The following is a 72,089-nucleotide window of genomic DNA, read 5'->3' on the forward strand; positions in this document are numbered from 1 at the left end:
ACTTACTTACTTGCTGACAATCCCCCCCCCCCACCCAGGCTAGAATCTAAACCCTGGGACTTAAACAGAGTAAAGCCATGTCTTCCAACACTAGCCTGAGTTCTAGACTGGCTTGTGCTGTCTTGCCAACTCTTTTGTATTATTGTCACACTACGTCCTGTTGTCATGTTTTTTTTATGTCATTAAAAGTATGTTGTCATGACACGTGACAAAGAAATAGGTGTTGGATTCCCTACATAGTGCAGTAATACTTTTGGCCAGGGCCCATAGGGTATGTGTGTTTATTTTTATATATATATATACACATTCACTCAGTGGCCAGTTTATTAGATACACCACCCCTTTCACAAATTGCTGTGGCTTGCTATATAAAGCAGGCAGACAGGCATCCAGTTACTGTTGGATTGAACGTTAGAATGGACCAAACCAGTGACCTAAGCGACTTTGAGGGTGGTAAGATCATCGGTGTCAGGCACGCCGGTTCCAGTATCTCGGAAACGGCCGGCCTCATTTGGCTTTTCACGCACGACAGTGTCTAGGGTTTACTGAGATTGGTACGACAAACCAAAAAAAACCATTGAATGGCAGTCGTGTGGGTGTAAACAGCTTGTTGATGAGAGCCATTTTGAAGGAGAATGGCTAGCTAACAGTCAGGCCTCAGACAGACCTAACGGGGCAGTACAACATCAAGGAACGCACAAGTCGTCAGTCCTCGTCACAGATGGTCTATTACAGCAGATGACCACACCTGGTTCCACTCCTATCAGCTGAAAACAAGAAGAAGAAAGCTTCTCCAGGATTTGGCTTAAGCAGCGAGTCCATGGCCCCATCCTGCCTGGAGTCAACAGTACAGGCTAGTGGTCTAATTTTTCCCTGGCACACGTTAGGTCCCTTGATACCAATTTACCCATGTTTGAACCCCACAGCAGATTCATCCCTTCATGGCTACGGGGGGTCCGACCTATACTAGATGGGTGTACATAATAAACTGGCCAATGTATGTTACTTGATGAGCATAGTTGAAGATTGAAATGACCATTTATCTGAATGCGAGCAGAACACACTTTGGTACACTTTACGCTGTACTGTTAGAGGGGTCGGTGTAGATGGGTCTTGTCTGTTCTGTACTGTTAGAGGGGTCGGTGTAGATGGGTCTTGTCTGTTCTGTTAAAGGGGTCGGGGAAGGATGGGTCTTGTCTGTTAATGCCATGATGTGTAAAGGTGACGGTCCTATGTAGGGGTAATTTCCCCCAAATTCCTTGGTTTTCCAGTAATCCTGGTTGGGTGATTCCTGAATTCTGCCAGATTCCAGGAGTTTTCGAACTGGGAAAGTTAACGGCAATGCGCAACCCTAGCAACGATCCAACGCTGCTGTTAAACTCACTTTCTTCATGGATCAGGAATACAGACGCACACCCTCTATCCCTGACCCTAACCCCACACCCTCTATCCCTGACCCTAACCCCACACCCTCTATCCCTGACCCTGACCCCACACCCTCTATCCCTGACCCTGACCCCACACCCTCTATCCCTGACCCTGACCCCACACCCTCTATCCCTGACCCTGACCCCACACCCTCTATCCCTGACCACACACCCTGACCCCAACCCTAACCCTAACCCCACACCCTCTATCCCTGACCCCACACCCTCTATCCCTGACCCCAACCCTAACCCTGACCCCAACCCTGACAACACACCCTCTATCCCTGACCCCAACCCTGACCACACACCCTCTATCCCTGACCCCAACCCTGACCCCAACCCTGACCCCACACCCTCTATCCCTGACCCCAACCCTAACCCTGACCCCACACCCTGACAACACACCCTCTATCCCTGACAGACACACACTGCCTGATTCACACTACAGGGCCAACCAGAACTTGTCCACATTGTCCTTTTCTTGTATGTGGTTCAAGCAACTATGCTGGATATGTAACCACGGTTTGGCTCGGTATAGAGGAGAGGATACTAGTGTAACACACCACCCGAGCTTTAGAACACCCAGCAGGCTGTCTGCTAACCTCTAACCCCTTTCACAGATGACGAAATCGAGCCTTACTGAACTCTGACATCTGTGATGTCACATCCTGTCTTTAATGCGCACAGCACCACTGTTCTGTTCCCCTGTTCAATATGGTTTCAGTCAGTCAGTATTATCAGTGTTTGTTTGCGTACTTTTCTTTCAAACCCCCAGGCAGTCCTACAGAATAACCCTGGGTCGTGGTGTTGAAATCCCCAGGCAGTCCTACAGAATAACCCTGGGTCGTGGTGTTCAAACCCCCAGGCAGTCCTACAGAATAACCCTGGGTCGTGGTGTTCAAATCCCCAGGCAGTCCTACAGAATAACCCTGGGTCGTGGTGTTCAAACCCCCAGGCAGTCCTACAGAATAACCCTGGGTCGTGGTGTTCAAACCCCCAGGCAGTCCTACAGAATAACCCTGGGTCGTGGTGTTCAAATCCCCAGGCAGTCCTACAGAGTAACCCTGGGTCGTGGTGTTGAAATCCCCAGGCAGTCCTACAGAATAACCCTGGGTCGTGGTGTTGAAATCCCCAGGCAGTCCTACAGAATAACCCTGGGTCGTGGTGTTCAAACCCCCAGGCAGTCCTACAGAATAACCCTGGGTCGTGGTGTTCAAACCCCCAGGCAGTCCTACAGAATAACCCTGGGTCGTGGTGTTCAAATCCCCAGGCAGTCCTACAGAATAACCCTGGGTCGTGGTGTTCAAACCCCCAGGCAGTCCTACAGAATAACCCTGGGTCGTGGTGTTCAAACCCCCAGGCAGTCCTACAGAATAACCCTGGGTCGTGGTGTTCAAATCCCCAGGCAGTCCTACAGAGTAACCCTGGGTCGTATTCAAACCCCCAGGCAGTCCTACAGAATAACCCTGGGTCGTATTCAAACCCCCAGGCAGTCCTACAGAATAACCCTGGGTCGTATTCAAACCCCCAGGCAGTCCTACAGAGTAACCCTGGGTCGTATTCAAACCCCCAGGCAGTCCTACAGAGTAACCCTGGGTCGTATTCAAATCCCCAGGCAGTCCTACAGAATAACCCTGGGTCGTGGTGTTCAAATCCCCAGGCAGTCCTACAGAGTAACCCTGGGTCGTGGTGTTCAAATCCCCAGGCAGTCCTACAGAATAACCCTGGGTCGTATTCAAACCCCCAGGCAGTCCTACAGAGTAACCCTGGGTCGTATTCAAATCCCCAGGCAGTCCTACAGAATAACCCTGGGTCGTGGTGTTCAAACCCCCAGGCAGTCCGACAGAATAACCCTGGGTCGTATTCAGTAGTCGCAAAAGGTTTAGAAAACACATTGAAACAGAGAGGTATTAGTTGAACTTGTTTCTGTTTTTCCTTGCAAAATGTTTTCCTACGGTGTGCCCAAATGAATAAGGACCCCGGTTTAGCTCCCCCTTGTGGCACTGCCGTAACAGCTTGATCCAGCTGTGGGTTGGTTGGTGTGTGTGGCCTTTTTAACTGTGCTTTGTATTAATGAGATGAATTAATAAATCACCCAGTCTTAATCACATTCTGCTGTATTCTCATTTCACATTCACGTGCCTGGGTCCCGAATAGCACCCTATCCTCTATATAGTGTACTACCTTAGACTAAAGCCGGGGTTTTCTGATCTAGAATAGGGTGCTATTTGGGACACATGATCTGGCTTTTCATTTCTTTTGCTGCCTGAATGTCCAGGGTCTTTCTGCCAGGACCTCGGTGTTGGTCGGTGTGACTAGAATGGGTTTTACTTGTTTCGGGTGCTTTCGTATCGACCTTAGTCTCCTTAAGGACTCTTGTACAGTGGTGCTGAGTTAACACAGGCAGCTCAATTGGATTATTTGCCAATAATTGAACCAAAAAAAATCTGAATTACGCTGCCTGTGTAAACGCAGCAATTGTAGCAGAGATCAGTAATACACGACCGTAGTGCTATATGTTATCGCACAAACAGATCTGGGACCAGGCTAGTAATTGACAAGACGGCACAAACAGATCAGTTGTCGTCGACGGAGCATTGCGCTTCTCCACTGACATGCATTAGATTGATCAGCCAGAGTTTCATAAAGGAGAACCTGCTGTGGTGAATTAACCCAGGTGGGTGTGAAGACACTGGTGGAGAGGAAAGGACGTGGTCCCTTAGTCAAGCTGATGACCCTGTCCCTCCAGGCCCGCTGGTCCTGCCTGGTGTCGAGGACTTTGAGGAGAGGGGTACTGCAGCTTGGGTATTTGCCATCTCAGACTAGAGCTCTGCTAGCCGAGCCGGACGGGCCCCAACATTATACATCGGGTTTCTTTCTCCAACTAAGGGTACTGGCAGGGCTCAGGGATCACTAGATTCACAATGAACATTTTGAAACTGAGCCAAGATAAGGTAAAGGAAACCATTTGGAACTGGTGAAAAAGTATTTTCCACACTGGACACTTTGGTTTCTGATGAGGTAGGACAATTTAACTAAGTTCATGAAGCATTTATAAGTTATATTCAAGAATCAATGGGTAAAGATCATTAATTTATAAGTTCAACGCGAATGTCTAGCAACCGAAACAACGTTAGTATTTTTGTAGCTAACCCGTACTCTATTACCTAGCGTAGCTAATGTTATCCACAACAAAATCTGAATTCGTAGCATATACTACATGGAGGTAGATATGTTTACTTCTAACCCGGAGTAGAGGTTGATTTGGCCTATATTATCAACATTCACCCTGATTGGCTGATGTGTGCAGCAGAGAGTGGTGAAAGTCATACTGATGTAGGATCTTAATTTGATCACCCAGTTGTGGGAAAAATGTAAAACTTGTGGCGTATTTTAGGTTTAAAAATACTTCTGAAGTTATTAGTAAATTCCACTTTGAGACTTACATTTTTCTTAAGGGAAAATGATCAACCCCTACACAAATGTCCATTAATTAGCGTCTGCTAAATGACGTAGTATACCACTCAGATTTAAATGAAAAGGTTTCTATCCCAGCAGCACTTGTTCTGGGGTGACAGCTCAGCCCTAGCAACCTCAGAAAAAAAAAAAAACATTCTGGTACACAGAGTATAGTTGGGGGTAGGTTTATTTGGATTCATAATTCAAGTTGTCATTCACTAGGTGAAATGAGCTACTCTAGTATGAATACATTGAAGTTAAAGCCCCAAAACATATGAATGTATAACACACACACCAACCTCCTGTCTGATTTTACAGAGTGGGAAATACAGAAAACACTAGGATAACATTCTTGATTTTCTTTTTTAGAAATACAAACATCCTTATCAGGTTGTAATGTAATTGGAGTGAAACATTTCATCTAGAATAAATGTTAAAAATCATGATGGGAGGGGCATGTGGACAAGAGACTAACGGAACATTATGGAGTTGGTTGTTTAGATGGGGGGGGACTAACAGAACATTATGGAGTTGGTTGTTTAGATGGGGGGGCTAACAGAACATTATGGAGTTGGTTGTTTAGATGGGGGGGGACTAACAGAACATTATGGAGTTGGTTGTTTAGATGGGGGGGAACTAACAGAACATTATGGAGTTGGTTGTTTAGATGGGGGGGGACTAACAGAACATTGTTTAGATGGGGGCAGACTAACAGAACATTATGGAGTTGGTTGTTTAGATGGGGGGGGACTAACAGAACATTGTTTAGATGGGGGGGACTAACAGAACATTATGGAGTTGGTTGTTTAGATGGGGGGGACTAACAGAATATTATGGAGTTGGTTGTTTAGATGGGGGGGACTAACAGAATATTATGGAGTTGGTTGTTTAGATGGGGGGGGATTAACAGAACATTATGGAGTTGGTTGTTTAGATGGGGGGGGATTAACAGAACATTATGGAGTTGGTTGTTTAGATGGGGGGGAACTAACAGAACATTATGGAGTTGGTTGTTTAGATGGGGGGACTAACAGAACATTATGGAGTTGGTTGTTTAGATGGGGGGGGGACTAACAGAACATTATGGAGTTGGTTGTTTAGATGGGGGGGGACTAACAGAACATTATGGAGTTGGTTGTTTAGATGGGGGGGGGACTAACAGAACATTATGGAGTTGGTTGTTTAGATGGGGGGGGACTAACAGAACATTATGGAGTTGGTTGTTTAGATGGGGGGGGGACTAACAGAACATTGTTTAGATGGGGGCAGACTAACAGAACATTATGGAGTTGGTTGTTTAGATGGGGGGGACTAACAGAACATTGTTTAGATGGGGGCAGACTAACAGAACATTATGGAGTTGGTTGTTTAGATGGGGGGACTAACAGAACATTATGGAGTTGGTTGTTTAGATGGGGGGGACTAACAGAACATTATGGAGTTGGTTGTTTAGATGGGGGGGACTAACAGAACATTATGGAGTTGGTTGTTTAGATGGGGGGGGACTAACAGAACATTATGGAGTTGGTTGTTTAGATGGGGGGGACTAACAGAACATTATGGAGTTGGTTGTTTAGATGGGGGGGGGGACTAACAGAACATTATGGAGTTGGTTGTTTAGATTTGTCTTTGAGCTCATAACAGGTTCAATGGTTACAGATATTCCTCGTAAGGAACTTTTCATGATCACACATTTCAGAAATCACTACTTGGGATTTCTATAGCTTCACACATCAAATAGCATCTACTGACAAGGGTAAAAAAAAACACCCGTTAAAGAAAGGATGTATGACAAGGGCTATAAAAGTAGAATGAGACGACAGAAAGCATGGCAAACCTAAAAAAAATATCAAATACTTTAAGACAACCATACGGATTGTCCTCGTTTGTGCAATACATTTTCCATCCCATGATCAAGACTACTCATGCGTTCAACTTGTAAATGTGTCTGGGAAAGAAAACTATTTTACAATGTAATTATGATAAAAGTCCCTCCCCCCCCATTGCATACCTTAAATACATTTTTAAAAGCTCGGCATCTAATTCACATCCACATTTCCTAATAGTCAATTAAGTGTTAGATTCAGAGCGGCCTGCTTATTATTAACTGACGATGCAAATCGGAACGGAATATCTGTTCTAATTTGTTGGGGCAAAAAGAGATTAGTAAATAAAATTGTTAAAAGCATCATAATGGAAAAGTATGATTCTGAGGTCAGTCATTCTTCCTCTCAAAAAGCATTGTGTTGACTGTTGAATGAGAGGACAGCTGCGACTGAAACAAATAATATTCATTTAAAAAAATATGTTTTTGTATAGTAATGACGCTCTGCACTGCTTTGGTGTTGAGAGTCAACCCAGCCTCTTGAAAACGGCAGCCATCTTGAATCACTGAGTGGTGAATGGTCGGTCTTCGCAGCAGGTCCCTCTTCAGCTTCTCCTGCAGCCACTAAAACCAGTTATCTCCAACATGCAGATCTTTCCCCTCTTCATCTCTGAGCCGTCTAAGAGCTCACCAACACGTAGATCATCCTGTAAGAAAAAGAAACTTTAGTCATTAAGACACTTCAGTTAACTTGGTGTAGGGGGCAGTATTTTCACAGCCGGATGAAAAACGTACCCAAATTAAACTGGTTACTACTCTAGCCCAGAAACTAGAATATGCATATTACTATTAGATTTGGATAGAAAACACAGAAGTTTCTAAAACTGTTTGAATGGTGTCTGAGTATAACAGAACTCATATGGCAGGCAAAAACCTAAGAAAAATCCAACCAGGAAGTGGAAAGTCAGAGAATCAAAAGAGAAACTACAGTTTGTGGGGTCGCTTCCATTGGCTATCAACAGCCTTCAGAAAGTTCTTTCAGCATTCTCCTGTCACTGGGCAGATAATAGGAGCTCAGTCAATCTGTGGACAAAGGGATTGGATATGCGCGATCCCGCGAGCGCGCCGTTCCTTTTTCTTCTTGAATGAATATGCGGTTGTCCGGTTAGAATATTATCGCAATTTTATGTAAAAAATACCATAAAGATTGATTTTAAACAGCGTTTGACATGCTTCTAAGTACAGTAATGGAACATTTTGACTTTGTCTCTGGTACAGCGCTCGCGCGTTATGCCTTTGGATAGTGCTCTGTACGCACAAACAAAACGGAGGTATTTGGACATAAATATGGATTATTTCGAACAAAAACATTTATTGTGGAAGCAGCAGTACTGGGAGTGCATTCTGATGAAGATCAGCAAAGGTAAGAGAATATTTATAATACTAATTCTGAGTTTAGGTGACCCCAAACTTGGCGGGTGTCTGTATAGCTTGCTGTGATGGCGAAAAATGTGCTTTCTCCGTAAAGCTATTTTAAAATCTGACACAGCGGTTGCATCCAGGGGTAGTCTATCTATAATTCTTTTAAATAATTGTTATATTTTGTCAACGTTTATGATGAGTATTTTTGTAAATTGATGTGCACATTCACTGAAAGTTTTGGTGGGAATACATTTTCTGAACATCACACGCCAATGTAAAATGCTGTTTTTGGATATAAATGTGAACAAAACGTCCTAGGAGTGTCATCTGTTGAAGATCATCAAAGGTTAGTGCTTCGGGTTTTATTGACACATGTCCTTGCTTGGAAAATGGCTGTGTGATTATTTTTGTCTATGTACTCTCCTAACATAATCTAATGTTTTGCTTTCGCTGTAAAGCCTTTTTGAAATCGGACAATGTGGTTACATCAAGGAGAAGTGTATCTTTAAAATAGTTGAATTATGACATTTTGTTGTTTTTGAATTTGCCGCCCTGATATTTCACTGGCTGTGTCCCGCAGGTTAGCGTCACACGTAGCCCATAGAAGTTAATCAGAGGACATGAGCTCAAAACGAAACTCAGCCTTTAAGGCAGATCAGTTATTACTACATACCCGTAGAGACAGAAGGAGAGGAGGTAGAGAACATACCCGTAGAGATAGTAGAAGGAGGTAGAGATAATAACATACCCGTAGAGATAGTAGAAGAAGGAGAGGAGGTAGAGAACATACCCGTAGAGATAGTAGAAGGAGGTAGAGATAATAACATACCCGTAGAGATAGTAGAAGAAGGAGAGGAGGTAGAGAACATACCCGTAGAGATAGTAGAAGAAGGAGAGGAGGTAGAGAACATACCCGTAGAGATAGTAGAAGGAGGTAGAGATAATAACATACCCGTAGAGATAGTAGGAGGTAGAGATAATAACATACCCGTAGAGATAGTAGAAGGAGGTAGAGATAATAACACCCGTAGAGATAGTAGGAGGTAGAGATAATAACATACCCGTAGAGATAGTAGGAGGTAGAGATAATAACATACCCGTAGAGATAGTAGAAGAAGGAGAGGAGGTAGAGAACATACCCGTAGAGATAGTAGAAGAAGGAGAGGAGGTAGAGAACATACCCGTAGAGATAGTAGAAGAAGGAGAGGAGGTAGAGAACATACCCGTAGAGATAGTAGAAGGAGGTAGAGATAATAACATACCCGTAGAGATAGTAGAAGGAGGTAGAGATAATAACATACCCGTAGAGATAGTAGAAGGAGGTAGAGATAATAACATACCCGTAGAGATAGAAGGAGGTAGAGATAATAACATACCCGTAGAGATAGTAGAAGAAGGAGAGGAGGTAGAGAACATACCCGTAGAGATAGTAGAAGAAGGAGAGGAGGTAGAGAACATACCCGTAGAGATAGTAGAAGAAGGAGAGGAGGTAGAGAACATACCCGTAGAGATAGTAGAAGGAGGTAGAGATAATAACATACCCGTAGAGATAGTAGGAGGTAGAGATAATAACATACCCGTAGAGATAGTAGAAGGAGGTAGAGATAATAACATACCCGTAGAGATAGTAGAAGGAGGTAGAGATAATAACATACCCGTAGAGATAGTAGAAGGAGGTAGAGATAATAACATACCCGTAGAGATAGTAGAAGGAGGTAGAGATAATAACATACCCGTAGAGATAGTAGGAGGTAGAGATAATAACATACCCGTAGAGATAGTAGAAGAAGGAGAGGAGGTAGAGAACATACCCGTAGAGATAGTAGAAGGAGGTAGAGATAATAACATACCCGTAGAGATAGTAGAAGGAGGTAGAGATAATAACATACCCGTAGAGATAGTAGAAGGAGGTAGAGATAATAACATACCCGTAGAGATAGTAGAAGGAGGTAGAGATAATAACATACCCGTAGAGATAGTAGAAGGAGGTAGAGATAATAACATACCCGTAGAGATAGTAGAAGGAGGTAGAGATAATAACATACCCGTAGAGATAGTAGAAGGAGGTAGAGATAATAACATACCCGTAGAGATAGTAGAAGGAGGTAGAGATAATAACATACCCGTAGAGATAGTAGAAGAAGGAGAGGAGGTAGAAGGCCAGTTTGCACCAGCCCTCCTTTTGACAGTAGGCCAAGACGTCAGCGTTCATGATCGTAGTTGGATCATAGAGGCCTGGACCACTCATCACCGGCCTGCTCGTATACCTGCAGAGAAACATGACGAGTGGAAGTCAGCACACATGTTGCTGTTTTTCAACAAATGATTAACCAGGAAACATGTTGGTTCATAGCAGCGGGACTATTTAAAAAAAAAAAAAAAAAGGTCCACAGGGTTTGAATCTGTTAAAAGTAAAGAGTTTGTGCCTGCAGAGAAACACATTTAGGCCTATTTATAGAAACGCATTCAACAGACAAGCTTACTTATAGAAACAGGACACATTTCCTCACAAACCTGATTGAAAACATGACACATTTAGCTGTAGTCAGCATGGTTAAGTCCATTACATTGGTTTCCGTAGAAACAACACTGCAGAATTGCAAGTGGCGCATATCCAAGAGAAATTAAATCTGTCATCCAGGCTGAGATTCATTAAATGGTTTTAACAAATCATGAACCATGACAATTGCCATTGGAAGGTGAATGTTGCATAAAGAAATATATACAATGGTTAGAATGTTTTCAAAGAAAGTGTTTTACTGTTTTCACTGAGGGAAAACAATAGCATGTGTACATTGCTTAAAGTGACAAATAAAACCCCTTGAACGTACCTCCAGACGTGGTAGGCCAGCAGTGGCATGTTGAGACCGAGGGTGAGCCACTCTGCAGCACACAGGAACATCACGCAGAAGAACACATGGATGAGATACTCCGGGAGCACCAGCTGGATGAACATGTAAACAACACAGTATCCTTACACTGAGGTAGTCACAACAAGAAATTACACTGAAATGTACTCAACTAAAAAAAACTGACAAATGTCCTGACTGCTATGTAGAAATTAGAGACTGAAAATGTGTGCAAGACTTGCATGTTGTGTTGGTCATAGAATAATTGTTGCCTTTGTACAACAAATGTTACAGTACAGAGGACACCATTAACATTATTTAAATAGATATTGGGACTAACAGAACAATTTAGGCAAACTGTTGAGACAGTAGCTTCGATAACATGACATTACACAGTAGCTTCCATAACATTACTAGACACTAGCTTCTAGACAGTAGCTTCGATAACATGACATTAGCTTCTGTGACAGTAGTTTCCATAACATTACTAGACAGTAGCTTCTAGACGGTAGTTTCCATAACATTACTTGACGGTAGTTTCCATGACACTAGCTTCCATAACGACACTAGCTTCCATAACATTAGACAGTAGCTTCCATAACATTACTAGACAGTAGCTTCCATAACATTACTAGACACTAGTTTCCATAACATTACTAGACACTAGTTTCCATAACATTACTAGACAGTAGTTTCCATTACATTACTAGACACTAGCTTCTAGACAGTAGTTTCCATAACATTACTAGACACTAGCTTCTGTGACAGTAGCTTCCATAACATTACTAGACGGTAGTTTCCATAACATTACTAGACACTAGCTTCCATAACATTACTAGACACTAGCTTCCATAACATTACTAGACACTAGCTTCCATAACATTAGACAGTAGCTTCCATAACATTAGACAGTAGCTTCCATAACATTACTAGACAGTAGCTTCCATAACATTACTAGACACTAGCTTCCATAACATTACTAGACAGTAGTTTCCATAACATTACTAGACAGTAGTTTCCATTACATTACTAGACACTAGCTTCTGTGACAGTAGCTTCCATAACATTACTAGACGGTAGTTTCCATAACATTACTAGACACTAGCTTCCATAACATTACTAGACAGTAGTTTCCATAACATTACTAGACAGTAGCTTCCATAACATTAGACAGTAGCTTCCATAACATTACTAGACACTAGCTTCCATAACATTAGACAGTAGCTTCCATAACATTACTAGACAGTAGCTTCCATAACATTACTAGACACTAGCTTCCATAACATTACTAGACACTAGCTTCCATAACATTACTAGACAGTAGTTTCCATAACATTACTAGACAGTAGTTTCCATTACATTACTAGACACTAGCTTCTGTGACAGTAGCTTCCATAACATTACTAGACAGTAGTTTCCATAACATTACTAGACACTAGCTTCCATAACATTACTAGACAGTAGTTTCCATAACATTACTAGACAGTAGTTTCCATTACATTACTAGACACTAGCTTCTGTGACAGTAGCTTCCATAACATTACTAGACACTAGCTTCCATAACATTAGACAGTAGCTTCCATAACATTAGACAGTAGCTTCCATAACATTACTAGACAGTAGCTTCCATAACATTACTAGACACTAGCTTCCATAACATTACTAGACAGTAGTTTCCATAACATTACTAGACAGTAGTTTCCATTACATTACTAGACACTAGCTTCTGTGACAGTAGCTTCCATAACATTACTAGACGGTAGTTTCCATAACATTACTAGACACTAGCTTCCATAACATTACTAGACAGTAGTTTCCATAACATTACTAGACAGTAGCTTCCATAACATTAGACAGTAGCTTCCATCACATTACTAGACACTAGCTTCCATAACATTAGACAGTAGCTTCCATAACATTACTAGACAGTAGCTTCCATAACATTACTAGACACTAGCTTCCATAACATTACTAGACACTAGCTTCCATAACATTACTAGACAGTAGTTTCCATAACATTACTAGACAGTAGTTTCCATTACATTACTAGACACTAGCTTCTGTGACAGTAGCTTCCATAACATTACTAGACAGTAGTTTCCATAACATTACTAGACACTAGCTTCCATAACATTACTAGACAGTAGTTTCCATAACATTACTAGACAGTAGTTTCCATTACATTACTAGACACTAGCTTCTGTGACAGTAGCTTCCATAACATTATTAGACAGTAGCTTCTAGACAGTAGTTTCCATAACATTACTAGACACTAGCTTCTGTGACAGTAGCTTCCATAACATTACTAGACGGTAGTTTCCATAACATTACTAGACAGTAGTTTCCATTACATTACTAGACACTAGCTTCTGTGACAGTAGCTTCCATAACATTACTAGACACTAGCTTCCATAACATTATTAGACAGTAGCTTCTAGACAGTAGTTTCCATAACATTACTAGACACTAGCTTCTGTGACAGTAGCTTCCATAACATTACTAGACGGTAGTTTCCATAACATTACTAGGCGGTAGTTTCCATAACATTACTAGACACTAGCTTCTGTGACAGTAGTTTCCATAACATTACTAGACGGTAGTTTCCATAACATTACTAGACACTAGCTTCCATAACATTACTAGACACTAGCTTCCATAACATTACTAGACACTAGCTTCCATAACATTACTAGGCAGTAGCTTCCATAACATTACTAGGCAGTAGCTTCCATAACATTACTAGGCAGTAGCTTCTAGACAGTAGCTTCCATAACATTACTAGACACTAGCTTCCATAACATTACTAGGCAGTAGCTTCTAGACAGTAGCTTCCATAACATTAGCAGCAGCCAGGGCAGCAGCCTGTTCCAGGGCAGCAGACAGGGCAGCAGACAGGGCAGCAGACTATGCCACGAGTGCGTCCTATTCCCTAAATAGTGCACTACATTTGACCAGGACCCGTAGGGCTCTGATGTAAAGTAGTGCACTCTGTAAGGAATATTCCATCTGTCCCATAGGACAGGGACAGGGCTACTGTGACATAATCTGGTGTAGGCTCAGGCATAAAAAAAAAAAGACACACATCCAATGAAGAGAGGTTGTGGAGAAGTGGGGTGATGACCCACCAAAGCCCACAGATGGAGAGGATCGTTCCAGCACTGCTATATTGTAACATGTGATAGCAGATATCATGTTACACTAGACTAGATGTATGTCTATGTCCCAAATGGAACCCTATTCCTTATGAGCCCTGACCAATAGCAGTGCAGCAGCGTTTCTGCTGAAGTCATTTAGCTGTGGCACTGTCAGCCACGCCCCCCCCCCCCCCTCCAAAAAATATACGTAACAAGAAAAATCTATATTTCTGCCGATGCGTACTTTGAAAATGCTGGAACATTCCACATGTACTTTTCTTCTACAAACAAAACAAGTAATGAATAGAACAAATCTGACAAGCACATAGTAGATTGTCAGATTATCTATTTACCTAGTCGGCTTGTTATTCTGTGTTCTATGCGAGAAATATTCCACTCAAATGAACAGAATCTAATGTAGTCTATATTTATTTAGTAGGCTACTCAAACCTTTGCCAGTTGCACGTTTACCCTTTTATATGGCCTGTGTATGTCTAATGAACGAAAGCCTGCGTAAAGGAGGCGGCACAGCGGTCTAAGGCAGTGCATCTCAGAGCTAGAGGCGTACCTACAGACACCCTGGTTCGAATCCAGGCTGTATCACAACCGGCCATGATTGGGAGTCCAATAGGGCAGCGCACAATTGGCCCCAGCGTCGTCCCGGGTTTGGCCGGTGTCGGCCGTCATTGTAAATTTTACATTTACATTTTAGTCATTTAGCAGACGCTCTTATCCAGAGCGACTTACAGTAGTGAATGCATACATTTCATACATTTTTTTTCCCGTACTGGTACCCCGTGGGAATCGAACCCACAACCCTGGCGTTGCAAACACCATGCTCTACCAACTGAGCCACACGGGACCTTAAATAAGAATTTGTTATTAACTGACTTGCCTAGTTAAATAAAAAATTATGTAATAGGCTTATTAACAATTATTGGAAACAAATCGGCCTACATGCTTGCACTTTGTGCAGGCTGCGTAACCCATCTACCGCGTTGTTGTCCTCGCTCAGCACCCGTTTCCACGGTGACGTTGTAGCCTAATTCCCTTATCAGAAAGGTTTTTATTTCTCCGGTTAGGCCTACGTTAGTCTAGTTTATGCTAAATTCAAAAGGCACTCGCACATCTGAGCAATCTTTCAGCAGGTGCATGGTAACAGTTGAAACAGGATGAAGGAGAAAGGAAACCGCACACTGCTCTTGATAGTATCACGGCCTTCGTCAGAGCTTTACGCATCGGCCTCGGGGCCTTCGTCAGAGCTTTTGTGAATTTTTTTTAATCAGCACCCCTATGTAGACCTAGCTCCACCCACATCCATTCCACACATGGAAAGGGGTTGGAGGCAAAGGGAAAATAAATAAGTGCTACCAAACATAATATGCATTTCACAAACACTACAAAAGTGTATAAATAAGACGCATTAAACACATCCATAAAACCACAATGAGGACACAGCAAGTTTTCATTAATCATTGGGTACATCGTACGAAAAACATCAGAATTATCTTAAATAGGCAGATAATTCATGTTCAAATTCACAACATAACATACATAGGCATTTCATCATTAAGTCCTTTAGTAAATAATGTCTGGACGGTGAAAATCCAAAAACATTCTCTTTTACTCAGAGTATTATTAATATCACCTCCCCTGTCTGACATCTTAACTTTCTCTATGCCACAAAATCTAAAAAGGTAGGAATGTCATGCTTCAGGTCATTAAAATGTACTGCGACTGGAAAATCCCTGTCGTTTCTCCTGATTTAACTTTTATGTTCACTAATTCTCTGTTTGAGAGAGCGGGAGGTCTTACCGACATAGCAGAGCCCACATGGACATTTAATAATGTAAATAACATGGGTGGTGGAACACGTAATGATATCATTTATTTGGAAAAACTGGCTTCTAGGAAGTCCTCTTTTTAATGGCTCAGGGTGGAGTATTTCTGTCCGTTTCGTTTCTATACAGAGTTGTAAACAGGGTTCCATTTCATTTCTCAATCCACATAGAGGTAATAAACGCGTTGAGTGTCACTTTCAATAGTGAATTTGAGATTGGGGTCAATGTCATTGAGTAGTGCCATAAAATCTGACAGCTCTTGTTCAGTTCCTTCCCATATGCAAAAAAATGTCGTCAATATATCGATACCACTTCAGGATTTTATTCAAAAATGAATATTTGTTTTCATTATTGACATAACGTTCTTCAAATAGACCCACATAAAGGTTAGCATAGCTCGGAGCGAATGTGGAGCCCATCGATGTTCCATTCATTTGGAGGTATTCATCATCAAACCTAAAATAGTTATACTTCAAAACATATTCAGCTCTAGAATGAAGTTTGTTTGTGGATTAGAGGTCGACCAATTAATCGGAATGGCCGATTAGTTAGGGCCGATTTCAAGTTTTCATAAATCGGAAATCGGTATTTTTGGACGCTGATTTGGCCGATTTATTTATTTGACTTTATTTAACTAGGCAAGTCAGTTAAGAACACATTATTTACAATGTCGGCCTAGGAACGGGGGTTAACTGCCTTGTTCAGGGGCAGAACGACAGATTTTTACCTTGTCAGCTCAGGGATTCAATCTTGCAACGTTACGGTTAACTAGTCCAACGCTCTAACCACCTGCTTTACATTGCACTCCACGAGGAGCCTGCCTGTTACGTGAATGCAGTAAGAAGCCAAGGTAAGTTGCTAGCTAGCATTAAACTTATCTTATAAAAAACAATCAATCAATCATAATCACTAGTTAACTACACATGGTTGATGATATTACTAGTTTATCTAGCCTGTCCTGCGTTGCATATAATCGCTTAGGTACACGTTGCTCCAACCATAAACATCAATGCCTTTCTTAAAATCAATACACAAGTATATATTTTTAAACCTGCATATTTAGTTAATATTGCCTGCTAACATGAATGTATTTTAACTAGGGAAAATGTGTCACTTCACTTGCAAGAGTCAGGGTATATGCAGCAGTTTGGGCCGCCTGGCTCGTTGCGAACTGTGAAGACTATTTCTTCCTAACAAAGACAGCCGACATCACCAAACGGGGGATGATTTAACAAAAGCGCATTTGCGAAAAAAGCACAATCGTTGCACGACTGTACCTAACCATAAACATCAATGCCTTTCTTAAAATCAATACACAGAAGTATATATTTTTAAACCTGCATATTTAGCTAAAAGAAATCCAGGTTAGCAGGCAATATTAACCAGGTGAAATTGTGTCATTTTGCGTTCATTGCACGCAGAGTAAGGGTATATGAAACAGTTAGGGCCGCCTGGCTCGTTGCGAACTAATTTGCCAGAATTTTACGTAATTATGACATAACATTGAAGGTTGTACAATGTAACAGCAATATTTAGACTTAGGGATGCCACCCGTTAGATAAAATATGGAACGGTTCCGTATTTCACTGACAGGAAAAACGTTTTGTTTTCGAGATGATAGTTTCCGGATTTGACCATATTAATAACCTAAGGCTCGTATTTTTGTGTGTTATTATGTTATAATTAAGTCTATGATTTGATAGAGCAGTCTGAGCGGTGGTAGGCAGCAGCAGGCTCGTAAGCATTCATTCAAACAGCACTTTTGTGCGTTTGCCAGCAGCTCTTCGCAATGCATTGCGCTGTTTATGACTTCAAACCTATCAACTCCCGAGATTAGGCTGGCAATACTATAGTGCCTATAAGAACATCCGTTCCTGTTGGAACGTTCCACAAATTATACCCACCCCTTCAAGCCTATCAACTCCCAAGATGAGACTGGTGTAACCGATGTGAAATGGCTAGCTAGTTAGCCGGGTGCGCGCTAATAGCGTTTCAAACGTCACTCGCTCTGAGACTTGGAGTAGTTGTTCCCCTTGCTCTACATGGGTAACGCTGCTTCGAGGGTGGCTGTTGTCGATGTGTTCCTGGTTCGAGCCCAGGTAGGAGCGAGGAGAGGGACGGAAGCTATACTGTTACACTGGCAATACTAAAGTGCCTATAAGAACATCCAATAGTCAAAGGTATATGAAATACAAATCGTAGAGAGAGAAATAGTCCTATAATAACTACAACCTAAAACTTCTTACCTGGGAATATTGAAGACTCATGTTAAAAGGAACCACCAGCTTTCATATGTTCTCATGTTCTGAGCAAGGAACTTAAACGTTAGCTTTTTTACATGGCACATATTGTACTTTTACTTTCTTCTCCAACACTTTGTTTTTGCATTATTTAAACCAAATTGAACATGTTTCATTATTTATTTGAGGCTAAATTGATTTTATTGATGTACTATATTAAGTTAAAATAAGTGTTCAATCAGTATTGTTGTAATTGTCATTTACAAATAAAACATTAAAATAAATAAAAGTAAAACTTTTTTTTTTTTTAAATATCTTTAAAAAAAAAATATATATATATATATATATATATATATATATATATATATATATATATATATATAAATAAATCGGGTGATTAATAGGTATGGTCTTTTTTTGGTCCTCCAATAATCGGTATCGGTCGACCTCTATTGTGGATATTAATAGTATCTCTGTCTCCCAAATAGTGAGCGAGTGCTGCCAGCCCCCTCACATGGGGAATGCTGGTATATAGACTCAACATCTAATGTTACCAGAATACAGTCTTTAAGCTTATAAAATATCAGCGATACTATCAAGAGCAGTGTGCTGTTTCCTTTCTCCTTCAGTCTAGTTTATGCTAAAATGGCTATCCAAGGAAAGTAAACCTGGCAACGTGTCGTATTCTCACATGGAGACAGAGAACATAAACACTGCGCGTCCACAATGTAGAATATTGTTGCACCACACAAGGGACAATTTTTATTTGTTTTATTTGTAAATGACAATTACAACAATACTGATTGAACACAATACTACCTATATATTAGTGCCCTACCTTTGACCAAGGCCCATATGGCTTCTGGTCTAAATTGCCTTGGACAAAGCTAGTGCCCTATATAGTGAACAGAGTGCCATTTGGGAGGTGCACTACACCTAGATGAATCAATTGGTTTTATGTCTTTACTATCCAATCAGTGACCTAATGTCTTTACTATCCAATCAGTGATCTCTCTAAAAAAATAAAAAATAAAAAAAATAATAAATGCTGAGCTCGAGGGTGTTAAGATTCTCCGTTCCCGAACACCAGATGTTAATGTAAAAAGGTTGAGCCAAAAATCACATCTACTGTCGTGTTCGCAAACTACCCTTAAAAACACAAGTCTAGAAAGCAATTTGAGAGAAAATACTCAACATTTTACAGCATTCCATTATTTTGTTACTGATTCTTCCCCAACTGCTCTTTTGTATTGACTGCCTTAATTAAGTCATAGAAAGGCAGTATATGGTTGTGGTGCAACACTACAACTGAATAGTCCAGGCGAGGGTAACACAAACCACGGATTAACCCGTCCTGAGACCCACAGTTAATGTGTTATTTAATCCCATAAACTTCTGGTTTAAAATGCCTCCTGTCTGTCCTCACAAAATCCCACGACCAAAACTGTAGGAGATCTGTCACTGCGACTAGAATACTCTTTAAATATTATAGTCACCCTAGCCTAGTATTCTCAGAACTAAAATGGAGGCTAAACCCCACTTCAAAAACGTTGACTTAATAAAATAATCTCCTTTGGAAAAAATTGTATTATATAATAGTAAATGCTGGGTATAATGGGTAATTTTATATTAGGGATATTAAAAGGGGTACTACATTTTTTTGGTAAACTTTATTTAACTAGGCAAATCCGTCAAGAACAACATTTTTATTTACAATGACGGCCTACCGGGGAACAGTGGGTTAACTGCCTTGTTCAGGTGCAGAACGACAGATTTTTACCTTGTCAGCTCGGGAATTCGATCTAGCATCCTTTCGGTTCCTGGACCAACGCTCTAACCACTAGGCTACTTGCCGCCTCTTATCAAAACACTACATGCAAACAGAAGTTGGCTGTCATGCTCTGAGCATTTGCAAGTCTTTTCAGTTAACCTCTGTATGTAGCACTGCGGTCATCAATAACAACATTGGTACCTACACGTCCATGTGTCTCTGCACGTCCCAATGCTTTAGATGAACCCTCTTCCTGTGTAATATAACTAAACCTCCTACTGACCAAGACCGCCCCAAATGGAACCCTATTCCCTATATAGTGCACTACTTTAGACCAGAGCTCTATGGCACCCTATTCCCTATATAGTGCACTACTTTAGACCAGAGCTCTATGGCACCCTATTCCCTATATAGTGCACGACTTTAAGCCAGAGCTCTATGGCACCCTATATAGTGCACTACTTTAGACCAGAGCACTATGGCACCCTATATAGTGCACTACTTTAGACCAGAGCACTATGGCACCCTATTCCCTATATAGTGCACTACTTTAGACCAGAGCCCTATGGCACCCTATTCCCTATATAGTGCACTACATTAGACCAGAGCTCTATGGCACCCTATATAGTGCACTACTTTAGACCAGAGCTCATAGGGATGCAGCCTTAACGTTTAGAATAAAAGTGTTGCCAAATACATTTCAGCCCAGCTTGAAAAGAGGTTTCTCTTAAAATGGTTTAATCTTCACCCACTTTCATTACACTTTGATGTTTCAAATAAATAAATAAAAAAACAGTATGAAATGAAGAAAAAAAGTCAAGAGCCCTTTACCTACATGGAAACATAGAAGTCTGATAAAACAGGTTGAAACTCCCGTCTACCCTACAAAGCTATACTGTACTCTCCGATCGTTAAATATCTCACGGGGAAAATACACTGGGTGACACAGAAGGCGCACACACACACACACACACACACACACACACACACACACACACACACACAGGAAACAATGCAACGTAGTGACAATGAGAAATGTTGTACACATGACTTTCCCCCCCCATTTACTTAACTACCTCATTGGACTCAACTCCTGAGGATGTTAGGCTGACTGAGTCGAGGTGTGACGGCCTTAGACAAGACATCCTATGAACTGCATAGAGCCTGGTCGATAATGCCAGGTCATTTCTAATACCAATGAGCACAGAAAGTTGAGGCTTGAATCAATAACCCTGCTGTAAATTAGTCCCAACACCTCTTGAGATTCGTTGACTGAAAAAGACGTTTGCAAACACTCCCCCTGTGCAGAATGACAGACTGGAGACCGAAACGGCATTTTATATCGGAGATCGGTACAAACGTTCAATTCTTTTAGACCTTTTCAACTGTCTTTATGCCATTAAAAATGGAACATTAAAAAAAAAAGCAGATTACAAAAAACTAAGTGTTAAGAGCTTGACAACTGACAAGATCACTATATATTAATAACAGTTAGGTTATAATCCGGCCAGGCCGCAACCTCATCCGGCCTGACCGCCTGGCCGTAACCTCTTCCGGCCAGGCCGTAACCTCTTCCGGCCAGGCCGTAACCTCTTCCGGCCAGGCCGTAACCTCTTCCGGCCAGGCCGTAACCTCTTCCGGCCTGGCCGTAACCTCTTCCGGCCTGGCCGTAACCTCTTCCGGCCTGGCCGTAACCTCTTCCGGCCAGGCCGTAACCTCTTCCGGCCAGGCCGTAACCTCTTCCGGCCAGGCCGTAACCTCTTCCGGCCAGGCCGTAACCTCTTCCGGCCTGGCCGTAACCTCTTCCGGCCTGGCCGTAACCTCTTCCGGCCAGGCCGTAACCTCTTCCGGCCAGGCCGTAACCTCTTCCGGCCAGGCCGTAACCTCTTCCGGCCAGGCCGTAACCTCTTCCGGCCTGACCGTAACCTCTTCCGGCCAGGCCGTAACCTCTTCCGGCCAGGCCGTAACCTCTTCCGGCCAGGCCGTAACCTCTTCCGGCCTGACCGTAACCTCATCCGGCCTGACCGTAACCTCATCCGGCCTGACCGTAACCTCATCCGGCCTGACCGCCAGGACATAACCTCATCCGGCCTGACCGCCAGGACATAACCTCATCCGGCCTGACCGTAACCTCTTCCAGCCTGACCGCCAGGCCGTAACTTCATCCAGCCTGACTGCACATATTATAGAAAGCAGAACAGTATGCAGTCAAAGAAGTCAGGAGAAAGATGTCCCCTTGCAAACATTGTCTTTACTTACCGGATTTAATGTGTTACATTGGTCTATTGGATTCTTGTAATCAGTCTTCAGTTCATCAAATGCAATGATCTGGAGAGAAAATATGCATGTGTAAGTCAATTACTTCTTCCCCATTCTTGTATGACAAAGACGACTGGATCATAGAACAAAAACAAAGGCTGCAGATTGCAAATGTCCTGGCCAATGGCCATATGCAGTGAGGGAAACATTAACAGCTGTTGTCTTTCATAAAGAACACATATCGTCCTATTTATTTTTTCAATGTCCTCCGGTACAACTTGCCTACAACAAGCATAACATGTTGACCACACCACTTGCGTCGCGTGCACGAGAGTTGCAAAAATAAATTTAAAACATACGTTATTCAATTATTGCACCCACACTGCTCACGCGCGCCAAAGACCGTCTGCGTTGCCAAGCGCTAAAATAGAAGTCAGTTCTATTTGTGACGTTGAAAGAGGTGCAAGTCCTGCCTCTCCCATCTCCTCATTGGTTTATAGAAGCAGATACCCATGTAGGTGATTGAAAGACAAACTTAGTTTGGTCGGTCATCATGGTAACTATGAGACGCCAAACGCCATATAAAGTCCAAAGAAGAAAAAGCCTGGAAGGAGAGATGACTAGAAACGATTTGGTTGATCGTTTTGTGTGTGGATTAATTGTAGGAGTATGCAACAACTCAACGTTTATATCCCAGGACAAATTAGCTAGCAACCGCAAGCTAGCTAGCTTAATTGCCATAAATGTTTCATGCTTTTCGACCTGTCCCCAAATTAATATAATTGGTTCAGAGTTTGTTTTGATATTTTCGTGATCACGTTTGGTGTGGGGGGGACAAAATCTATTTGCGCACGCCTGTGGACAGTTTGGGTACAGTGTTAGGGCCAACAACATGTGAGTCTGGGGATTAGGAAGTGGAACCCCAACACAGTAAGTCTTTAGCTAATGGGACGATTCAAAAGGATCGAAGATATCTAAGTAGAAATGAAAGGTTAGAATCTAGATGACTGGGCCAAAAAAGGAAACATGACCGAGAATAAGGAAACATGTCGGAGAATGACAGCAATCAAATCAGGTGATTTCCATCACCTAACGACAAGGCCCTGGTAAATGACTGCATAAACTAGCTAGTTTAGCTTGCTAGTCAACTACAGTGTTCACCCGTTTGAAATGTAGGAAGCTAACGTTAACTACACTAAACAAAAATATAAAACGCAAAGTGTTGGTCCCATGTATCATGAGCTGAAATAAAATATCCCAGAAATGTTCCAGACGCACAAAATGCTTATTTCTCTCAAATGTTGTGCACAAATTTGTTTACATCCCTGTTAGTGAGCATTTCTCCTTTACCAAGATAATCCATCCACCTGACAGGTGTGGCATATCAAGAACAGCATGATCTTTACACAGGTGCACCTTGTGTTGGGGACAATAAAAAGCCACTAAAATGTGCAATTTTGTCACATCAATGCCACAGATGTCTCAAATTGAGGGAGCGTACAACTGGCATGCTGACTGCAGGAATGTCCACCAGATAATTTCTCTACTATAAACCACCTCCATCGTTCTAGAGATTTTGGCAGTATGCCCAATCTTCATCAAAACAGCAGACCACGTGTAACCACGCCAGCCCAGGACCTCCACATCCGGGTTGGTGTGACAAGCCACCCGGACAGCTGATGAAACTGAGGAGTATTTCTGTCTAATAAAGCCCTTTTGTGGGGAAAAACTCATTCCGATTGGCTGGGCGTATGGCTGTGATTAGGGCCTAATGATGGATTTATTTCAATCGAAATTTCCTTATATGAACTGTAACTCATTAAAATGGTTAAATTGTTGCGTTTTATATTTTTGTTCAGTATAGTTATCTACCTAGCTAGTATAAAGTGATAGCGTTACCATTTAGCTAACTCTGGTAACGTTAACGGATGTAGTTTGCTAGCTGGCTGACGTTTAACTAAATGTTTGTTTAGAAAAGGTAGGCCAGATATTTTTGATAAGCGAATGAAGAACAAAATGCCTCGGGTCTTTTCGGTCAAACAGTACGGATATGTTGCCATTCATTCTTGGTTAGTTAAACTAACGAATGACAAGCCTTGTTTGCGACTGGTTCATTGCAAAACAAATCGTTGGTTATCTATATAGCCTAGCTAGATCATTATAGTTCAAGTCATACTGTTTTTGATTATGATACCAATATAGCTACTTACATGCCAAATAGCGAAGAAAATGAGAGCGGCGGTAAGCAATAGAGCAAGCATGTAACAAAAGGCCGCGAATGTGAACGCCATTTTTGTGTTTCTTGCTGGCTGATATCAAACCAGAGAGATGTGTCACCCTTCTGGAGCGAAGAGAGGAACTACAGAACACAGACAGGAGGGGAAACAGGGATGCTGCGTTCAAAACAACTGGGAACTCGGGCATCTCTGACTTTCAGTGCTTCCAAGACAACTGGGTAGTCGGGAAGAAACGAGCTCCAACGGGGGGGGGTAAAAAAATATTTTTTGGAACGGTCATCCAAGTTTATAAACTCGGGCATCTTTCTAGTGCTCTGACCTGATGATCACAGACTTCATGATTTTTACTTCGTTTTTTTAACTTCTTCTTCAAATTCGCATTTCTTCTTCGCTGAGGTTTAACGGCGGTTGGCATCTAATAAATGTTGCATTACCGCCACCTACTAGACTGGAGTATAACTCCCTTGTACTTAATTTAAACAAAATAAAAAACCCACCATCTAACACATGGGGGGGCAATTCCAGTCGGTGAAGGCCTGATTGGTGTCACAGTCGAACACAACACTCACACTTTAAAAATAATAATAAATAAAATAATACAAAATTAAATATAATAAATAGCCTGTAGCAGTCTACTGAAACGCCATTGGTCAGAGATGAAAGGGCGATGACGAAAAGTGAACAATGGCCGACAATAAAGAGGTCGCTAAGTGTCTTGTTTCACAGTCTTTGTACAAAATAATAAAATGTAGCCCTTTATTAGCTTGTCATGTGTTTTTTTTTTTTAATTCAGGGGGGGGATTTTTTATTTATTTTTTAATTCAAAATACAGATCAACAATTTACATTGTTACATCATACATAACAGAATGCAGGTATTAATGAGAAAATACTAAAACATATTCTGACTGTCATGTGTCTCCGGCAACGATCAACTGCAATGACCTCACGACCGAAACCAATCATAGCACAGTATATGACAGTAGAACGCAAACCAATTACAATACAGTATGTTAACACATATGAATATTACATCTCCCTTACTACATTATTTTATTTTTTAATAAAAATGTTCTACATATTTTCAAGCATTTCTTTTGAATACATGATCTGTAGTATGAACTCAAGCATGTCAAATCAAATGTATTTATAAAGCCCTTCTTACATCAGCTGATATCACAAAGTGCTGTACAGAAACCCAGCCTAAAACCCCAAACAGCAAGCAATGCAGGTGTAGAAGCACGGTGGCTAGGAAAAACTCCCTAGAAAGGCCAGAACCTACGAAGAAACCTAGAGAGGAACCAGGCTATGAGGAGTGGCCAGTTCTCTTCATGTGTTCTGCACCAATTACATTCTGCGTCAACATAACAGACTCTGAAACAATGTTTTAGTACCAAGATTTCTCAGCAACTCTGCTTTTCACCGTAGCCATGACAACATTTCAAAGACATGCAATATCAAAGCATTTCAAGTTAACTGTTCAATAACAAGTTTACAGTCTGGAACTCTTTTAGGGCAGCGATCCGCCTACACCCTTTGACATTTCACAGATCTAGGACAGCTCTGGGCTTGACCTCTCTTCTTGACCTTGTGTGGCATGAAGCTGAGCATGCTTCTGTGTCAGTAAACATTTATTGTGGTGTTTTCGGGTAAGCATGGTGTGTGTGGTGTTGTGTGTGTGTGTGTTCAGTCCATCACATTCTCTTTCAGGGCGAACAGTTAATCTCGTCAGTGTGTTTTTTATTTTGTGTTCAGTAGGTGACGACGATCCTTCTGCGGTGCGGACGTGATACAAACGTTCAGAGTCAGCTGGTTGGATGACGACTGCTGGTTCCCAGTGGCCATGCTCCTGGATTCTAACCCGACTCTCCGTTCATTCAGTTGTGGCAGTGGTCTAGCTGACCTGTCGTAGTACCTCTTTTAATGTTTTTGTCTCTGTGTCCATTTTGCAAAACACTTCCTTGTAACTAACTGACAACCTCAGGGTGCAGGGTGAATTGAGCAAAGTCTGCTGCTCGTCAACAACTGACCTTGGTGACGATATCAGATTGCTCCATGCTCTCTCCAACTCTTTCTTCAGACGGGCGTGGAGAGCAAGGGGATATCTTTCATGGTGGGTAGACCACAGGGGTTTGCTTTGGGTCAAGGTGACTGGTACATTCTCCTGGGAATAGTCCTATTCCTGTAAAAAAAATATATATATATCATAAAACTCCTCCATGACATTCTCTGTCTCCACCGATGCGGTCCCTGATAACACTAGGTTGATGAGGTCCGTCTCTAAACATTAAGACCTAGCACTGCATGTGCTCTAGTGTCAATATAAAAAGTCCAACATGTCACTTTCCTTGCGTTTTAAAAAGTATACGTATGTGCCTTTTACTGTGAGCTGTTCACCACCATAACCAGTCAGTCTGCGCCTGGCTCCGATGTCAAGCTGTGGTTCTCATTCAGAGGAATAACATTTACCTGTGCACCAGTGTCTTGTTCGAACTTTATCTCTGTGCTCCTATCTCAATGTCAGGCTTACTCTGTTTGTGATGTCTGACTTTTCTGTGTCACTGAATCAATATATAGTTAATCAAAATTTAACTCCTTTGATTGACATTTCATTTTTATTCACTGTGTGTACTGCTTTCCCATGGTAAACTCTGCACACTTATGCAAAGTGATTCTATTTTTCATATTTACTACACTGCTGGCCTTTTTGCTTCACCATGCACTTTGTACCCACAATATCCACGTTTTGAGTGTGTGTCGTTCTGAAGCGCGCTCTCTCTGAGCACCGGCAGGCATGCTTTGATGGCTGCCTGACTGCTTGCTCACGTGATGCGCTCAAAATGGTTTTCATCTGATCCGCTAGCTCGTGAAATCTGGCTACGTCGATACCTTTGCCCAGCCTCCAACATTCAAAAGTTTCTCTTTCACTCGCAGTGAGTGTATTCCCTGACCATCTCATCTTTTGCATAATCACAGTCTTTCACAAGCAGACGCAGCTCAGTCACAAACAGTTCAAACGATTCGCTACTGTAGCTCCCCGTATTTACTTTGGAATTTGTAGCTAGTTTAAATCGTATCGGTCTTTGGCATAACATGTGCTCCACATGCTGTTAGAGATTACCCCGTCCTCTCCTCTCTCCTTCAGAGGACCCCGTCCTCTCCTCTCTCCTTCAGAGGACCCGTCCTCTCCTCTCTCTTTCAGAGGACCCCGTCCTCTCCTCTCTCTTTCAGAGGACCCCGTCCTCTCCTCTCTCTTTCAGAGGACCCGTCCTCTCCTCTCTCTTTCAGAGGACCCGTCCTCTCCTCTCTCTTTCAGAGGACCCGTCCTCTCCTCTCTCTTTCAGAGGACCCGTCCTCTCCTCTCTCTTTCAGAGGACCCGTCCTCTCCTCTCTCTTTCAGAGGACCTGTCCTCTCCTCTCTCTTTCAGAGGACCCCGTCCTCTCCTCTCTCCTTCAGAGGACCCGTCCTCTCCTCTCTCCTTCAGAGGACCCCGTCCTCTCCTCTCTCTTTCAGAGGACCCCGTCCTCTCCTCTCTCTTTCAGAGGACCTGTCCTCTCCTCTCTCCTTCAGAGGACCCGTCCTCTCCTCTCTCCTTCAGAGGACCCCGTCCTCTCCTCTCTCTTTCAGAGGACCTGTCCTCTCCTCTCTCCTTCAGAGGACCCCGTCCTCTCCTCTCTCCTTCAGAGGACCCCGTCCTCTCCTCTCTCCTTCAGAGGACCCGTGAACATTAGCTTCACATACACTTTTCGTTAATTCACATAGACACCAGCTGATTGCACGATTCAGAAAACAACCAAAATGTTCCAGTACAGTTCATCCATATGGATGTTGAAAGCGGTAGTCTCATTATGCTTTTTAAAAATGGCACCCTATTCCCTATATAGTGCACTACTTTTGACCAGGGCCCTATGGCACCCTATTCCCTATATAGTGCACTACTTTTGACCAGGGCCCATAGGGTAGCGCATTAGCATGTAGGGAATTAGGTGCTATTTTGGGCAAAGTATCACACTGTTTCTCCTCTAAACAAAGATGAACAGAGATATCCAACTGTCCTTTATGTCCCACAAACTGTCAGTGACTCTCAAGGATTGTTAGATGCTGTTTTTTTTATTTATTTTTTAATAATTGGTAGTTAGTGAATAACAGCATTAATATGCATAATTCCTTTACCTCTTTTCCCCCCAAAACTTCAGGAAAGAGAGTCTCTACACCCATCAGGTTGTGAATGAAATTTTAGCTGTCTTTTTTTTGTTGTTATTGTAATTTGGATGATCATTTGTTGTCGTCTAAACATAATATCGGGAAAAATTCATGCATTTAATTTCTTTATACTGACCTTTCCAAGCAGAAAGAGAAAAGGTGTTTAAATCCACGATAATCAAAGATACATTTTACATCCAAATTCAACGTGTGGCTATGATTGTGCGATGCGAGTCAAAAGTGCTTCGAGCCTGGTGACGCTTCCATCTTGAAAATATATCAGAAAGAATCAAAAATAGATGTTAAGTGTTTTATCTACAGACACACAATCCTCTCACAAGTAATATCTTTATGACTTGATAAAAATAACAGGTCCCCAAACTCCATCCACTATCCAAACCTTTATTTTAATTATAGTAGAAATGGGGAAAAAATAAAAAAAAGTGTTAGAATCTAATCAAGTCATAATTATGTAATAAACAAACATAACTCAAAATCTAAAACATTTGCCGCCATGACAACTCCTTTCAAGTTCCCTTGTTTTGCTTCTATAGTTGACGGAATGACCTGTCTGCATCAGTAGGAGTGTTCCATTTCATATAGACTCAGGAAACTGGCACACGTTGTGGGGGGGAAGAAGGAGATTGTATGGGGAGATAAATCGCTACACTGAGGAAGGAAACATAAGCAACAGTGTTCTTAACCGAAGAACCCAAGCTTCTCTCTAAGCCATTCCTCTGTCAGGTCCTCCGTGTTTCTGATCTCAAACACCTGGAAGAAACGACAAAGAGCAGATAGAAGACTGATAACGCCTGTTTTTAAAAAATATTATTTTACAAGATATAAGACAACACCTTGAGGACAATTTTATGTAATAAACATAATGTATTACACTGTAGGATGTATTAACATAATGTATTACACTGTAGGATGTAATAACATAATGTATTACACTGTAGGATGTAATAAACATAATGTATTACACTGTAGGATGTAATAACATAATGTATTACACTGTAGGATGTAATAACATAATGTATTACACTGTAGGATGTAATAAACATAATGTATTACACTGTAGGATGTAATAACATAATGTATTACACTGTAGGATATAATAACAATGTATTACACTGTAGGATGTAATAAACATAATGTATTACACTGTAGGATGTAATAAACTAGTAATAACAGTACTAACAGTAATAAACTAGTAATAAACTAGTACTAACAGTAATAACAGTAATAACAGTAATAAACTAGTAATAACAGTACTAACAGTAATAAACTAGTACTAACAGTACTAACAGTAATAAACTAGTAATGACAGTAATAAACTAGTAATAACAGTACTAACAGTAATAAACTAGTAATAACAGTACTAACAGTAATAAACTAGTACTAACAGTACTAACAGTAATAAACTAGTAATGACAGTAATAAACTAGTAATAACAGTACTAACAGTAATAACAGTACTAACAGTAATAAACTAGTAATAACAGTACTAACAGTAATAACAGTAATAACAGTACTAACAGTAATAAACTAGTAATAACAGTACTAACAGTAATAAACTAGTAATAAACTAGTACTAACAGTAATAAACTAGTAATAACAGTAATAAACTAGTAATAACAGTACTAACAGTAATAACAGTAATAAACTAGTAATAACAGTAATAAACTAGTAATAACAGTACTAACAGTAATAACAGTAATAACAGTACTAACAGTAATAAACTAGTAATAACAGTACTAACAGTAATAAACTAGTAATAAACTAGTACTAACAGTAATAACAGTAATAAACTAGTAATAACAGTACTAACAGTAATAACAGTAATAACAGTAATAAACTAGTACTAACAGTACTAACAGTAATAACAGTAATAAACTAGTAATAACAGTAATAACAGTACTAACAGTAATAACAGTAATAACAGTACTAACAGTAATAAACTAGTACTAACAGTACTAACAGTAATAAACTAGTACTAACAGTACTAACAGTAATAAACTAGTAATGACAGTAATAAACTAGTAATAACAGTACTAACAGTAATAAACTAGTAATAACAGTAATAAACTAGTAATAACAGTACTAACAGTAATAAACTAGTAATAAACTAGTACTAACAGTAATAACAGTAATAAACTAGTACTAAACTAGTACTAACAGTAATAACAGTAATAAACTAGTAATAACAGTACTAACAGTAATAAACTAGTAATAAACTAGTACTAACAGTAATAACAGTAATAAACTAGTAATAGCAGTACTAACAGTAATAAACTAGTAATAACAGTAATAAACTAGTAATAACAGTACTAACAGTAATAAACTAGTAATAACAGTACTAACAGTAATAAACTAGTAATAACAGTACTAACAGTAATAAACTAGTAATAAACTAGTACTAACAGTAATAACAGTAATAAACTAGTAATAACAGTACTAACAGTAATAAACTAGTAATAACAGTAATAAACTAGTAATAACAGTACTAATAGTACTAACAGTAATAAACTAGTAATAACAGTACTAAACTAGTAATAACAGTACTAATAGTACTAACAGTAATAAACTAGTAATAACAGTACTAACAGTAATAAACTAGTAATAACAGTAATAAACTAGTAATAACAGTACTAATAGTACTAACAGTAATAAACAAGTAATAACAGTACTAATAGTACTAACCGTACTAATAGTAATAACAGTAATAAACTAGTAATAACAGTAATAACTAATAAACTAGTAATAACAGTAATAAACTAGTAATAACAGTACTAACAGTAATAAACTAGTAATAACAGTACTAACAGTAATAAACTAGTAATAACAGTACTAATAGTACTAACAGTAATAAACTAGTAATAACAGTACTAAACTAGTAATAACAGTACTAATAGTATTAACAGTAATAAACTAGTAATAACAGTACTAAACTAGTAATAACAGTACTAATAGTACTAACAGTAATAACTGTACTAACAGTAATAAACTAGTAATAACAGTACTAACAGTAATAAACTAGTAATAACAGTACTAACAGTAATAAACTAGTAATAAACTAGTACTAACAGTAATAACAGTAATAACAGTAATAAACTAGTAATAACAGTACTAACAGTAATAAACTAGTAATAACAGTACTAACAGTAATAAACTAGTAATAACAGTACTAACAGTAATAAACTAGTAATAACAGTACTAACAGTAATAAACTAGTAATAACAGTACTAACAGTAATAAACTAGTAATAACAGTAATAACTAATAAACTAGTAATAACAGTACTAACAGTAATAAACTAGTAATAACAGTAATAAACTAGTAATAACAGTACTAATAGAACTAACAGTAATAAAATAGTAATAACAGTACTAATAGTACTAACCGTACTAATAGTAATAACAGTAATAAACTAGTAATAACAGTAATAAACTAGTAATAACAGTACTAACAGTAATAAACTAGTAATAACAGTACTAACAGTAATAAACTAGTAATGACAGTAATAAACTAGTAATAACAGTACTAACAGTAATAAACTAGTACTAACAGTAATAACAGTAATAAACTAGTACTAACAGTAATAAACTAGTACTAACAGTACTAACAGTAATAAACTAGTACTAACAGTAATAACAGTAATAAACTAGTAATAACAGTAATAAACTAGTAATAACAGTACTAACAGTAATAAACTAGTACTAACAGTACTAACAGTAATAAACTAGTAATAACAGTACTAACAGTAATAAACTAGTACTAACAGTAATAAACTAGTACTAACAGTAATAAACTAGTAATAACAGTACTAATAGTACTAACAGTAATAAACTAGTAATAACAGTACTAACAGTAATAAACTAGTACTAACAGTAATAACAGTAATAAACTAGTAATAACAGTAATAAACTAGTAATAACAGTACTAACAGTAATAAACTAGTAATAACAGTACTAACAGTAATAAACTAGTAATAACAGTAATAAACTAGTAATAACAGTACTAATAGTACTAACAGTAATAAAATAGTAATAACAGTACTAATAGTAATAAACTAGTACTAACAGTAATAAACTAGTACTAACAGTAATAAACTAGTAATAACAGTACTAATAGTACTAACAGTAATAAACTAGTAATAACAGTACTAATAGTACTAACAGTAATAAACTAGTAATAACAGTACTAACAGTAATAAACTAGTAATAACAGTAATAAACTAGTAATAACAGTACTAATAGAACTAACAGTAATAAAATAGTAATAACAGTACTAATAGTAATAAACTAGTACTAACAGTAATAAACTAGTACTAACAGTAATAAACTAGTAATAACAGTACTAATAGTACTAACAGTAATAAACTAGTAATAACAGTACTAACAGTAATAAACTAGTAATAACAGTAATAAACTAGTAATAACAGTACTAATAGAACTAACAGTAATAAAATAGTAATAACAGTACTAATAGTAATAAACTAGTACTAACAGTAATAACAGTAATAAACTAGTAATAACAGTACTAACAGTAATAAACTAGTAATAACAGTAATAAACTAGTAATAACAGTACTAATAGAACTAACAGTAATAAAATAGTAATAACAGTACTAACAGTAATAAACTAGTACTAACAGTAATAACAGTAATAAACTAGTACTAACAGTAATAAACTAGTAATAACAGTACTAATAGTACTAACAGTAATAAACTAGTAATAACAGTACTAACAGTAATAAACTAGTAATAACAGTAATAAACTAGTAATAACAGTACTAATAGAACTAACAGTAATAAAATAGTAATAACAGTACTAATAGTACTAACCGTACTAATAGTAATAACAGTAATAAACTAGTAATAACAGTAATAAACTAGTAATAACAGTACTAACAGTAATAAACTAGTAATAACAGTACTAACAGTAATAACAGTAATAAACTAGTAATAACAGTACTAACAGTAATAACAGTACTAACAGTAATAAACTAGTAATAACAGTACTAACAGTAATAACAGTACTAACAGTAATAAACTAGTAATAACAGTACTAACAGTAATAAACTAGTAATAACAGTACTAACAGTAATAACAGTACTAACAGTAATAAACTAGTAATAACAGTACTAACAGTAATAAACTAGTAATGACAGTAATAAACTAGTAATAACAGTACTAACAGTAATAAACTAGTAATGACAGTAATAAACTAGTAATAACAGTACTAACAGTAATAAACTAGTACTAACAGTAATAACAGTAATAAACTAGTAATGACAGTAATAAACTAGTAATAACAGTACTAATAGTACTAACAGTAATAAACTAGTAATAACAGTACTAACAGTAATAAACTACTAATAACAGTAATAAAAGTAATTTATTTATTTTTATTTATTTATTTCACGTTTATTTAACCAGGTAGGCAAGTTGAGAACAAGTTCTCATTTACAATTGCGACCTGGCCAAGATAAAGCAAAGCAGTTCGACAACATACAAAAACACAGAGTTACACATGGAGTAAAACAACATACAATCAATAATACAGTAGAAAAATAAGTCTATATACAATGTGAGCAAATGATGTGAGATAAGGGAGGTAAAGGCAAAAAAGGCCATGGTGGCAAAGTAAATACAATATAGCAAGTAAAACACTGGAATGGTAGAGTTGTTATTTGAAGAAAGTTCAAAGTTAAAATATAAATAATATGGTGCAAAGGAGCAAAATAAATAAATAAATAAATACAGTAGGGGAAGAGGTAGTTGTTTGGGCTAAATTATAGATGGACTATGTACAGGTGCAGTGATCTGTGATCTGCTCTGACAGCTGGTGTTTAAATCTAGTGAGGGAGATAAGTGTTTCCAGTTTCAGAGATTTTTGTAGTTCGTTCCAGTCATTGGCAGCAGAGAACTGGAAGGAGAGACGACCAAAGGAGGAGTTGGCTTTAGGGGTGACCAGAGAGATATACCTGCTGGAGCGCGTGCTACAGGTGGGTGCTGCTATGGTGACCAGTGGGCGGAGATAAGGGGGGACTTTACCTAGCAGGGTCTTGTAGATGACCTGGAGCCAATGTGTTTGGCGACGATTATGAAGCGAAGGCCAGCCAACGAGAGCGTACAGGTCGCAGTGGTGGGTAGTATATGGGGCTTTTGTGACAAAACGGATGGCACTTTGATAGACTGCATCCAGCTATTTTGTAAATGACATCGCCGAAGTCGAGGATTGGTAGGATGGTCAGTTTTACGAGGGTATGTTTGGCAGCATGAGTGAAGGATGCTTTGTTGCGAAATAGGAAGCCAATTCTAGATTTAACTTTGGATTGGAGATGATTGATGTGTGTCTGGAAGGAGAGTTTACAGTCTAACCAGACACCTAGGTATTTGTGGTTGTCCACAAATTCTAAGTCAGAACCGTCCAGAGAAGTGATGCTGGACAGGCGGGCAGGTGCAGGCAGCGATCGGTTGAAGAGCATGCATTTAGTTTTACTTGTATTTAGGAGCAGTTGGAGACCACGGAAGGAGAGTTGTATGGCATTGAAGCTCGTCTGGAGGGTTGTTAACACAGTGTCCAAAGAAGGGCCAGAGGTATACAGAATGGTGTTGTCTGCGTAGAGGTGGATCAGACATTCACCAGCAGCAAGAGCGAAATCATTGATGTATACAGAGAAAAGAGTTGGCCCAAGAATTGAACCCTGTGGTACCACCATAGAGACTGCCAGAGGTCCGGACAGCAGGCCCTCCGATTTGACACACTGAACTCTATCAGAGAAGTAGTTGGTGAACCAGGCGACGCAATCGTTTGAGAAACCAAGGCTACTGAGTCTGCCGATGAGGATGTGGTGATTAACCTCTCTAAGGTAGGGGGCAGTATTTGCACGGCCGGATAAAAAACGTACCCGATTTCATCTGGTTATTACTACTGCCCAGAAACTAGAATATGCATATAATTGTTTGATTTGGATAGAAAACACCCTAAAGATTCTAAAACTGTTTGAATGGTGTCTGTGAGTATAACAGAACTCATATGGCAGGCAAAAACCTGAGAAGATTCCTTACAGGAAGTGCCCTCTCTGACCATTTCTTGGCCTTCTACACTCTCTTTATTGAAAACTGAGGATCTCTGCTGTAACGTGACACTTCCTACGGCTCCCATAGGCTCTCAGAAGGCGGCAGAACGTTGAATGATGACTTTGCAGGCCATGGCTGAAAAACAGTAGCGCATTTAGTAAGTGGTCGATCTGAGAACAATGAGACTGGCGCGCGCGCGCACGAGAAGAGTCCATTTTAGATTTTTAGTCTTTGAACGAAAACAGGGTTTCCCGGTCGGAATATTATCGCTTTTTTTACGAGAAAAATCGCCTAAAAATTGATTTTAAACAGCGTTTGACATGCTTCAAAGTAGGGTAATGGAATATTTAGAATTTTTTTGTCACGATACGCACCGGCGCGTCACCCTTCGTTACCCTTCGGATAGTGTCTTGAACGCACGAACAAAACAGAGGATATTTGAACATAACTATGGATTATTTTGAACCAAACCAACATTTGTTATTGAAGTAGAAGTCCTGGGAGTGCATTCTGACAAAGAACAGCAAAGGTAATCCAATTTTTCTTATAGTAAATCTGAGTTTGGTGAGTGCCAAACTTGGTGGGTGTCAAAATAGCTAGCCCATGATGGCGAGCTATCTACTCAGAATATTGCAAAATGTGCTTTTGCCGAAAAGCTATTTTAAAATCGGACATAGCGATTGCATAAAGGAGTTCTGTATCTATAATTCTTAAAATAATTGTTATGTTTTTTGTGAACGTTTATCGTGAGTAATTTAGTAAATTCACCGGAAGTATGCTAGTTCTGAACGTCACATGCTAATGTAAAAAGCTGGTTTTTGATATAAATATGAACTTGATTGAACAAAACATGCATGTATTGTATAACATAATGTCCTAGGAGTGTCATCTGATGAAGATCATCAAAGGTTAGTGCTGCTGGTTTGGGTTTATGTGACATTATATGCTAGCTTGAAAAATGGGTGTCTGATTATTTCTGGCTGGGTACTCTGCTGACATAATCTAATGCTTTGCTTTCGTTGTAAAGCCTTTTTGAAATCGGACAGTGTGGTTAGATTAACGAGAGTCTTGTCTTTAAAATGGTGTAAAATAGTCATATGTTTGAGAAATTGAAGTAATAGCATTTCTACGGTATTTGAATATCGCGCCATGGGATTCCACTGGCTGTTGAGTAGGTGGGACGATTTCATCCCACATACCCTAGAGAGGTTAACAGAGTCAAAAGCTTTGGCCAGGTCAATGAATACGGCAGCACAGTATTGTTTCTTATCGATGGCGGTTACGATGTCGTTTAGGACCTTGAGCGTGGCTGAGGTGCACCCATGACCAGCTCTGAAACCAGATTGCATAGCGGAGAGGGTGCGGTGGGATTCGAAATTGTCGGTAATCTGTTTGTTGACTTGGCTTTCGAAGACCTTAGAATGGCAGGGTAGGATGGATATAGGTCTGTAGCAATTTGGGTCAAGAGTGTCACCTCCTTATGAGGGGGATGACAGCAGCTGCTTTCCAATCTATGGGAATCTCAGACGACACGAAAGAGAGGTTGAACAGGCTAGTAATAGGGGTTGCAATAATTTCGGCAGATAATTTTAGAAAGAAAGGGTCCAGATTGTCAAGCCCAGCTGATTTGTAGGGGTCCAGATTTTGCAGCTCTTTCAGAACATCAGCTGAATGGATTTGGGAGAAGGAGAAATGGGGGAGGCTTGGGCGAGTAGCTGTGGGGGGTGCAGTGCTGTTGAATGCAGTAGGGGTAGTTAGGTGGAAAGCATGGCCAGCCGTAGAAAAATGCTTATTGAAATTCTCAATTATAGTGGGCTTATCGGTGGTGACAGAGTTTCCTATCCTCAGTGCAGTGGGCAGTTGGGAGGAGGTGTTCTTATTCTCCATGGACTTTACAATGTCACAGAACTTTTTAGAGTTTGAGTTGCAGGAAGCAAATTTCTGTTTGAAAAAGCTAGCCTTGGCGTTTCTAACTGCCTGTGTGTATTGGTTTCTAACTTCCCTGAAAAGTTGCATATCGCGGGGGCAGTTCGATGCTAATGCAGAACGCCACAGGATATTTTTGTGTTGGTTAAGGGCAGTCAGGTCTGGGGAGAACCAAGGGCTATATCTGTTCCTGGTTCTAAATTTCTTGAAAGGGGCACGCTTATTTAAGATGGTGAGGAAGGCATTTAAAAAAAATAACCAGGCATCCTCTACTGACGGGATGAGGTCAATATCCTTCCAGGATACCAGGGCCAGGTCGATTAGAAAGGCTTGCTCGCTGAAATCTTTCAGGGAGCGTTTGACAGTGATGAGTGGAGGTCGTTTGACCGCTGACCCATTACGGGTGGAGGCAATGAGGCAGTGATCGCTGAGATCTTGGTTGAAAACAGCAGAGGTGTATTTAGAGCGCATGTTGGTTAGGATAATATCTATGAGGGTGCCAGTGTTTGCGGCTTTGGGGTTGTACCTGGTGGGTTCATTAATAATTTGTGTGAGATTGAAGGCATCAAGCTTGGATTGTAGGAAGGCTGGGGTGTTAAGCATTTCCCAGTTTAGGTCACCTAGTAGCACGAGCTCTGAAGATAGATGGGGGGCAATCAGTTCACATATGGTGTCCAGAGCACAGCTAGGGGCCGAGGGGGGTCTATAGCAGGCGGCAACGGTGAGAGACTTGTTTTTGGAGAGGTGGATTTTTAAAAGTAGAAGTTCAAATTGTTTGGGTACAGACCTGGATAGCAGGACAGAACTCTGCAGGCTATCTCTGCAGTAGATTGCAACACCGCCCCCTTTGGTCGTTCTATCTTGTCTGAAAATGTTGTAGTTAGGGATGAAGATTTCAGAGTTTTTGGTGGACTTCCTAAGCCAAGATTCAGACACAGCTAGGACATCCGGGTTGGCAGAGTGTGCTAAAGCAGTGAATAAAACAAACTTAGGGAGGAGGCTTCTAATGTTAACATGCATGAAACCAAGGCTGTTACGGTTACAGAAGTCATCAAAAGAGAGCGCCTGGGGAGTAGGAGTGGAGCCAGGCACTGCAGGGCCTGGATTCACCTCTACATCCCCAGAGGAGCAGAGAAGAATGAGTATGAGGGTACGGATAAAAGCTATAAGAATTGGTCGTCTGTGACGTCCAGAATAGAGAGAAAAAGGAGCAGGTTTCTGGGGGCGATAAAATAGCTTCAAGGTATAATGTACAGACAAAGGTATGGTGGGATGTGAATACAGAGGAGGTAAACCTAGGCATTTAGTGATGATGAGAGAGATATTGTCTCTAGAAACATCATTGAAACCAGAAGATGTCATAGCATGTGTGGGTGGAGGAACTGAGAGGTTGGATAAGGTATAATGAGCAGGGCTAGAGGCTCTACAGTGAAATAAGCCAATAAACACTAACCAGAACAGCAATGGACATGGCATATTCACATTAAGGAGAGGCATGCTTAGCCGAGTGATCAAAGGGTCCAGTGAGATTCAGACAGCTAGCCGGGCCATAGGTAGCAAGCTGGTGGAAGATGGAGGGAGGTCTGTTTTTAGCCACCTCGTGCGTTTCCGTCTGTGGGTTAGTGGGGTTCTGTGTGGAAGGGGGGACCAGTCCAAGTTGGCAAAATAGTTCGTTATAGTGGCCCAAGAAAAGTGTCCGATAGACCTATTCAGATCGCAGCCGATAAGACAGCTAACGATTAGTGGGCCGCAGATGGGCGATCAGGTTACGTCGCGACGGAGAGGCCAGTTGGATAACTCCCTCGGGCAGATAACGTCGGTGGTCCAGTCGTGAAGGCCCGATGGGTCAGGATAGGTGATTGTAGCCCAGGAGACACTTCAACTGGCTAGCTCAGGAAAAGCCCACGAGTGGCTGACGGAACTCTTCAGCTGGCTAGCTCCGGAATAATGTGTGTTAATTCCGGGACCGACGTTGCCAATAGTCACTCAGGTAGCAGCTAGTTAGCTGCAAGATCCAGGTGTAAATGTCCAGAGCCTGCGGTAGAAATCCGGGGAAAGGAGAGAGAAGAGGTCCGGTATGCTCTGGTCTGAGTCGCGCTGTACAAAAACTGCCGATAGCTTTTCGAGCTAATGGATAGCTGAGGACAGCTAACCGTGGCTAGCTGAACTCCAACGATAGCCAGTGAAAATGGCTAACCTCTGGCTAGCTTCTGTTGTGGATTTCAGATTTGAGGTAAATAATACTTTCTTTTTTAAATTGGTGAGGCGGGTTGCAGGAGAGTGCTTTGAGGTTGAGTTTTTCTAAGAAAAAAATGTAAAAAGATATGCGAAGAAAAATATGTAAATATATATATACACGGGACACGACAAGAGGAGGGTCAAGGACGTCTGAACTGCTACGCCATCTTGGAATCTTATGGTTTATAGAAGCATGTCAAATTCAGTGTCAAATGAAAGGCAGTTTTCAACCATTTTCCATAACCAAAAATTTGGAATAAGCAAAGATTTTCATTTCTGGTCAAACAAATGGAAAAAGGGTGTTAGAGAACATTGTAAATAAGAATTTGTTCTTAACTGACTTGCCTAGTTATATAAAATAATATGATATTGTCTGGTGGTCCAAGGAAGAAAACAGTCTGGACAACCCCTCCCTCTTCTCTCTCCTTATGGACACCTAGCGTGACCCCTTGCACCTACCCTCTTTCCATTTAATTGAACCAGCATCCTCACCACTGAGCACCGGATGTCCATGGACTTTGAAAAGTAATTGAAATTTGTTCAGTCCGCCCTGACTGGACCAAATCTTAACCAATCATAGATGTCTATGTTTCACAAGTTTGGACAGCACAGCAGAGCACAGTACAGTACATTAGAGCACAGTACATTAGAGAACAGTAGAGCACAATACATTAGAGAACAGTAGAGCACAGTACATTAGAGAACAGTAGAGCACAGTACATTAGAGGACAGTAGAGCACAGTACATTAGAGGACAGTAGAGCACAGTACATTAGAGAACAGTAGAGCACAGTACATTAGAGAACAGTAGAGCACAGTACATTAGAGGACAGTAGAGCACAGTACATTAGAGAACAGTAGAGCACAGTACATTAGAGAACAGTAGAGCACAGTACATTAGAGGACAGTAGAGCACAGTACATTAGAGAACAGTAGAGCACAGTACATTAGAGAACAGTAGAGTACAGTACATTAGAGAACAGTAGAGTACAGTACATTAGAGGACAGTAGAGCACAGTACATTAGAGAACAGTAGAGTACAGTACTAGGTAGAGCCATGGCCACATGGAACTCTATTCCACAATTTGTAAGTCGCTCTGGATAAGAGCGTCTACAAAATGACGTAAATGTAACTGACGCAAGCAGGAGAATCATATTTAAAAACAGATACAAAATACGCCTTATGGAACAGCGGGGACTGTGAAGAGACACACACACACACATTAGCACACGCACTCCACACACACCTACGCATGTATTTTGTGTTATAGATATGTGGTAGTAGAGTAATGGCCTGAGGGACCACACTTAATGTGTTGTGAAATCTGTTGTGAAATCATTTTGCTGGACCCCAGGAAGTGTAGCTGCTGCCTTGGCAGGAACTAATGTGGCTCCATAATAATCCCCAGGAAGAGTAGCTGCTGCCTTGGCAGGAACTAATGTGGATCCATAATAAACCCCAGGAAGTGTAGCTGCTGCCTTGGCAGGAACTAATGTGGCTCCATAATAATCCCCAGGAAGAGTAGCTGCTGCCTTGGCAGGAACTAATGGGGATCCATAACAGACCCCAGGAAGAGTAGCTGCTGCCTTGACAGGAACTAATGGGGATCCATAATAAACCCCAGGAAGAGTAGCTGCTGCCTTGGCAGGAACTAATGGAGATCCATAATAAACCCCAGGAAGAGTATCTGCTGCCTTGGCAGGAACTAATGGAGATCCATAAGAAACCCCAGAAAGAGTAGCTGCTGCCTTGGCAGGAACTAATGTGGATCCATAATAAACCCCAGGAAGAGTAGCTGCTGCCTTGGCAGGAACTAATGGGGATCCATAACAGACCCCAGGAAGAGTAGCTGCTGCCTTGGCAGGAACTAATGTGGATCCATAATAAACCCCCAGGAAGAGTAGCTGCTGCCTTGGCAGGAACTAATGTGGCTCCATAATAAACCCCAGGAAGAGCAGCTGCTGCCTTGGCAGGAACTAATGAGGATCCATAACAAACCCCAGGAAGAGTAGCTGCTGCCTTGGCAGGAACTAATGGGGATCCATAATAAACCCCAGGAAGAGTAGCTGCTGCCTTGGCAGGAACTAATGGAGATCCATAATAAACCCCAGGAAGAGTAGCTGCTGCCTTGGCAGGAACTAATGGAGATCCATAATAATCCCCAGGAAGAGTAGCTGCTGCCTTGGCAGGAACTAATGGGGATCCATAATAAACCCCAGGAAGAGTAGCTGCTGCCTTGGCAGGAACTAATGGGGATCCATAATAAACCCCAGGAAGAGTAGCTGCTGCCTTGGCAGGAACTAATGGAGATCCATAATAAACCCCAGGAAGAGTAGCTGCTGCCTTGGCAGGAACTAATGGGGATCCATAATAAACCCCAGGAAGAGTAGCTGCTGCCTTGACAGGAACTAATGGAGATCCATAACAAACCCCAGGAAGAGTAGCTGCTGCCTTGACAGGAACAAATGGAGATCCATAATAAACGCCAGGAAGAGTAGCTGCTGCCTTGGCAGGAACTAATGGGGATCCATAATAAACCCCAGGAAGAGTAGCTGCTGCCTTGGCAGGAACAAATGGAGATCCATAATAAACCCCAGGAAGAGTAGCTGCTGCCTTGGCAGGAACTAATGGGGATCCATAATAAATACAAATACACTGCTCAAAAAAATAAAGGGAACGCTAAAATAACACATCCTAGATCTGAATGAATGAAATAATCTTATTAAATACTTTTTTCTTTACATAGTTGAATGTGCTGACAACAAAAATCACACAAAAATAATCAATGGAAATCCAATTTATCAACCCATGGAGGTCTGGATTTGGAGTCACACTCAAAATTAAAGTGGAAAACCATACTACAGGCTGATCCAACTTTGATGTAATGTCCTTAAAACAAGTCAAAATGAGGCTCAGTAGTGTGTGTGGCCTCCACGTGCCTGTATAACCTCCCTACAACGCCTGGGCATGCTCCTGATGAGGTGGCGGATGGTCTCCTGAGGGATCTCCTCCCAGACCTGGACTAAAGCATCCGCCAACTCCTGGACAGTCTGTGGTGCAACGTGGCGTTGGTGGATGGAGCGAGACATGATGTCCCAGATGTGCTCAATTGGATTCAGGTCTGGGGAACGGGCAGGCCAGTCCATAGCATCAATGCCTTCCTCTTGCAGGAACTGCTGACACACTCCAGCCACATGAGGTCTAGCATTGTCTTGCATTAGGAGGAACCCAGGGTCAACCGCACCAGCATATGGTCTCACAAGGGGTCTGAGGATCTCATCTCGGTACCTAATGGCAGTCAGGCTACCTCTGGCGAGCACATGGAGGGCTGTGCGGACCCCCAAAGAAATGCCACCCCACACCATGACTGACCCACCGCCAAACCGGTCATGCTGGAGGATGTTGCAGGCAGCAGAACGTTATCCACGGCGTCTCCAGACTCTGTCACGTCTGTCACATGTGCTCAGTGTGAACCTACTTTCATCTGTGAAGAGCACAGGGCGCCAGTAGCGAATTTGCCAATCTTGGTGTTCTCTGGCAAATGCCAAACGTCCTGCACGGTGTTGGGCTGTAAGCCCAACCCCCACCTGTGGACGTCGGGCCCTCATACCACCCTCATGGAGTCTGTTTCTGACCGTTGGAGCAGACACATGCACATTTGTGGCCTGCTGGAGGTCATTTTGCAGGGCTCTGGCAGGGCTCCTCCTGCTCCTCCTTGCACAAAGGCGGAGGTAGCGGTCCTGCTGCTGGGTTGTTGCCCTCCTACGGCCTCCTCCACGTCTCCTGATGTACTGGCCTGTCTCCTGGTAGCGCCTCCATGCGCTGGACACTACGCTGACAGACACAGCAAACCTTCTTGCCACAGCTCGCATTGATGTGCCATCCTGGATGAGCTGCACTACCTGAGCCACTTGTGTGGGTTGTAGACTCCGTCTCATGCTACCACTAGAGTGAAAGCACCGCCAGCATTCAAAAGTGACCAAAACATCAGCCAGGAAGCATAGGAACTGAGAAGTTGTCTGTGGTCCCCACCTGCAGAACCACTCCTTTATTGGGGGTGTCTTGCTAATTGCCTATAATTTCCACCTGTTGTCTGTTCCATTTGCACAACAGCATGTGAAATTTATTGTCAATCAGTGTTGCTTCCTAAGTGGACAGTTTGATTTCACAGAAGTGTGATTGACTTGGAGTTACATTGTGTTGTTTAAGTGTTCCCTTTATTTTTTTGAGCAGTGTATAAATAAACACAATACATACTGGTAACAGGAGTACATTTAAGATAATTTCTCAGCGAAAGTCAATATATGGTGAGTAACGAACACATTTTAACGCTTGCAGAGCTGTCTAATGGGAGTTTGAATCAGAGCTTCCTGGGCGTTAGAGAGGAGACACGTCATACTCATCATCGACTTCTCTCAAAGCCCTGATTCTGGGGCACTTTACATACAGCTTTCTCCAGCACTTTGGATGATTTCAATCGATTCACCAAATCGGTTGTACATAATCTCAGAAAATGTAGGCTACTTCTACCCGATACGATGGGGAATTAAAAACAGTAGCCAAAATTAACACACATCGATTTTGCTTATTTTTCCATTTATTTGGAGAAAAAAAAAGTCCATTCTTAATTTCCACCACCAACCGATTCAAGCGCCAAGCTTCATCTCTGTTTCCGCCATCATGACCACCTGACCTAAAAATGCTCAGAACAATATGTTGTTGATGTTCTTCTTCACCTACTTTTTCTTTAAATTTGTTTTAGCGTATCGCAACCAACTGAAAGGTGCATACACCAGCAACTACTGTGCTGAAGTGTGAGGCCGTCTCTATTTATCTAATCTAACCCTGTTCTGGACTGTGAATCCATTACACTTTGTGACACAAAAGGGAAGGGAACAAGGATGGAGAAAAGGGAAGACAAATTTCCCTACCAATAACCCTACACCCATTAAAACCTCACCACTATACCAACTAACCCTACACCCATTAAAACCTCATCACTATACCAACGAACCCTACACCCATTAAAACCTCATCACTATACCAACTAACCCTACACCCATTAAAACTTCACCACTATAGCAACTAATGCTACACCCATTAAAGCCTCAGCACTATACCAACTAACCCTACACCTATTAAAACCTCATCACTATACAAACTAACCCTACACCCATTAAAATCTCACCAATATACCAACTAACCCTGCACCCATTAAAACCTCATCACCATACCAACTAACCCTACACCCATTAAAGCCTCACCACTATACCAACTAACCCTACACCCATTAAAACCTCACCAATATACCAACTAACCCTACACCCATTAAAACCTCACCACTATACCAACTAACCCTACACCCATTAAAGCCTCATCACTATACCAACTAACCCTACACCCATTAAAACCTCCCCACTATTCCACTACTTGGCCTTATCTGATCCTAAACCAGGCCGGCAGCCTGGGAGGTTGTGACACTAGTGGCGGGTCAGCTGTTTGTTCACCCAATATTCACTATGTATACAAAAGTATGTGGACACCACTTCAAATTAGTGGATTCAGCTATTTCAGCCACACCCGTTGCTGACATGTGTATACAGTGCATTCGGGAAAGTATTCAGACCCCTTGACTTTTTCCACATTTTGTTACAAATGTATTACAAATAAAAAACGTACCTTATTTACATAAGTATTCAGACCCTTTGCTATGAGACTTGATATTGAGCTCAGGTGCATCCTGTTTCTATTGATCATCCTTGAGATGTTTGTACAACTTGGAGTCCACCTGTGGTAAATTCAATTGATTGGACATGATTTGGAAAGGCACACACCTGTCTATATAAGGTCCCACAGTTGACAGTGCATGTCAGAGCAAAAACCAAGCCATGAGGTCGAAGGAATTGTCCGTAGAGCTCCGAGACTGTATTGTGTTGAGGCACAGTTCTGGGGAAGGGTACCAAAAAAAGTCTGCAGCATTGAAGGTCCTCAAGAACACAGTGGCCTCCATTATTTTTAAATGTAAAATGTTTGGAACCATCAATACTCTTCTTAGAGCTGGCCGCCCAGCCAAACTGAGCAATCGAGGGAGAAGGGCCATAGATCAGGGAGGTGACCAAGAACCCGATGGTCACTCTGACAGAGCTCCAGAGTTCCTCTGTGGAGATTGAAGAACCTTCCAGAGGGACAACCATCTCTGCAGCACTCCACCAATTAGGCCTTTATGGTAGAGTGGCCAGACAGAACCTCAGTAAAAGGCACATGACAGCCCGCTTGGAGTTTGCCAAAAGGCACCTAAAGACTCTTAGACCATGAGAAACAAGATTCTCTGGTCTGATGAAACCAAGATTGAACTCTTTGGCCTGAATACCAAGTGTCACATCTGGAGGAAACCTGGCACCATCCCTACGGTGAAGCATGGTGGTGGCACCATCATGCTGTGGGAATGTTTTTCTGCGGCAGGGACTGGGAGACTAGTCAGGATCAAGGGAAAGATGAACGGAGAAAATTACAAAGAGATCCTTGATGAAAACCTTCTCCAGAGCAACCAGGACCTCAGACTGAGGCAAAGGTTGACCCTCTAACAGGACAATGACCCTAAGCACACAGCTAAGACAACGCAGGAGTGGCTTCAGGGACAAGTCTCTGAATGTCCTTGAATTGCCCAACCAGAGCCCGGACTTGAACCCGATCTAACATCTCTGGAGAGATCTGAAAATATCTGTGCAGCAACGCTCCCCATCCAACCTGACAGAGCTTGAGAAGATCTGAAGATGGAATGGAAGAAACTCCCCAAATACAGGTGTGACAAGCTTGTAGCGTCATACCCAAGAAGACTCGAGGCTGTAATCGCTGCCAAAGGTGCTTCAACAAAGTACTAAGTAAAGGGTCTGAATACTTATGTAACTGTGATATTTCAGTCTAAAAACCTGTTTTTGCTTTGTCAATATGAGGTATTGTGTGTAGATTGATGAGGGAAAAAAACGATTTAAACAATTTTAGAATAAGGCTGTAACGTAATCAAATGTGCATCAAGTCAAGGGGTCTGAATACTTGCACTGTAAAATCGATCACAGCACCATGCCACCTCCATGGAGCTGTGCTCAAATGTAGAATGGCCTTACTGAATAGCTCAGTGACTTTCAATGTGGCATCATCATAGGAAGCCATCTTTCCAACAAGTCAGTTCGTCAAATACCGCCCTGCTAGAACTGCCCCGGTCAACTGTAAGTGCTGTTATCGTGAAGTGGAAACGTCTAGGAGCAACAACGGCTCAGCCGCGAAATGGTAGGCCACACAAGCTCACAGAACGGGATCACCAAGTGCTGAAGTGTGTAGCTCGTAAAAATCATCTGTCCGCTGTTGCAACACTCACTACCGAGTTCCAAACTGCCTCTGGAAGCAATGTCAGCACAAGAACTGTTGGTCGGGAACTTCATGAAAAGGGTTTCCATGGCAGAGCAGCCTCACATAAGCCTAAGATCACCATGCGCAATGACAAGCATCGGCTGGAGTGGTGTAAAGCTCACCGCCATTGGACTCTGGAGCAGTGGAAATGTGTTCTCTGGAGTAATGAATCACGCTTCACCAACTGCCAGTCTGACAGACAAATCTGGGTTTGGCGGATGCCAGGTGAATGCTACCTGCCCGAATGCATAGTGCCAACTGTAAAGTTTGGTGGAGGAGGAATAAAGGTCTGGGGCTGTTTTTCATGGTTCGGGCTAGGTCCCTTAGTTCTAGTGAAGGGAAATCTTAATGCTACATGACATTCTCGACATTCTAGACAATTCTGTGCTTCCAACTTTGTAGCAACAGTTTGGGGAAGGCCCTTTCCTGTTTCAGCATGACAATAGCCCCGTGCACAAAGCGAGGTCCATACAGAAATGGTTTGTCGCGATCGGTATGGAAGAACTTGACTGGCCTGCACAGAGCCCTGACCTCAACCCCATCAAACACCTTTGGGATGAATTGGAATGCAGACTGCAAGCCAGGCCTAATCGCCCAACATCAATGTCCGACCTCACTAATGCTCTTTCCCAAACATTACTTTTCTGGACCTCCCTTCTCTTTATTTTCAACTCTGCATTTCGCAGCTTTTCTCTTATTGAATTCATCTCTGACATTGCCCCTTTTAGCGTCCGTGGATCGATGTTAACTTGTTCTGCCCATTTGGCGAATGGCATATCTGGAGCGTTTACAGTTTGGCCCTAAAGCTTATGCACCATTGCCAGATAACCTAAAATCGTTTTTTTTTTTACTCAAAGTAGGCTATAAAATGCTATAAAATGCACAATAATTATACATTGATGGTTTTTTTTAAGGTATAGTTCTCTCTCTATTCAACCCGCCATTTCATCCACACAATATTTAATGACCCTAAACCCGCCCGCCCTGCGTAACAGCGAGTTATGAATCAATCCGCACATCACTACGGAACATTATCATTCAACACACCTTGTTAACTCATCTGCAGTAAAATCTCGTACATCTCTGCAGCTGCCACCACAACATCTATTTTCTGTGATTTAGGTTCCATTTCTGCGGTACCAGTTGATAACCATGACTATGAAGCCAAGCTAACTAAAACACATGATCTCCAGCGAACACAAACAGTATGCCGCCCCACACAAATTGACAGTCTTTCATTGACATATTTTTCGCATCATTTCATATTGTACTAATTGAGTTTTTAATCATATAAAGTTGATGGAGAAAAGGTAGATTTACTTATTTGATTCATTATTTTATTTATTTTTTTACTCTGCGGTAATCTTCAATTGCTGACTGGCTTCAATTCAAGAAAATGCATGTGACTCTGGAACGCACCCATTTGGTTCCGCCGGACGTTTACGTCATATTCAAGGCGTGTGCAGACTGTGCACTTCCTTTCAGGAGTTTTGTACAGTATTTTTTTAATCTCAACCTGGTACATTCTTATTGTATCTAACTTTAGAAATTGTTGAAAGACGTCTCTCTTTTGTCGAGGTAACGTTGAATAATCTAGCTACCGTACTTTTAAAACATGTGTTGATTGTACTATGATCGTTGAACATTATAAATATGTCTAATCAGCTAGCTAGCTAACTACGTAAGTGTACATCGAGCCACTAGCCACGACGCTAGCTTCTAGCTTTCTGCATGTGTGCAACACTAACCAGTCTGTAATCCATCCAGTTGAATAAAAAGCTTATAGCTAGGTAGCTTGTGATAGCTTGCTAGCTAACTAGCTACTTCAGGCTGTTATATGTCAAGTTTTAGTCTATGGTAAGCTTCAGACCTAACAACTTTATTTTACCCCCATTACCTTTCAGGACATGGATTTCTCGGTGAGTTAGTTATTTTTGTCAATCAAGTTTATCATCAATGTATACGTTATTTAAACTGGTAAATGTGTTGGTGAAGATCATGGTACCAATGAATCTCCCTTTCTGGTATGCAGCTGGCAGATGCCATAGCGGACAGTGTCCCGGGCCAAGCTGAGAAAGCAAGTAACCCCAACCCAGCCGCCCCTCCGCCCACTAACCCAGGGTGGCCTGGTGCAGCTCCTGGAGCCCCAACACAGCCCTCTGCTCCTGGGGGATTCCCTGGGGGCCCACAGTCTGGTCCAGGGGCCCCAGGGCAGTTCCCTGGAAGCCAAGGACCGTTCTCTTCTGGTCCAGGAGCACCAGGGCAGTATCCTGGAGCTCCCTCTGCCCCTGGTGGGTTCCCGCCCGGACCAGGGGTACCTGGACAGTACCCAGCCGGGCCCGGAGCACCTGGACAGTACCCTGCCGGGCCCGGAGCACCTGGACAGTACCCAGCCGGGCCCGGAGCACCTGGACAGTACCCAGCCGGGCCCGGAGCACCTGGACAGTTCCCTGGGCAGTTCCCCCCTGGTGGAACCCCCGGTCATTTCCCTGGAGGCCCAATGCAGTACCCATCTGAACCCTTCCAGACTAGCCCTGGAGCACCCCCAGGACCCTACCCCAACGTGCCTTACCCAGGAGCCCAGCCTGGTGGGGGGATGTATGGGCCTGGAGGTCCAGGAGCTGCCTTCCCCCCTGGAGGAGGCACCTTCCCTGGGTTCCCTGGTGGGGCCTTCCCTCCAATCCCCCCTGGATCGTGGAGTGCTGGGGGCGGTGGAGTTTTCCCTCCCCAGCCCGGTCACCCTGGCTCTTTCGGTCCAGGTCCCATGGGACCATATGGGGGATCAGCAGCTCCAGGAGGCATGTTGGTGAGTAAATACATGATTTTAAAACACTACACATCGCTTGCTTGCTTGCTTCCTGGTGCATTTCTTTCCTCGTCTTCCCTGCAGCGTCTCTGTCCACGCAGTGTGTCTCTTTGGAGGGTTTCTAGCCTTGTTTGACCATCCCGATCTCACCAGCTTACACTGAGTGCAGTGGTCAGGATGGTGGATCAGGCTAGGGATTTGCTGCAGGGCTGGAAAAAAGCTGTTGATATTCTAGAAACTGCAATGGCAGTATATTGGTCTGAGGGCTACGTTTTAGTGTCACTACTGACCACTCTGGACGTGGTAACTAATAATAATAATAATAATTGATTGGATTTATATGGTAATTTTCCAGTGCAGTAATTGGGGTGAAGTACTGTGGTATCTTTAAATGTGCACTTTTACATTAGATATGTTGATAAGACAGTTTAGACCTGTTATTGTATTATTCCTGAGACACTTCCGGTAGTGCATCTGATGATGACATGTAATGTAAATATAACGTCCGTTTCAGCCGGTGCCGTACGAACTGCCTCTCCATGCTGGCATCATGTCCAGGCTGTTGATCACCATTGTAGGGGAACCCATCGTTGGAGGAGAAAGGTAGGTACTCACACACACACCATTCATCCATTCATGAATTAATCCATTCATTTATCCATTCATTTATCTGTTCATTCATCCATCCATTCATTCATTCATTCATTCATACCCTTTATCTATAGTCAAAAGCATGGTCTTTATGTACAGTTCCTTCGGAAAGTACTCAGACCTCTTGACTTTTTCCACATTTTGTTACGTTATAGCTTTGTTCTAAAATGGATTCAATATAAAAATAATAAAAAAACATCCTCATCAATCTACACACAATACCCCATAATGACAAAGTGAAAACAGGTTTTTAGAAATGTTTGCAAATTTATTACAAATAAAAAAAATAGATACCTTATTTACATAAGTATTCGGACTCTTTGCTATGAGACTTGAAATTGAGCTCAGATGCATCCTGTTTCCATTCATCATCCTGGAGATGTTTCTACAACTTGATTGGAGTCCACCTGTGGTAAATTATATTGATTGGAGCAAAAACCAAGCCATGGGGTCAAAGGAATTGTCTGTAGAGCTCCGAGACAACCCGATGGTCACTCTGACAGAGCTCCAGAGTTCCTCTTTTGAGATGGGAGAACCTTCCAGAAGGACAGCCATCTCTGCAGCACTCCATCAATTATGTCTTTATGGTAGAGTGGCCAGACGGAAGCCACTCCTCAGTAAAAAGCACATGACAGCCTGCTTGGAGTTTGCCAAAGGGCGCCTAAAGACTCAGACCATGAGAAACAAGATTATCTGGTCTGATGAAACCAAGATTGAACTCTTTGGCATGAATGCCAAGCGTCAAGTCTGGAGGAAACCTGGCACCATTCCTACGGTGAAGCATGGTGGTGGCAGCATAATGCTGTGGGGATATTTTTCAGTGGCAGGGACTGGGAGACTAGTCAGGATCAAGGCAAAGATGAACAGAGCAAAGTACAGAGAAACCCTTGGTGAAAACCTGTTCCATAGCGCTTAGGATCTCAGACTGTGGCGAAGGTTCACCTTCCAACAGAACAATGAACCTAAGCACACTGCCAAGACAACGCAGGAGTGGCTTCGGGACAAGTCTCTGAATGTCCTTGAGTGGCCCAGCCAGAGTGCGGACTTGAACCCAATCGAACATCTCTGGAGAGACCTAAAATAGCTGTGCAGCGACGCTCCCCATCCAACCTGACAGAGCTTGAGAAGATCTGAAGATGGAATGGAAGAAACTCCCCAAATACAGGTGTGACAAGCTTGTAGCGTCATACCCAAGAAGACTCTAGGCTGTAATCGCTGCCAATGGTGCTTCAACAAAATACTGAGTCAACGGTTGTCGTGGAAAATAGTCTTAAGAATAACACTTCTTACAAGAACTTGTAAATTCAATATAGACTTTAATACAGAGTAGTAAAGCCGAGCCGGTCCGCGGAACAACAACTGCCTTCCTTAGGCCCCGGCTCTGCTTTTATGCATATACAATACATAGGTCCATCCTTTATGTAAATGAAGTAAAACCCCCTATGCGTTTTGCCACCATTTTCTTTCAACCCAATGGATAACGCCCTCATCTGCTTTTAGCTATAACATAATGGTGGCTAAACTCTCCTCATATGGATATGAAAATAATGCATGCATTGCATGCTTACGCTTGGCATATATTTAGTCATGGCCATACATTCAGCTTGCCTGGCCGTTGCGTGGTTCCTACTTGGGGATGTATAGCCACCTGTTGTCTCCACTCAGGGTCAGCTGCCAGTCTCCTCTTTCGCTAGCTAATGTATTTCTATTTTTCCTTCCCTCAGCACGTCTACCTTTCTCCCACATGGTCTGAATACTTATGGAAATGTGATATTTCCGTTTTTTTTATTTGTTAAATTAGCTAAAATGTCTAAACCTGTTTTTGCTTTATCATTATGGGGTATTGTGATGCCATTATGGGGTATTGTGTGTAGATTGATGGGGAAAAAACAATTTAATCCGTTTTAGAATAAGGCTGTTACATACCAAAATGTGGAAAAAGTCAAGGGGTCTAAATACTTTCCTAAGGTGCTGTATATCCATTCATACTCCTTATATATAGTCAAATGCATGGTCTTTGTGTATATTGGTGATGATAAATGAAAACAAATGTTGTTTTTATTCCAGGTTCCATGTTGATTTTTTAAAAGAGGAGGATGAGGAGGACGATGAAGAGGTTGTGTTCCACCTCAACCCTCGTTTCTATGAACAACAGGTTGTCCGTAACTCCAACCTGGATGGGTGTTGGGGTCCAGAGGAGAGGGATGGAGGCTTCCCCTTCGTTCCTGGACAACGTTTTGAGGTACAGTATTGAGCAGGGTTGAGATCCCCTGGTGTTTTGAGGTACAGTATTGAGCAGGGTTGAGGTCCCCTGGTGTTTTTGAGGTACACTATTGAGCAGGGTTGAGGTCTCCTGGTGTTTTGAGGTACAGTATTGAGCAGGGTTGAGATCTCCTGGTGTTTTGAGGTACAGTATTGAGCAGGGTTGAGGTCTCCTGGTGTTTTGAGGTACAGTATTGAGCAGGGTTGAGGTCTCCTGGTGTTTTGAGGTACAGTATTGAGCAGGGTTGAGGTCTCCTGGTGTTTTGAGGTACAGTATTGAGCAGGGTTGAGGTCTCCTGGTGTTTTGAGGTACAGTATTGAGCAGGGTTGAGGTCTCCTGGTGTTTTGAGGTACAGTATTGAGCAGGGTTGAGATCTCCTGGTGTTTTGAGGTACAGTATTGAGCAGGGTTGAGGTCTCCTGGTGTTTTGAGGTACAGTATTGAGCAGGGTTGAGATCTCCTGGTGTTGTGTAATATGTGGGTAGAGAATGTCAACCATTTCAAATAAAGTAGTTACATGACTTATATAGATGATGTACTGTGACCTCAACTATAGATAATCACTTATCTGTACTGTAAATTAATTACAATCTCTAATACATTTTTTCAGACAAAGATCAGTAACTATTAAAGATTGCACCTTTTTAAGCTCTGTATTCATGTTTGAACACTAATGTTTATTTAATTGCTGAGTTGTTGTGACTGTCCCTCCCTGCAGCTGAAGATCCTCGTGGAAGAGGACTCGTTTAAAGTAGCTGTGGATGGAAACCATTGTCTGGAGTATGAGCACAGAGCCGGAGGGTTTGAGGACGTCACCCTGCTGCGCGTGGTGGGAGATGTCACTCTCTACAGCGTGGCCCCAAGCATGATCTAACGAGAGAGAGAGAGACTACGTCTGAGTTCCAAATGGCACCCTATTCCGTATAGGCTCCGGTCAAAAGTAGAGCACTACATAGGGAATAGGGTGCCGTTTGGGATGTAGTCCAGTTCACTTCACCTGACTGACACTGTGGCCAATGATCTGGATGGGGGGGAGGGGAGCTCACATACCTCTTTTCACACTATCGTGCTGACCCAAACCAACCTGCTAGCTCGGACAGTTTCTTTTCACTTTGTCCTTTACAGCATGGTTCCAGAAACTATGGCGGATGGGTAACCAGGCTGGCTCGGTTTTGGCTCGGTTTAGCTCAGTGGTGTGAAAAGCCCTGCACAGCATGTCCTATAGGCTATAGGTAAAAGAGATCTAATTATTTGACTGTGTCATTTAACGTTGTAATAATCTATACAAATGAGGGCAAGGAACTAGACTATGTAACAGAGAAGGAGATATCTGCTTTTAACGGCAGTTCTAGGGAAAGTAACCATATTTATTCTGCATGAAATGTCTCTAGGACAAAGGGGACGTGTCCTTAGCATTTCACAATGTTGTCATGATGGCAGCAAAATAGGCTGTATATTGTTTGTATGTCTGTTTACTGTCTATAATTACAAATTAGCCTTTCAGGGTTATGATGCATGTTGTGTGTGTACTCAATGGACTGGACATCCGTGTGGCTTTTTTGCTTTGAACCACTATTTTATTGCAATGCTGTCTGCAAGGCTGAATGGACATGGACTAGAATATAGAAGGATAGCGAGAGCCTCTGTGTACTGTAGACTGGCCTAGTGTTCATTTAGCTAAGATCATAACAAATGTGTTTAGACATTTTCCAGTATTAATCCTCTAGGTCTCGCTGATTTAAGGTCCGTAAATATTATTAAGTAGTCAGATCTACAGCTAAATGAAATGTAAACTGTAGTAGCTAAATCAATGTATCACTTTGTAGATGTTACCAAAGACTAAGTATTATTTTCAAAATGAAGTTTTTGTCAATAAAGAATGAAGAGAGAGCTGATACATTTTATGACTAGTTATCAATGGTTTCTTCTTCAGCAGTCACACATTGCTCTGCCTGAAGTACCCGCTCATGTGCAACTGTTTAGACGCTGATCTTGGGTCAGTTTGTGGATTTTACCCATTAATGGATTGGTGGAGGGGAAGCTGATCCTAGATCTGTATCGAGGGGAAACCTGAGCGCTGATTATTATACCTTGTGATATATTCTAATGAGTATTCATTCATAAGCAATACCCCCTGTGGATAGGCCGGGGTTGTAATCATTAGTCCAAAACGTTTTGCAATGGAAATCGTTTACTCCAAATGGAAAAGTTTTGCAATGAAAACGAGTTTCAATTGGACAAATTCAGATAGGTGGCGGTTCCAGACCATTTCAACTGGGGGGGGGGGCAGTTGTACTGTTAGAGGGGCCAGTTACATTAGACGTTATTGTTGTCATATCGTTTTCTTCACTGCGTTGCAGGCATTAGCAGGCAAAAGACCATGTTCATAATCATCATCGTTGCCACTGTCTAATAATGGATGTAAAAAAAAAAAAAGAATGATAGCAAAAATTTGTTATGTAAAAATTATTTCATACTCCACATTTAGGGGGGCCACAAGGGGGTCCAAAATTGTTGTCACGGGGGCACTGCCCCGCCCCCCCCCCCAGAACCGCTAGTGGGTCCCGCACCGTTTTGTCTGTTTGGTTCCTAGTGAATACACCCCAGAATGAGAACCACTGGTGGACAGAAGCTGTTTTTCCTTTTTCTTATGCTTCAGACACAGGGTAAACGCGCAAAATAGTACGCAGCATCATCTGGATATGTGTGCAACAAAAGTTCAACATTCACCTTCTGCTACCATTTCTGTCAAGCCGTCTACGCGTACAGTTTGACGCATACGTTAGATAAATCCAACGTACACAGCACGCAGCGTGTCATTGGAAAATGAATGTAATTCTGGTGTCGGTGTGTTAGGAGTGGTGGCTACAGTACATGACTCACTTGTAAAACTTCACTCGCATCGCATTTTTGGAAAGCTCTGTTTCCTGTGTGCACATGAACGATAGAAACATTTCTGGTTGGGTCAATCAGAGGTCATGATAAGTAGTGCAGTGGATTGATGAATCGTCTGGGAAGTGGAGTTGTAGTCCATCAGAGGGCAGCAGAGACACAACTCCTGCATGAGTTCACCTTCACATTCATAACTACCCCCCTAAAACAGCTATTTAGCTTGTCCTTCGGATTTCCTTACATCATGAACGGGTCAGCAAAATATACAGCGCCTACCGTGCTGGGTATACAGTTGAAAAGAGGACCACAAGGTAAGAAAATAGTTTGTAGTCGCAACTCCCGACAGCTACCTAGCTAGATAGCTTGCAAACTGATAGCCTGGCTAACTAGGTAGCTAGCGCATAAGCTGTTGCTTTCTTGCTAGCTAGCTAACTAACTCACTCAGCTGGCTGTCTTTATTCAACTTTTGCCAACTTGGTATCTAATCTGGTCATAGCAAATAGGCTGCAACTTGAACGCTACCGATATTTGAGTTTTCCACCTCTAGTTACTGAGCCAAATGAGAATCGAGCTATCAACTAGTTAGCTATGTTAGCTAACTGATAGCCTCTACTCATTCATTTTGAACGCCAATAGCATTTCTCAGCTAATCAGAAGTGACAATCCGATCCCTGTAAAGTAGTATTCGCTACTACTCCTACCAGTATTTTAGCTGTCAAAACTGAAATGTGTGTGCTTGCAAGTCTTTGTCCCAGAACCATTTTGTTCTCAAGTTTTAGCTAGTCAGTCACTTCCAGTGACTAGTCACTTTCACTTCCATCCCTTATGGTGATGTAGCTATTAGGCAATGTTATTTTATGACATGACAAGAAGCCTGATTGCATGGAAGGGCATTTTATAGGCTTTTTTTTGTGGAGTGAATATGATTGTACTTTGTACCACATAGATACCAACATTCAAATCAGCAGACCTCTCCTGACCTGTCCCCAACATATACTACTTGCTGCATTACCATGGTTACATAGCCTTCCCCATAGAATTAGAATGCTTTATATTTCTCTATGGCCTCGCCTCCTTTGAATATCCAGACAGTTATCAGTAGGCTGTTTCACTTTCACTTACTGTACTCTCTCCCTCCCTCTCTCTATATATATATATATATTTATCTCTATCTCTTTCGCTCTATATCTCTCTTTCGCTCTATCTATCTCTCTCTATCTCTCCCTAGGTCTAGGGTTTAACATAGTGGGAGGTCTGGATCAGCAGTATGTTCTGAATGACAGTGGGATCTATGTGGCAAAAATCAAAGAGAACGGCGCAGCAGCGCTGGATGGAAGATTACAAGAGGGAGACAAGATATTGGCGGTAAAGAAAAAAGATGTACTTTCATTTTTATTTTTTTTGGGAAGCAGATAAGCTCGTCTCCACTAGCTCAACTGCTAGAGAGCCGACTAGCTTGGGAAGCAGAGGGGTTAGGAGGAGGAATGTGATATTTGAATCAATAAATGAATCAATTAAACACCCAAACGAGGGCACTGCGCTCATCCACCTCTGGCCTGCTGGCCCCCCTACCTCTGAGGAAGCACAGTTCCCGCTCAGCCCAGTCAAAACTGTTCGCTGCTTTGGCACCCCTATGGTGGAACAAGCTCCCTCACGACGCCAGGACAGCGGAGTCAATCACCACCTTCCGTAGACACCTGAAACCCCACCTCTTTAAGGAATACCTGGGATAGGATAAAGTAATCCTTCTAACCCCCCCCCCACAAAAAAAGATTTAGATGCACTTTTGTAAAGTGGTTGTTCCACTGGATATCATAAGGTGAATGCACCAATTTGTAAGTCGCTCTGGATAAGAGCGTCTGCTAAATGACTTAAATGTAAATAGTCTATCTGGGGAAATGTGTATTATGCTTGAGGTTTTAGCCATCTACTGCAGAAGACTCCAGTCTTATCTCTGGAAAGGAGATCCTACATTTAACTTATCATGGTACGGTCTACTTTAGGTCTAGTATTTGATCTGTGATTTTTATTTTCCTCTGTTTTGTCTTATGTAGATAAATGGGCAAAAGCTGGAGAACCTGTCACACAGTGCTGCAGTGGAGCTGTTCAGGTCAGCAGGAGAGGACGTGCAGCTACGCGTGCAGCAGAGGGTGAGTGTGACTACCACAGGCTCTTTTTCACTCATCTGGACCTTCTCAATCAACCAACATCTTAGGCAGGGTGGGTCGTGTTCATTAGGGAACATTGTAGCAAAGCGTATTGCAATTGAAAACAAATTAGCATTTTCAGATTGTACCTACCTTCCCGTTTCACTTTTCGTGCCTATTGAACACACTCGGATGTGTTGTAACATGTCACTTTGTTGCCAGTGAAGTAGTCTCTCTTTCCCAACAGCCCACCATGGCCATGAATGGTCCCACCAGTTCCAGGCTTGACGGTGAATCTTCTGTCTCCTCCTTGGGAATACTGGTGGCTGTCCTGGGAGCTGCTGCAGCCATTACGTTCCTATACATGCGCTTCCAGCCACAACTGAGGAGGCACTTTTAAACCTATGTAACTTTCTCCTCAAAGTATTTTTAAAAGCAAAACCTGGGACTGAAAACTTTGCTGAAGGCCCCCCCCCCCTCAAAAAAGAAAATATACAGTACCAGTCAAAAGTCTGAACTCATTCAATTTTTTTTTTCTTTATTTTACTATTTTCTACATTGTAGAATAATAGTGAAGACATCAAAACGATGAAATAACACATATGGAATCATGTAGTAAGCAAAAAAGTGTTAAACCAATCAAAATATATTTTATATTCTTCAAAGTAGTCACCCTTTGCCTTGTCAGCTTTGCACACTCTTGGCATTCTCTCAACCAGCTTCACCTAGAATGCTTTTCCAACAGTCTTGGAGTTCCCACATATGGTGAGCACTTGTTGGCTGCTTTTCCTTCACTCTGCGGTCCAACTCATCCCAAACCATCTCAATTGGGTTGAGGTCGGGTGATTGTGGAGGCCAGGTCATCTGATGCCACACTCCATCACTCTCCTTCTTGATCAAATAGCCCTTTTGCAGCCTGGAGGTGTGTTGGGTCATTGTCCTGTTGAAAAACAAATAATAGTCCCACTAAGAGCAAGCCAGATGAGATGGCGTATTGCTGCAGAATGCTGTGGTAGCCATGCTGGTTAAGTGTGCCTTGAATTCTAAATAAATCACTGACAGTGTCACCAGCAAAGCACCGTCACACCACCTCCTCCTCCATGCTTCACGGTGGGAACCACACATGCCGAGATCATCCGTTCACCTACTCTGCGTCTCACACAGTGGTTGAAACCAAAAATCTCACATTTGGACTCAGACCAAAGGACAGATTTCCACCGGTCTAATGTCCATTGCTCATGTTTCTTGGCCCAAGCAAGTCTCTTCTTCTTATTGGTGTCCTTTAGTAGTGGTTTCTTTGCAGCAATTAGACCATGAAGGCCTGATTCACACAGTCTCCTCTGAACAGTTGATGTTGAAATGTGTCTGTTACTTGAACTGTGAAGCATTCATTTGGGCTGCAATTTCTGAGGCTGGTAACTAATGAACTTATCCTCTGCAGCAGAGGTAACGCTGGGTCTTCCTTTCCTGTGGCAGTCCTCATGAGAGCCAGTTTCATCATAGCACTTGATGGTTTTTGCGACTGCACTTGAAGAAACTTTCAAAGTTCTTGATGTTTTCCAGATTGACTGACCTTCATGTCTTAACGTAATGATGGACTGTCGTTTCTCTTTGCTTATTTGAGCTGTTCATGCCATAATATGTACTTGGTCTTTTACCAAATAGGGCTATCTAATGTATACCCCCCTACCTTGTCACAACACAACCAATTGGCTCAAACACATTAAGAAGGAAAGAAATTTCACATATACGTTTTTAACAAGGCACATCTGTTTAATTGAAATGCATTCCAGGTGACTATCTCATGAAGCTGGTTGAGAGAATGCCAAGCGTGTGCAAAGCTGTCAAGGCAAAGGGTGACTACTTTGAATAATCTCAAATATAAAATGTATGTTGATTTAAGTTTATTTAAAAAAAAAAAAAGTTTGGTTACATGATTCCATACGTGTTATTTCATAGTTATGATGTCTTCACTATTCTACAATGTAGAAAATGGTACAAATAAAGAAATCCTGGAATGAGTAGGTTTGTCCAAACTTTTGACTGGTACTGTATATACATTTTTTGTTGTTGTGATTATCGTCATTGCGTAACCCAAATGCTAAACTTTACTTTCTTGCTACAGGGATAACACCGATGAGATAATGAGAACTTGTAAATGAAAAAGATGTGCCCATGGCATTCCCTCTGCTGGGCAGAGCTGTGCTCCTCAGACAGAAGGACTTGGCCCACTAAAAAGCTTATTTATCCCAAAGATATCGTTCTCCGTCAGGATAGATATTTATTTGTAGAGGTCCTAGGCAGAGGTCGAGCCTGACTCACTCAAGGGGCCTGCCTGCTCACCAGTTTCCTGTTCTTTACAGGGTGTTTTTGGAAACTGAAAGGCCATGTTGTGTTCAGTCACTCAGAGTAGCCTTTGTAACTGAATGGCTGATCTGTTTTTTGGGGGGGAGATCCAATAGGTTGAGAACTCACTGGTACACTGTGTTTTGATTTGGCTAGTCCGTCTGTACAGATGCAAATTAGCTATGTGTTTTTTTTCTTTCTTCATATTTCTTATGTTTATGTTTTGTCCCTCCTGTGGTTAAACTGTCTCTCTAATTGTACCAGAATCATTCCAGGTACAGTAGCTGTATATGTGTAAAGATAACATTTGAGTTTGTGGTGTTAGAGGCTGAGAGGTGCTTCAGACTAGTCACACTGAGGCTCGTGATGGATGTTGAATCAGTGATGTGTTGTGAACATAGTAGCCTGGTCCCAGATCTGTCGTCTCCTCCTCCTATAGCCTGGTCCCAGATCTGTCGTCTCCTCCTCCTATAGCCTGGTCCCAGATCTGTCCCTATCAAGACAAACTATTTGATGTGACAAGGAGTTGACATGATGGCACAAACTGGCATCAGACTACTACTATAAATCAGGCGTCTCATTAGAATGTGTAGTGATGACGGTTACACTGTCATGTGGTGAAATACGAGAGATATGTTTATCTGTCTGGACTATGTCACTAATGTGTGTCCCTGAAAGAGAAATGTTATTTGAAATGTTTCCAGGTTCACATTGAGACTGGGGTTATTTGTTAATGAAACGAACATTTTATTATTTTCTGTTCATCTAATCCATGCGGTGTGCATCACTTACACATGAACAGCAGTAAGCAAATTATTTTACGTAAAAGGGAAATGTATCACTTAATCTACTTTAGTATTGTTTGCAAAGGGGGAAAACAAAATGATGTGACTTTCAAAGAAATATGACTTTGAACAGACGGCTTGATGCTGTTTGGAAAGCCATATGAAGCCATTAATTTCATCCTGATAAAGGCCCGATTCTGCCACCTAATGAATGTTTAGCAGTCCTGTAGCTCATCCAATCACTGTAATAGAGGGGTGGATTAAGGGTGTGCGTACAAGTCCATTTTATTTTTGTCATAAAGTGCATCCCAATTAACACCCTATTCCCTAAGTAGTGCACTACTTTTTTTTTTTTTTTTTTTTTACCAGAGCCCTATGTAGAGAATAGGGTGCCATTTGGGACTCAATCATGGTTGATGTTTAACATTTACATTCCACATATCTGTCTCTGATTTGTATTATCTGTGTATATAGGTGTGTGTGTGTGTGTGTGTGTCACCCTGCTGACTTGTATGAAGCAAAAATAGGTACGTTTTATATTATCCTATGAATGCCAATAAAGAGAGCTCAGGACAGTAACACTTCAAGTAATGTGTGTGTTGATGATGATGATGATCATCAGGGTCTTGTTGGATTGGCGTGCACCAGCGTGAATCACTTGTCATGTAAATTTTACACTGTTCAAGCGTCTCCTTGGAAATGAGCCTGGAGTCGGGACACCCAACTGGGTCTGAGCCAGCCGCTGAGTTGGAGACAATTGATGTATATAGGCTATATAAATCATTCTGGATATAGGCTATATAAATCATTCTGGATATAGCCTATATAAATCATTCTGGATATAGGCTATATAAATCATTCTGGATATAGGCCATATTAATCATTCTGGATATAGGCCTATGGTTGGCCCAGGCTACTGGGATGCTGACTGTCTGTTCACTTGTGTAAAGAATATCACCTCTCAAATGGCACTGATTTTGATTATTGATAAATGACTGTGGCGTTATAGCCTTTCTGGGTTTCCACTTCTCTTACACACTGTCCTTGAAACAAATTTATCAAAGCTAGAATGAAAATAGATGAAATGTCAACCAAAGAAAAGCTGCCCTGTCCATGTACTGGTATGTTCTGTTTCTATATCAACATTTGCACATAAAGGTGTTTCCACTGCTATTTCTTGCGTAATTAATTCTTACAGACATAAAAAAAAAAAAAAGATCCCACCATCTGTGGACATTTCCTGTATCCATAAGCCTCTGTCATGACTTTTTAGTGCGTCAGGTAATTAATCTGCATTTAAATGGTTGGATGGAAACCTGGTTACTGCAGAGATTACAGTAATTCAGTGTACAGTCATTCCAACTCAGTCCTGTTGTTCAGTGCACTAGTATGTCTCTGAGTGAGTGAGTCAACAGTATCTCTTCTGTTCCACAGTAAAGATCACCGATCCTGTATAATACTGTACAAATTCATTGTCAAGGTTTCATTTAATCAAAAGGTGAACAATACCAGACCAAACACATTGGTCTAGTATTGTGTATGTAAAGTTATTTATTTTATTTTGTTTCACCTTTATTTAACCAGGTAGGCTAGTTGAGAACAAGTTCTCATTTACAACTGCGAACTGGCCAAGATAAAGCAAAGCAGTGCGACACAAACAGAGTTACACATGAAATAAACAAAAATACAGTCAATAATACAATAGAAAGAGTATACAGTGAGGGGGAAAAGTATTTGATCCCCTGCTGATTTTGTACGTTTGCCCACTGACAAAGAAATGATCAGTCTATAATGTTAATGGTAGGGTTATTTGAACAGTGAGAGACAGAATAACAACAACAACAATCCTGAAAAACGCATGTCAAAAATGTTATAAATTGATTTGCATTTTAATGAGGGAAATAAGTATTTGACCCCCTCTGCAAAACATGACTTAGTACTTGGTGGCAAAACCCTTGTTGGCAATCACGGAGGTCAGACGTTTCTTGTAGTTGGCCACCAGGTTTGCACACATCTCAGGAGGGATTTTGTCCCACTCCTCTTCTCTTCTCCAAGTCATTCAGAGATTTTCTATGGGATTAAGGTCTGGAGACTGGCTAGGCCACTCCAGGACCTTAATGTGCTTCTTCTTGAGCCACTCCTTTGTTGCCTTGGCCGTGTGTTTTGGGTCATTGTCATGCTGGAATACCCATCCACGACCCATTTTCAATGCCCTGGCTGAGGGAAGGAGGTTCTCACCCAAGATTTGACGGTACATGGCCCCGTCCATCGTCCCTTTGATGCGGTGAAGTTGTCCTGTCCCCTTAGCAGAAAAACACCCCCAATGCATAAAGTTTCCACCTCCGTGTTTGACGGTGGGGATGGTGTTCTTGGGGTCATAGGCAGCATTCCTCCTCCAAACACGGCGAGTTGAGTTGATGCCAAAGAGCTCCATTTTGGTCTCGTCTGACCACAACACTTTCACCCAGTTTTCCTCTGAATCATTCAGATGTTCATTGGCAAACTTCAGACGGGCATGTATATGTGCTTTCTTGAGCAGGGGGACCTTGCGGGCGCTGCAGGATTTCAGTCCTTCACGGCGTAGTGTGTTACCAATTGTTTTCTTGGTGACTATGGTTCCAGCTGCCTTGAGATCATTGACAAGATCCTCCCGTGTAGTTCTGGGCTGATTCCTCACCGTTCTCATGATCATTGCAACTCCACGAGGTGAGATCTTGCATGGAGCCCCAGGCCGAGGGAGACTGACAGTTCTTTTGTGTTTCTTCCATTTGCGAATAATTGCACCAACTGTTGTCACCTTCTCACCAAGCTGCTAGGCGATGGTCTTGTAGCCCATTCCAGCCTTGTGTAGGTCTACAATCTTGTCCCTGACATCCTTGGAGAGCTCTTTGGTCTTGGCCATGGTGGAGAGTTTGGAATCTGATTGATTGATTGCTTCTGTGGACAGGTGTCTTTTAGCACAGGTAACAAACTGAGATTAGGAGCACTCGCTTTAAGAGTGTGCTCCTAATCTCAGCTCGTTACCTGTATAAAAGACACCTGGGAGCCAGAAATCTTTCTGATTGAGAGGGGGTCAAATACTTATTTCCCTCATTAAAATGCAAATCAATTTATTACATTTTTGACATGCGTTTTTCTGGATTTTTTGTTGTTATTCTGACTCTCACTGTTCAAATAAACCTACCATTAAAATTATAGACTGATCATTTCTTTGTCAGTGGGCAAACGTACAAAATCAGCAGGGGATCAAATACTTTTTCCCCTCACTGTATATACAGTGTGTGCAAATGAGGTAGGATAAGGGAGGTAAGGCAATAAATAGGCCATAGTGGTGAAATAATTACAATATAGCAATTAAACACCAGAGTGATAGATGTGGAGAAGATGAGTGTGCAAGTAAAGATACTGGGGTGCAAAGGAGCAAAATAAATAACTGTATGGGGATGAGGTAGTTGGATGGGCTATTTACAGATGGGCTATGTACAGGTGCAGTGATCTGTGAGCTGCTCTGACAGCTGGTGCTTAAAGTTAAGAAGATATGAGTCTCCAGCTTCAGTGATTTTTGCAGTTCGTTCCAGTCGTTGGCAACAGAGAACTGGAAGGAAAGGAGGAATTGAGGAATTGGTTTTGGGGGTGACCAGTGAGATATACCTGCTGGAGCGCGTGCTACGGGTGGGTGCTGCTATGGTGACCAGTGAGCTGAGATACAGAGGGGCTTTACCTAGCAGAGACTTATAGATGACCTGGAGCCAGTGGGTTTGGTGACGAATATGAAGCAAGGGCCAGCCAACAAGAGCATACAGGTCGCATTGGTGGGTAGTATATGGGGCTTTGGTGACAATGGATGGCACTGTGATAGACTGCATCCAATTTACTGAGTGTATAGAGACTGCCAGAGGTCCGGACACCAGGCCCTCAGATTTGACACACTGAATTCTATCAGAGAAGTAGTTGGTGAACCAGGCAAGGCAATCATTTGAGAAACCAAGCCTGTTGAGTCTGCTAATAAGAATGTGGTGATTGACAGAGTTGAAAGCCTTAGCCAGGTCGATGAATACGGCTGCACAGTATTGTCTGTTATCGATGGCGGTTATGTTATCATTTAGGAGCTTGAGCATGGCTGAGCATGACCAGCTCGGAAACCAGATTGCATAGCGGAGAAGGTACGGTGGGATTCGAAATGGTCGGTGATCTGTTTGTTAACTTGGCTTTCGAAGACCTTAGAAAGGCAGGGCAGGATAGATATAGGTCTGTAGCAATTTGGGTCTAGAGTGTCTCCCCTTTGAAGAGGGGGATGACCGCGGCTGCTTTCCAATCTTTGGAGATCTCAGACGATACGAAAGAGAGGTTGAAGAGGCTAGTAATAGGGGTTGCAACAATTTTGGCAGATAATTTTAGAAAGAGAGGGTCCAGATTGTCTAGCCCGGCTGATTTGTAGGGGTCCATATTTTGCAGCTCTTACAGAACATCAGCTATCTGGATTTGGGTGAAGGAGAAATGGGGGAGGCTCGGGCAAGTTGCTGTGGGAGGTGCAGGGCTGTTGACCGGGGTAGGGGTAGCCAGGTGGAAAGCATGGCCAGCCGTAGAAAAATGCTTATTGAAATTCTCAATTATTGTGGATTTATCGGTGGTGACAGTGTTTCCTAGCCTCAGTGCAGTGGGCAGCTGGGAGGAGGTGCTCTTATTCTCCATGGACTTTACAGTGTCCCAGAACTTTTTTGAGTTTGTGCTACAGGATGAAAATTTCTGTTTGGAAAAGCTAGCCTTTGCTTTCCTGCCTGTGTATATTGGTTCCTAACTTCCCTGAAAAGTTGCATATCACGGGGGCTATTCGATGCTAATGCAAAACGCCACAAGATGTTTTCGTGCTGGTCAAGGGCAGTCAGGTCTGCAGTGAACCAAGGGCTATATCTGTTCCTGGTTCTAAAATATACTTTTGTACCAGATATATACTGCTCAAAAAAATAAAGGGAACACTTAAACAACACATCCTAGATCTGAATGAAATGAATAATCTTATTAAATACTTTTTTCTTTACATAGTTGAATGTGCTGACAACAAAATCACACAAAAATAATCAATGGAAATCCAATTTATCAACCCATGGAGGTCTGGATTTGGAGTCACACTCAAAATTAAAGTGGAAAACCACACTACAGGCTGATCCAACTTTGATGTAATGTCCTTAAAACAAGTCAAAATTAGGCTCAGTAGTGTGTGTGGCCTCCACGTGCCTGTATGACCTCCCTACAACGCCTGGGCATGCTCCTGATGAGGTGGCGGATGGTCTCCTGAGGGATCTCCTCCCAGACCTGGACTAAAGCATCCGCCAACTCCTGGACAGTCTGTGGTGCAACGTGGCGTTGGTGGATGGAGCGAGACATGATGTCCCAGATGTGCTCAATTGGATTCAGGTCTGGGGAACGGGCGGGCCAGTCCATAGCATCAATGCCTTCCTCTTGCAGGAACTGCTGACACACTCCAGCCACATGAGGTCTAGCATTGTCTTGCATTAGGAGGAACCCAGGGTCAACCGCACCAGCATATGGTCTCACAAGGGGTCTGAGGATCTCATCTCGGTACCTAATGGCAGTCAAGCTACCTCTGGCGAGCACATGGAGGGCTGTGCGGCCCCCCAAAGAAATGCCACCCCACACCATGACTGACCCACCGCCAAACCGGTCATGATGGAGGATGTTGCAGGCAGCAGAACGTTCTCCACGGCGTCTCCAGACTCTGTCACGTCTGTCACATGTGCTCAGTGTGAACCTGCTTTCATCTGTGAAGAGCACAGGGCTCCAGTGGCGAATTTGCCAATCTTGGTGTTTTCTGGCAAATGCCAAACGTCCTGCACGGTGTTGGGCTGTAAGCACAACCCCCACCTGTGGACGTCGGGCCCTCATACCACCCTCATGGAGTCTGTTTCTGACCGTTTGAGCAGACACATGCACATTTGTGGCCTGCTAGAGGTAATTTTGCAGGGCTCTGGCAGTGCTCCTCCAGCTCCTCCTTGCACAAAGGCGGAGGTAGCGGTCCTGCTGCTGGGTTGTTGCCCTCCTACGGCCTCCTCCACGTCTCCTGATGTACTGGCCTGTCTCCTGGTAGCGCCTCCATGCTCTGGACACTACGCTGACAGACACAGCAAACCTTCTTGCCACAGCTCGCGTTGATTTCACAGAAGTGTGATTGACTTGGAGTTACATTGTGTTGTTTAAGTGTTCCCTTTAATTTTTTGAGCAGTGTATTTTCAAGACAAGTTTGAATTGCACATGGCTAAAGGTGAATGCCATCAGGTAGAACAAGTGTGGCATCAATGTTCTGCTCATGTACAGTTAACTCATGTACAGTGTACTCTTCACCTCTGCTAGGTAATTAGCGTTAGTTCTTCGGTCTCCCCTGGTTTCGCAGGGGCAGCTGTAAGCGACGGTCGTGTCAGTTTTGTTGCTAATCTAAGACCGTCGCCGAAACAGACTGTTCTGCGGAATTGTGGTCGAGGAAAGGAAAGAGAGGAAGTCTCCACTCTCTCACTTGAGTATCTTACCTAGTTATTTACAGATGATCTTGTTTTGCTCTTTTGTGGCTTTGTCAACTATGTGCGTTTTTCCATACCTGTTCACACCTCTCCCTGTAGGCTTTAGAGACGCTCCCCACCCTTTGGCTGAAACCCTTCTAATTTAGTGTACCCTGCGCTCACAACCCGGGTCTCTGGCAGCGTTTTGAACTGCCGATCTGTGGTCAAGAACGCTGAGTTCATCTCAGCCTATGCTGCCCTTCAGTCCCTTGACTTTTTGTTCCTGACAGAGACATGGATCACCCCAGAGAACACTGCTACTCCAGCTGCTCTGTCTTCATCCGACTGTTCTCTCATAATTCGAGAGCATCTGGTCGCTGTCACGTCCTGACCAGCAGATGGAGCTAGTGTTTTAGTTTTGGTCAGGACGTGGCAGGTTTGTGTTTGTTAAATGTTGGGTTGATGATTGGGACTTCCAATTGAAGGCAGGTGTGTATAGTTGCCTTTGATTGGAAGTCCTACATAGGTGTGTGTGTTTGTCTTTGGGGTTGTGGGGAATTGTTCTGTGTTGAGCCTATGCTTTGCCAGACTGTTTGTTGGTTGTTCGTTCATTCTCATGGTTTGTTATTTTGGCATTCATTTTGATAGTGAATAAAAGTCAAGATGAGCCTGCACATACCTGCTGCGTTTTGGTCCTCTTCTCTCCAGTACGGCATTTTTAAGGCTGAGTACAACTTATTGTATGACAGTCGCCCACCAGATAAGCTTGCCACCCTGATAAGATCATTTCCTGACGATGGCTCATCATTCATCGTACTTGGCGATTTCAACCTCCCAACGTCTGCCTTCGATTCATTTCTTTCTCCTCCTTGCATCTTTTGACCTCATCCTTTTTTAATCTTCTCCCTCTCAAAAGGCAGTCAATACGCTTGACCTCATCTTTACTAGAGTCTGTTCTCATACTAATCTCACTGTAACCCCCCTCCAGGTCTCTGTTCTCCTACTAATCACACTGTAACCCCCCTCCAGGTCTCTGTTCTCCTACTAATCTCACTGTAACCCCCCCTCCAGGTCTCTGTTCTCCTACTAATCTCACTGTAACCCCCCTCCAGGTCTCTGTTCTCCTACTAATCTCACTGTAACCCTCCTCCAGGTCTCTGTTCTCCTACTAATCTCACTGTAACCCCCCTCCAGGTCTCTGTTCTCCTACTAATCTCACTGTAACCCCCCTCCAGCTCTCTGTTCTCCTACTAATCTCACTGTAACCCCCCTCCAGGTCTCTGTTCTCTTACTAATCTCACTGTAACCCCCCTCCAGGTCTCTGTTCTCCTACTAATCTCACTGTAACCCCCCTCCAGGTCTCTGTTCTCCTACTAATCTCACTGTAACCCCCTTCCAGGTCTCTGTTCTCCTACTAATCTCACTGTAACCCCCCTCCAGGTCTCTGTTCTACTAATCTCACTGTAACCCCCTTCCAGGTCTCTGTTCTCCTACTAATCTCACTGTAACCCCCCTCCAGGTCTCTGTTCTCCTACTAATCTCACTGTAACCCCCCTCCAGGTCTCTGTTCTCCTACTAATCTCACTGTAACCCCCCTCCAGGTCTCTGTTCTCCTACTAATCTCACTGTAACCCCTCTCCAAGTCTTGTGGGAGAAAGGTAGACTTGATGAGGGAAAGAAAGATAGAAATACATTAGCTAGCAAAAGAGGAGACTGACAGCAGGCCCTGAGTGGAAATAACAGATGGCTATACATCCCCAAGCAGGAACCACGTAAAGGCCAAGCAAGCTGTATGTATAGCCATGACTAAATTTATGCCAAGCGTAAGCCTGCAATGCATGCATTAGTTTCATATCCATATGAGGAGAGTCTAGCCCCTACTATGTTAGAGCTAAAAGCAGATGAGGGCGTTATCCATTGGGTTGAAAGAAAATGGTGGCAAAACGCATAGGGGGTTTTACTTCATTTACATAAAGGATGGACCTATGTATTGTATATGCATAAAAGCAGAGCCGGGGCCTAAGGAAGGCAGTTGTTGTTCCGCGGACCGGCTCGGCTTTAACACTCTGTATTAAAGTCTATATCGAATTTACAAGTTCTTGTAAGAAGTGTTATTCTTAAGACTATTTTCCACGACAGTCTCTGTTCTCCTACTAATCTCACTGTAACCCCCCTCCAGGTCTCTGTTCTCTTACTAATCTCACTGTAACCCCCCTCCAGGTCTCTGTTCTCTTACTAATCTCACTGTAACCCTCCTCCAGGTCTCTGTTCTCCTACTAATCTCACTGTAACCCTCCTCCAGGTCTCTGTTCTCCTATTAATCTCACTGTAACCCTCCTCCAGGTCTCTGTTCTCCTACTAATCTCACTGTAACCCCCTCCAGGTCTCTGTTCTCCTACTAATCTCACTGTAACCCTCCTCCAGGTCTCTGTTCTCCTACTAATCTCACTGTAACCCCCCTCCAGCTCTCTGTTCTCCTACTAATCTCACTGTAACCCCCCTCCAGCTCTCTGTTCTCCTACTAATCTCACTGTAACCCCCCTCCAGGTCTCTGTTCTCTTACTAATCTCACTGTAACCCCCCTCCAGGTCTCTGTTCTCCTACTAATCTCACTGTAACCCCCCTCCAGGTCTCTGTTCTCCTACTAATCTCACTGTAACCCCCCTCCAGGTCTCTGTTCTCCTACTAATCTCACTGTAACCCCCTTCCAGGTTTCTGTTCTCCTACTAATCTCACTGTAACCCCCCTCCAGGTCTCTGTTCTACTAATCTCACTGTAACCCCCTTCCAGGTCTCTGTTCTCCTACTAATCTCACTGTAACCCCCCTCCAGGTCAATGTTCTCCTACTAATCTCACTGTAACCCCCCTCCAGGTCTCTGTTCTCCTACTAATCTCACTGTAACCCCCCTCCAGGTCTCTGTTCTCCTACTAATCTCACTGTAACCCCCCTCCAGGTCTCTGTTCTCCTACTAATCTCACTGTAACCCCCCTCCAGGTCTCTGTTCTTTTATTAATCTCACTGTAACCTTCCTCCAGGTTTCTGTTCTCTTACTAATCTCACTGTAACCCCCCTCCAGGTCTCTGTTCTACTAATCTCACTGTAACCCCCCTCCAGGTCTCTGTTCTACTAATCTCACTGTAACCCCCCTCCAGGTCTCTGTTCTCCTACTAATCTCACTGTAACCCTCCTCCAGGTCTCTGTTCTACTAATCTCACTGTAACCCCCTTCCAGGTCTCTGTTCTCCTATTAATCTCACTGTAACCCTCCTCCAGGTCTCTGTTCTCCTACTAATCTCACTGTAACCCCCTCCAGGTCTCTGTTCTCCTACTAATGTCACTGTAACTCCCCTCCAGGTCTCTGTTCTCCTACTAATCTCACTGTAACCCCCCTCCAGGTCTCTGTTCTCCTACTAATCTCACTGTAACCCCCCTCCAGGTGTCTGTTCTCTTACTAATCTCACTGTAACCCTCCTCCAGGTCTCTGTTCTACTAATCTCACTGTAACCCCCTTCCAGGTCTCTGTTCTCCTACTAATCTCACTGTAACCCTCCTCCAGGTCTATGTTCTCCTACTAATCTCACTGTAACCCCCCTCCAGGTCTCTGTTCTTTTATTAATCTCACTGTAACCTTCCTCCAGGTCTCTGTTCTCTTACTAATCTCACTGTAACCCCCCTCCAGGTCTGTTCTACTAATCTCACTGTAACCCTCCTCCAGGTCTCTGTTCTCCTACTAATCTCACTGTAACCCCCCTCCAGGTCTCTGTTCTCCTACTAATCTCACTGTAACCCCCCTCCAGCTCTCTGTTCTCCTACTAATCTCACTGTAACACCCCTCCAGGTCGCTGTTCTCCTATTAATCTCACTGTAGGTCAATGTTCTCCTATTAATCTCACTGTAACCCCCCTCCAGGTCTCTGTTCTCCTACTAATCTCACTGTAACCCCCCTCCAGCTCTCTGTTCTCCTACTAATCTCACTGTAACCCCCCTCCAGTTCTCTGTTCTCCTACTAATCTCACTGTAACCCCCCTCCAAGTCTCTGTTCTCCTACTAATCTCACTGTAACCCCCCTCCAGGTCTCTGTTCTCCTACTAATCTCACTGTAACCCCCCCTCCAGGTCTCTGTTCTCCTACTAATCTCACTGTAACCCCCCTCCAGGTCTCTGTTCTCCTACTAATCTCACTGTAACCCCCTCCAGGTCTCTGTTCTCCTACTAATCTCACTGTAACCCCCCTCCAGGTCTCTGTTCTCCTACTAATCTCACTGTACCCCCCCCTCCAGCTCTCTGTTCTCCTACTAATCTCACTGTAACCCCAATCCAGGTCTCTGTTCTCTTACTAATCTCACTGTAACCCCCCTCCAGGTCT

General features: G+C 42.3%; 3 protein-coding genes across 4 annotated transcripts; 2 read left to right on the forward strand and 1 right to left on the reverse strand.

Annotated features, from left to right (window-relative positions):
* Positions 1-5,055: 5,055 nt before the first annotated feature.
* On the reverse strand, positions 5,056-24,712 carry LOC106611446 (protein cornichon homolog 1). Its single transcript, XM_045723734.1, has 6 exons — positions 24,438-24,712; positions 22,228-22,296; positions 10,965-11,077; positions 10,257-10,400; positions 5,915-7,418; positions 5,056-5,522 (listed from the first exon to the last, which is right to left on the reverse strand). Exons 1-5 carry the CDS (start codon positions 24,516-24,518, stop codon positions 7,391-7,393), a joined length of 435 nt encoding a protein of 144 aa, XP_045579690.1. The 5' UTR covers positions 24,519-24,712; the 3' UTR covers positions 5,056-5,522; positions 5,915-7,390.
* A 24,032-nt stretch (positions 24,713-48,744) lies between these two features.
* On the forward strand, positions 48,745-54,946 carry lgals3a (lectin, galactoside binding soluble 3a). The gene is made up of 6 exons (XM_014183075.2): positions 48,745-48,901; positions 49,228-49,242; positions 49,356-50,129; positions 50,644-50,732; positions 52,848-53,022; positions 53,761-54,946. The coding sequence occupies exons 2-6, from the start codon at positions 49,231-49,233 to the stop codon at positions 53,914-53,916; spliced, it is 1,206 nt and encodes a 401-aa protein (XP_014038550.1). The 5' UTR covers positions 48,745-48,901; positions 49,228-49,230; the 3' UTR covers positions 53,917-54,946.
* A 940-nt stretch (positions 54,947-55,886) lies between these two features.
* LOC106591813 (synaptojanin-2-binding protein) lies at positions 55,887-58,707 on the forward strand. 2 transcript variants are annotated; one of them, XM_045723738.1, is made up of 4 exons: positions 55,887-56,245; positions 57,163-57,314; positions 57,989-58,084; positions 58,329-58,707. In XM_045723738.1, exons 1-4 carry the CDS (start codon positions 56,044-56,046, stop codon positions 58,479-58,481), a joined length of 603 nt encoding a protein of 200 aa, XP_045579694.1. In that variant the 5' UTR covers positions 55,887-56,043; the 3' UTR covers positions 58,482-58,707. The 2 variants fall into 2 exon arrangements, with proteins under 2 accessions (XP_045579694.1, XP_014038551.1); XM_014183076.2 differs by having other exon boundaries at positions 55,901-56,245; positions 57,163-57,299; positions 58,329-58,691.
* Positions 58,708-72,089: the final 13,382 nt, after the last annotated feature.

Source organism: Salmo salar, chromosome ssa09 (assembly GCF_905237065.1).
Source record: "Salmo salar chromosome ssa09, Ssal_v3.1, whole genome shotgun sequence".
Lineage (NCBI taxonomy): Eukaryota > Metazoa > Chordata > Actinopteri > Salmoniformes > Salmonidae > Salmo > Salmo salar.

Excerpts from the sequence above, each read along its gene's own strand:
- LOC106611446 (XM_045723734.1), bottom strand. The coding sequence starts at position 24,518 with ATGGCGTTCACATTCGCGGCCTTTTGTTACATGCTTGCTCTATTGCTT. Across the intron at positions 10,401-10,964 it reads CTGGCCTACCACGTCTGGAG|GTATACGAGCAGGCCGGTGA; the intron begins GTACGTTCAAGG and ends GTTTCTCTGCAG. Across the intron at positions 7,419-10,256 it reads TTCTTCTACTATCTCTACGG|GATGATCTACGTGTTGGTGA; the intron begins GTATGTTATTAT and ends TTTTTCTTACAG.
- lgals3a (XM_014183075.2), top strand. Across the intron at positions 50,130-50,643 it reads CAGCTCCAGGAGGCATGTTG|CCGGTGCCGTACGAACTGCC; the intron begins GTGAGTAAATAC and ends CGTCCGTTTCAG. Across the intron at positions 50,733-52,847 it reads CCCATCGTTGGAGGAGAAAG|GTTCCATGTTGATTTTTTAA; the intron begins GTAGGTACTCAC and ends TTTTTATTCCAG.
- LOC106591813 (XM_045723738.1), top strand. The coding sequence starts at position 56,044 with ATGAATCGTCTGGGAAGTGGAGTTGTAGTCCATCAGAGGGCAGCAGAG. Across the intron at positions 56,246-57,162 it reads GTTGAAAAGAGGACCACAAG|GTCTAGGGTTTAACATAGTG; the intron begins GTAAGAAAATAG and ends ATCTCTCCCTAG. Across the intron at positions 58,085-58,328 it reads AGCTACGCGTGCAGCAGAGG|CCCACCATGGCCATGAATGG; the intron begins GTGAGTGTGACT and ends CTTTCCCAACAG.